We start from the raw sequence: 72,089 nt of genomic DNA, 5'->3' as shown, positions 1-72,089 counted from the left end.
TCTGAATATACATATATAAATACACATATAAGTACTATATTTTAAAGAAAACCAATGCTTAAAATTGATTTGTAATAGTCCATTATTGCAGCCTTCCTTTTTTTTTGGTACCAGGGATTGAACTTGGGGCTTTGTGCTTGCAAAGCAGGCACTGGAACCACTGAGCTAAACCTCTGGCCCAACCTTCCTATTCTTAATAAACTCTGCTACTATGTTCCCATCACAGATAGCATTCAAAACATCACTATCTCCTACTACTCCAGCATGATTAGACAATTTCTAGAAATAATAACAGAAATGAAAAATTTGTTGTTGTTGCATGTTTATGGTTATCAGCATTTTCTGCACTTTACAAATGATTACCCCAACATATTTTTACCTTTTCTTTGTTTAATTGTGCAAGAAACCAATGTTACAAAATGATTACAATAATATACTGAATCCTTGACCAAATATATTGTTCATATTCTGTCCCTTAATCCATGATAAGGTTACATTGTTCATTCCTTTCTTAAGAAAGGAGGACGTCTAGGCCTGATGTTAAAGATAAAACTCATTTTTGCCATGCAGAAGTATAATAGGCTTTGGAAATTTCATTTCCTTTTATACATCTACATGTGGTGCTTTCTCCATTATTTTCTCTACCATCTAGTGCTTCAACCACATTCCAATGCAATCAAGTGTAGTTGCAGAGGAGTATCAAAGTCCATTCCCTGCTTTCTTTTACTTTCTGGGAGAATCTTACTGATGTCAACATCATTGGGAAGACTGTAGATACAGCAAAAAGAAACAGAAATGTGTGTGCCATACTGAACAACAATTTTGGTGATTTGTGTCTTCCCAAAATTTATATGTTGAAGTCCTAACTCCAGTACATCGGATTGTGACTTTATTTAGGTATAGAATCACAGGAGACAAAATTTGTTAATATAAGGTCAAACTGGAGTACAGGGAATTCTTAGTCCAATATGACTGGAGTCCTGATGTAGCTAGGAATTTGGACACAAAGACATCCATACAGTGAGATGCCACATGGACAAGAAGGTATCAACATGATGCATTTATCAGGCAAAGTTTCCTTCTAATCACCAGAAAATAAGAGTGAGAGGCATGGAACAGATTCTTCTTCAAAACAAAGAAAAAATTCTTGTTTGAGCTTCTTATTATTCAATGATGTATGATTTTATTTCCATGTGTTTTCATGATTCTTGCAGTTTCTTCTGTTGTTGCCAAGTTTCATCCTACTATGAGCCAATAGTATACAAGGGGTTATTTCTATTCTTTTGCATTTATTTAAGCATGGTTTTGGCCTAAGATATGGTATAATTTGGAAAAAGTTCTGTGTGCAGTTGAGAAAAATGTGTATTTTGTTTTATTGGATAAAACAATTTGTAGATATCTTTAAAAGTCTCTTTGTTCGATGATGAAAGATAGAAATTAATTAAAGACAGAAATTCCATTTGACCTAGACATACCTCTTCTGTGTATCTTCCTGAAGGAGCTAAAGAAAGAATTAAAGAACAATATTTATTGTACCACAATTCATAATAGCTAAATCTTGGAAGTAGCCTTTAGATCCATCAACAGATGAATGGATAAAGGAAATGTGGTGTAAATACACAGTAGCATACTACTCAACCATAAAAATGATACATTTAAGTCATCTGTAGAAAAATAGGTGGATCTTGAGACCATAATGCTAAATAATACTTTGTTGATTTTTTTGTCTGGTTGACCTGCCTATTTGTGAGGGTGGGGCATTGAGGATCCTCATTTTGATTGTATTGATATCTCTCTGTCATTTCATGTCCAGTAGCTTTTGTTTTGTGAAATTGGTTGCACCATCATTTGGAGAAATCATTATGGAGATTCCTCAAAGAACTAAAAATAAGTACTCTATTTGCCCCAGTTATACTTCTCCTGCATAGCTTCTTGAAAGTGTTAAAACTTTTCTATAACTGTGATGATTTATAGCAGTACAACTTATAATAGATAAATCTTACAAGTGACTGATAGGCCCATCAATAGATAAATGGACAAAATTATACTATTATATTCTATTCCAATAAGTCATAGAAGGTATACATTTGAGTCTTTTGTAAGAAAATGATTGATCTTGAGCTCATAATGCTAAATGAAAGAGATCAAATGAAGATGGTTAAATATTATATGGTTTTCCTTATATGAGAAACCCAAAATATAAACTTACAGAACAAAATAGAACATAGATGATGCTAAGTATATGTACCAATTTCCCAGAGTGAATATAATTATTATGTGCCACAAACATGTAATAATAAAAACCTAAACTAAACTACACTAAAATAAAACAAAAGAGCCAACTGTGCTCACACCTTGAGCTTGGACTTCAGGCCCTCAGAACTGTGACACAATGACTATCTATTAGTTAAGCCATTAAATTTGTGGTACATCATTATACAGTCTGTATTGGTCAGCTCTGTCATCGCTGTGACAAAGTATCTAATACCTGCAACTTAAATGAAGAGAGGTTTAATTGGACTCATGACTTCAGAGGGTAAAGTCTATGATCTGCTGACTCTAAAGTAGAAACATGATAGGGAAAAGACATGGTAGAGCAAAGCTACTCCTTTTATGGTGGCTATGAGGTAGAACAATACCAGAGATGAAGAGGCTAGGGACTAGAAAAAGTACCCAAGGTCATGCATGCATGACCCCACCTGGAGTCATCCAGAAGTGTGTTTTCTAATCCTCTATGTGGCTGTCACTCAAATCAAGTTGACACTCCACCTTAACTGCCACATAGTCTTAGTCTAATAAAAAAATACATATCTGTACAGTGTTCTACATATTCATCTACAAATAATTATAACTGATTAGGCTAGTGGACTTTTAAAAATAGTTTTAATGAAATTATCTAGACAGAGACTTTTAAAAAAATTTCTCAGTGGTCCCACATCAGTGAAGAGTGGCTTTGTATTTACTTAAAGACAGATTGATCCAGTACTGAAAAATGATGAAAAAACTTGAAATAGCTCCACACATATAATTGATTAATTATCAACAGATGGAATCAATGCAATTCAGGGACAAAAAAATGTCAGTGGTTTTAGAACAATTACATACCTATATAAAAAATAAATATTAACTTGTACTTCAATTTTATAAGTCTTTATATGAGATGTAACATAATCCTAAAAAGTAGAAAACTAAAGCTAACTTTTAAAAGAATAGTTTTATGAATTTGGAGAACAAACATTTTTCATGCAAAATAAAAGACATTAATCGTAACTAGGAAAACAAATACTTATCATCAAAAAATAAAAGAAAATCTTTGAAAGATAACATTACAAAAGTGAAAATACTCCAACAGAAAGAGAATATTCACAACATAATATCTGACAAAGGAAGTGCCACAATTAATTAATAGTCATTTAAACAACTAATTAAAATATTAAGAAATGGCATTTCATAAAGAGAGGTAAGTGAATGATTAACGTATACAGAAAATGTGCTCAGTATTATTTACTGGGCAAATGGAAATTTTAAACCATGATAATAGTCCAGTAGAAACTAGTACAGATAAGGTATGTATTTATAACAATAAGTATTTACAAGAATACAAGAGCACTGTGCCACTCAGACATTGCAAACACTAAGTCATATCAACAATCACGGTTTCAAATTCTAATAAAATTATACCTCTTTTTTAATCAAGAAATTCCACTTTTAGTTGCATATTTATGTGCCAACTCCACACGAGCAACGTAAACATCATGTAGTGCAAATAGGTACCAAAAAGAGGAAGGGGGTCAAGGGATGGGTGAAGGGGAGAAGGAGCGACCGAAGGGAAAAGGGATGAATAAATGAGTTAAAATATGTTAGGTATATGCACCAACTGCTCAAAGTACTTCAAACATTCTACACTACACATATGTTCTAACTAACTAAAGAAATGGAAATGGTTTCTATAGCCACCCAAAATATCAAAGAGTGTTTATAATAGCTTCATTCATTACAACTGAATTGTGGAAACAACCTAAATGTCTGTCAATCAGATTAAACAAAATGTGCTATACTTATTCAAGAGAATGACATGCATCAGGAAGGAAAAGGAACTAAGAACTAAAAAAAGATTATACAGAAAGAAATATTGTGGAATTTCAAAGGTTTAGGGGTTAAAAAGTAGTCTAATGCTCCAAGCAATGGTGGAAAAGATGATCTGAAAAGAAATTTCAGTAACATTAATTTTGAACTACAAAGGCCTAATTGTGAATTAGTGAGATTTATACTGATTTTTACAGGCAAGATTATTTTCTAAATGTTATTAGGCTTTAAATAAGTTTACCTGAGCTTTTTTTATTGTTTAGTGTAATAAAATGGATAATCGTATTGCCTCTGTAGTCAAGAGGAAAAGCCAGTAGTGTTATCCTCCGTATTAAACTAACTCTAACAATACTCAGATAAAATAATTTAAAGCACAGTCCTTATAGAGTCAATCTGACTATCAAGTTTAACAGAAAAAGGGGAAATTTCTAGATACCTGGCAATGCAAAAAATGATCATTTATGTGTATTTTTCTCTGAAATTAGAAGAAAACTGGAGTATGTGATTCAAACAATAAAATAAGTACCCAATAAATTGAACCTTTGATAATCAAGCTTGCGTTAACTTTATTCATAAGCACCACGTATGAGAAACAGCCAATCTGTGTGCTTCAAAAAACACAGAGCACTGAAGAAACTTGCACAAAATACCTCTGCAGAGTAGCAGTAAACCCACTCACTCCAGACCTTATGGATCAGAATGCTCATTTCAACAAGGTCCTGAGGATTGTTCTAGGCTTAAAAATTTTTCTAAGTACTTAATTTATGAACAAATATCCACAAATCATTAAGAAGATAATGAAGGACACTTGTCTTTATTCTGTTTTCAAAGTATAAAAATTTGAAGTCCAGCAAAAACATAAAAGTTCTTCCAAACAGCTATGGTCTCAAATAAATTAAAACAGAAATTTAACAGGGATCATAGACAATTCTATTGGTATAAAGAAAAAAATCAATTTTCTTTTGATAAATGGTTGCCTTTGAATATTTAAATGTATTTAATGATCGAATTTAATGTGCCACTTGTAACAGATCACATCATAGAGACTGTATTCTCTGCTGAATAAAATTATTTAATCATTTCTGAATCAAAATGTATTTGCTTTTAAAGTTTAAATACTTACAGTCTAATATGAAATCAGAGCCATAAGACTGGATGTCAATTTCTGTATCTTGACAAAGAAGATTTCTACTATAGATGACAAATTTGTGAAAGGAAGACAAGAAGGAGGGAAGCGTAAGGACATTCGACCCCCAGACTCCACTGATCAGAAATTAAACCCTAAGATAATAGAAAAATAAATAGCATTGTATTTTAAAAGAATATGAAGTTTAAAAACTAATTAAAAGAAGGAAGTAACCATGATTTTGATCTGTTTACATCTAGATTGAGGAGCCTCCTGGGAAATTGTAGTTGTCACATCACTTGGGGAGGCCCAGGGGTCTCTTGCTAGCAGGGCCGGGCTACATGCTGGGTTCCTTATAGAGGGCCAGGTCCCTGAGCCTGCGACATCCATACTTGCTGTGCAGAAAGTGGAAAGGGCACCTCTCACTCTACTGGGAGCTAGGTAAGATACTAGGAACACAAGATCCAAGCCCATGTGGTAGAGGACTGAAAGCTATACTGAAGGGAGAAAGAAATAGCAGAAAAACAGGGATGGGGTGTGGAGAGGGAGGTTTATAAAGCCAAAGGACCATAGATCAGAGGTGAAATAGTAGACATATCAGGAATAGGAGTTTAGATGAACAGGCTCAAGCTGAAGTTTGTGGGAAGTGAGATATCAAGCAAGAAGTTTGCAGACACTTACTTCTTTCCAGAAGAATGTTAACAAAGCCGAGTATGTTGAAGAAAGGAGGTAGAATTATTGTGATTCTGGCTGGCTCTAAATGTGATATTTATTTTCTCTTTTATTTCTACTTATCCTAGCTTTTAAATTGGGCACATTCTGAATATCCATTATAAAATAAACTTCTTGAATCTTTTCACCCAGTATGAATTCTACATTTTTGCAGGATATTCTGAACTCCCTCTGGCTATCCTAATAGTAATCATTCACATTGAGGATGTATTTCAAAAAATCTTGATAGTTTTGATCATCATTGAAACAACTGGACGCAGGCAGATTTGGGGAATTTCTAAGGCCTGGGGTTCACAGGTAAGGGATCAGAGATGGGAATGGTTTACCAGGTTACTGCCTCCAGACAACAAAGGGGCAAAGACTTTTATATTTATGTTTATTATTTTGTCTTGCCAGAACAACCAAACATCCCAATTTCCACTGTTTACTTCATGAAAGAAAAGCTCCTGGATATTGATAGCTACATTTAGTATTATGGTTTCCTGAGTGTAATACTTTACTATCAATCAAAATAGCACCAAAAAAAATCCAGATACAATTTAGATGCAAATACATGTAATGTCATTCCTAGATGTAGTATTCAATCATATTATTTAGGCTGAGGACTTGGCTTTATATTTTTAAGAAAGCTTCCTAAATAATTACAAATGTGCAGTCATGATTCACAAACATTAATTTTTGTCTGCCATTTTATTGGTAATCAAAGAGCCCACTAGGTAGATACTGTAGGTAGATACTGAGTTGTTAACAATATACATTGATTGCAATATCCAAGATTAGGCATCATCTTTTGATTAGTACTTTATCAACAAAAATGATAAGAATGATGTCTGTGGAGGACATTTTCTCACCTTCTTAGTAGAGTAAGATTTAAACTATGTGCTCACTAATGACTTTCATTTCTTTCACTTTCTCCACTGTCCTTTTTAATATTATAAATCAGGTTGGTTGTATTTTTTGATACCTCTTCTAGCCTTATATACAATTTTGCCTTGTCTTCTTTATTCTACTCTCCAACACGTTTGAATATATATCTATACTATTTTCTATACTTTGATTTGGACTATCATATTTGACCTGATATATCTTGGTCTGATATTGGTCTTGGTTTCCAATGCATATAGAGCACGCTGTATTTCTAATTTTATTTACATATATCTTTTGCAATCAAAAGTATTTGAGTTTAATGTAGTGTTCTATAAAATATTTTACATAATGGCTTTCATTTGATCCTAAAGAGTTATAAATATATTTTCATTTATTTATTTTAGTATCGTTGCAGGTTTCGTATGTACATACATATGTGTATCTTAAAATTTTAATCCAAATATAAAACATTTTATATTTTTAAAAGGTAGCAGCTAATTGATCAAGCCTTATTGATCACACAATCATTTATGTTTTCTAGTTATAAATGATATCATTATCATATTCTTTATTCTCTTTCATTTTGGGGGAGAGAAGAATATTTTTTATTAAAGATACAATTGTTTTTTGAGCTGAGAGTGGTGGCACCTGTAATCCCAGCACTTGGGAAGCTGTGGCAGGAGAATTGCTGTGAGTTTGAAGTTAGCTTGGGCTACATATTGAGTTCAAGCCAACCTGAACCACATAGTGAGACCCTGTCTCACATTCTCCTTTTCCCCCAACAGATACAGATTTTAGTAATTTTGTCCATGATTAGTTTCCTTAATTTTACATTTTATTTTTATATGTCAAAGTACAAATTCTTCTCTCTTTGTTGCCATAGTAATGCATTAAATGTATTGCATATATATGGTAGGTTTTGTAATGTAGGGTCTACCATCATTGATTTAGAATTCTTGAGAATTATTGATTAATTATGTTTTGAATTTATGTGTTATTTAATGGCAGAATTTAGGACTGTTCACTATGGCATATTCCTATCTTCAGTAAATTAAATTACTTAATATTTCTTTACAGGTCTCCTTCTGCTGGAAAATATACACTTTTTATAATATACATTTTACAGCAGTACAATTATTGTGAATAAAGTCATATATTTAATATATTTTTCTCTGTGATGAATTTGTGAGTAGGAAGATCTGTTCATTTGTGATACTGATCTTCTATCTCATTACTTCTGTGAATTCAATTTTTTTTTTTTTGGTACTGGGGATTGAACTCAGGACCTGACACTTGTGAGGCAGGCTGAGGAACCACTGAGCTAAATCCCCGGCCAGTGAATTCAATTTTTGAGTTTACAGTCCATTCTTTTATATTTTTCAGGGAAAATATTGATAAAAATTATAGTAACTTTTAAAATTTATTTTCAAAATAACACATTTCATTTTATTTCTATTTACATCTTTTCTACTGGCTACTACTGTTTCATATAATGCTGAATAGGACTTTTGATAGTGTATGTGGTATCTTGCCAGTGCCTTTAATGAACCTTCTTTTAATAATTACCTGTAAATATGTTTACTCTGAATTTCTGGAAGATATCCTCATTGGAAAACTTTTACTTCCTTCCTATTAGCAATTTTATAATGAATTTCTGTTGAAATTCCTAAAAATTTTCTTATATCTTAAGAACATCACATTCTCCCCACTGAAATATATCCACATACTCAGTGATTGATAGATTTATTTGAATAAGTTTTCAATCATAAGGTTAAGGGCCGACGATTTAGCTCAGTCATTCTTCCACCTGCCTCGCAAGCAGAAGGACCCGAGTTCGATCCTCCCCGTACCAAAAAAAAAAAAAAAAAAAAAAAGTCACTCTCATTCATAAGGCTAAGAGGGTGGTATAAAGGACACAGAACAATTAAAACAGTTGTATGTGACTGGCAAATAAGGTAGTAATGATGTTTGCATCCATCTCCCCAAGTGATTAGATGGATAACTTCCCATCTTTTCATGTGATCAACAGTCTCAGAATTATATACATTTGGAGTTGCATATTTCTTTGTTGTAACGAGCTATCTTATCAATTTTAGAATGCTCAGCAGAATCTTTGGCCTCATCCACTAGATATCAGTAACACTCCTCCCTAGCTGCAACAACCAAAATGTCTCTGGGAACTGCCAAACGGTCCCGGAGGAGTTTTCCCTTGCTTCACTACTAGATAAATTTGTAATAGATGAAATGGTCTCATTTTTCTCTCAGTTTATTAGGAATCACAAACTAAAATATTTGGTCAGAATCCCTTTGTTGTAAACATTTTTCTTTATTATCATTTCTTTCTGCTGAATTTTATTTCCTAGGCTAGTTTGGCAAATTATGTTTTCCTATAAAATTATCTACTTCATAAATGTCAAACATATTGCTGTACTTATGCATATGATTCCATTATGTTACATTTTTCTACAGTTTTGTTGTCTTTTTTATTTTTTCATGCTTTTAAAATAATTTTGGATGAGTTTTGAAATAATTCAGTTTTAGGCTTTTAAATACTCAATATTGATATTATTATCACCTCATTAATTGGCATATTTTATGTTTATCAAGTTTTTTCTTTTGACCTTTAAAAATTTTTGGCTAAGGTCTTAAACTGAAAAGTTAAATGATTATTATTTCCATCTTTGTTTTCTAATAAAAATATAATCTTCAGGCACTTCAATTCTGACATGTGCTTTTTATTGTAATTCAGGATTACTTTTCTTAATTATGTATTTTTCGGCATAGAGAAGATGCTAGTAAAGGAAAATAGTTATTGCTTGGGACTCTGTCATTTTACATTTTTATATTAATAAAAATAATAGCCTATATTTATTTGTGGGCTGGTTTATTATTCCAAGTTAGTCTGAATATTTGTATGACATTATTTTGTATATAGTTAAATCTGAGGTGAACAAGGAAATCAATATTAAAAGTTTACAAAGAAAAGTCTTGGTAGTTGATTGGAAGTGCCTGCAATTAAAAAACCTAAAGGGGCATAGATCACTCTAAACAATCAAGTCATTCAATTTTCCGTGAAAATTATGAGCTATATACAGAACATATAGGGTGATGAGGCATAATAAGGAAAAGTAATTAATTTGCTTTTGAACATCTTTTTTTCTCCCCAATGAAAACCCACAGAGATATAACTTCAGGTTTGGAGCTTGAAAGCCAGAACAGGCATTCAAATATTCATTTGAAGTATTTCATTATATAGATGAAATACTGGGTTATGAAATGGGTCAGGTAATTTTTAAATGATTTGAGAATTGTAAAGGATAGATACCCAAAGAGTAACTCACAAGTTGGAAAACGTAAATTTATCCAGGGAAAATAAAAAAAAAACCCCAAATAATACCCATAAGTTCAAGAAATAAATGAATGGTAGGAAAAAAATAATAGAAATGTGTGCATAGGTAGGAAGAGAATATTTCTAATAGATAAAGAGAAAATTTCTACGAAGTGGCATCAGCAAAATACACAAGAATTCAATAAATTATCAGATCAATAAAATGGCAGTTTCATTTTGGTGTTGGTTTCCATAGAAAAAATAGCCCAGGTAACTTTGCACACATGGATCATCAATATTAAGGTCACTTTCCAGAGAAGCCTGAAGAGTTTTTATATGTGCACCATTTACATAGCATTATATTCTACTCCAAAGTTACCACAGTACATCTCTGTAAAAAGCCCAAGTCTGAAAAATATTTGTCAGGAACAATTTTCCTCCTGATCTAAAGACTCTTCATGTGTATTCTTTAACTTTATTGAATGAATTCCATTGGGTCAGGTACAAAAGTTCCACCTCTTCTGTTGTCTAGCTACACAATTTAGGCCAAATTATTTAATTAATTTAATCATCAGTTTCCCTATATGTATGTTAATGGTAAGAATTTTCTTTTCTTCCTTGAATAGTTATGATGATTGAGTCAGATTAAGGACATAAAGATGGTAGGGTGTACCATGAGGTATATATTCATGCAATTCTGGATATTATGAGGGTTCTATGATTTTTTTTTTTGGTTCTATGATTTTTTTATACCAGTCTGTGCTCCTATTTAAGAGAAAATATAGTGCTTCGTGCAGTGTGGTAAAAAATGAAAAAATTTGCTTCCTCCCACATATTCTCTTTTTCCTTCCTTCTCCTGCTCCTCATCTCTCTTTCTTTTACTTTGTCTGTTTCCGCCTCTATTTCCTATCTCTCTTTTCTCTTTTTTCTTATGTTGGTGTATTCTCTGAACAATAGACAGGTCTTTTTAAGAGAAACCTTGAGTAACTTTCAATTGATGAATCTTGGTTTCTGTATTTGAAAGGTGCCCATATCACCAAAACCTGCAGTTGGAGTACACATAAAATTATGTAATACATCAAAAATATAACACAGGGAGCTCAAAAATTAGTGGGATCAATATTAATATATATTAGGGTACTTCTTTGGACCATCTTATCATCAACCTATCATCAAACAGACATGTGTCTCACAGATATTTTTTATATACTTCTGGATATTTACCAGGTGGTTTGGCTTGCATTTTGATGTCCCCCCAAAGCCTTATGTAGTGGCTGAATCTAGAATGTGTGATGCTGGAAGTAAGGGCGTGTGACTGCTAAACTAGTAAACTGATTGGTTTGTCATCGCCCTAATCCCAGTAGTCTGGTTAAGATAAAAGGGATAAAAAGACTATATGAGGCTCCCTTGTTACATCTGCTGCCTTGTGAGTGCCATATTGTTTCTCCTTTGCAATGCCTGTTTGCCATCCTTGATCCAGCCAACTACAGACTGAAACTTCTACAAACTGTGAGCAAATAAACCCTTTCCCTTTTAACTTTGGGTGTCGCGTATTTTGTCCTGGCAACAAGAGAAAAGTAACTAATACAACAGGAAAGCCTAATAATATTTAATTTCAAAAATGATATTGTTTGTTCAATCCTTTCTTCCAGGATCAACAATTTACTTTCAAAAATGATGGATGCTGAATTTCTTACAATATTATCTAAGTATTTGTCTGTGGACTTTTCCAGATAGTGATGATTTTACCTTGATGTTTGCTGCCACTGAAGAGAAAGATACAGGCCTACCTTATTTGAGAAAATTTGATGTGGGACAATTCAAGTAATTCTATGTCTCAATAAAGAGAAAAAACCAAGAGAGTGCAAGAGAAGCTTGTAGCTCGAAGAAACTCAGAAATATTAAAGATGTTCAAGAATTAAATGTAGGAGTTGTGCAACTCTTACAGTGCCAAAAAATTTTCTAAGAAGTAAACTATATATATTTTTATCTGATACCTTCAATTATCCAAATATCCCTTTCTTCTCAGCACTCCATGATGTTGGTCCTCAATAATACCAGTGCTCAGTCTCTGGCCTTCTTTCTGACTGGTATCCCAGGCCTGAGATCAGCCCAGGTTTGGATCTCCATTCCTTTCTGTCTCCTGTATGCCATTGCCCTCTCTGGAAACAGCATGATCTTATTGGTGGTCCTCCGTGAGAACAGCCTTCACGAGCCTATGTATTACTTCCTCGCCATGCTTTCTGTTACAGACCTGAGCTTGTCTCTGTGCACGCTTTCCACAACCCTTGGTGTCTTCTGGTTTGGAGCCCGGAAGATCAATTTAAATGCCTGCATTGCTCAGATGTTCTTTCTCCATGGCTTTACTTTCATGGAGTCTGGGGTTCTGCTGGCCATGGCCTTTGATCGATTTGTGGCCATCTGTAACCCACTGAGATATACCACAATTCTCACCAATGCCAGGATTGCCCAGATTGGGGTGATTGTGTTGATAAGGAATGTCTCTGTCATGTTTCCAGTTGTGCTATTTGTCAAGCGGTTGTCCTTCTGCAAGTCTCTGGTCCTTTCACATTCTTATTGCTACCATGTTGATGTCATTCAGCTCTCTTGCACAGACAATAGACTCAACAGCATCTTTGGTCTGTTTGCACTCTTCTCCACTACAGGATTTGACTGCCCTTGTATCTTGGTCTCCTATATCCTGATCATCAGATCAGTCCTCAACATTGCCTCCTCAGAGGAGCGACAGAAAGCCTTCAATACCTGCATATCCCACATCAGTGCTGTTGCCATCTTCTACATTCCTCTCATCAGTTTGTCTCTTGTTCACCGCTATGGCCGTTCAGCACCTCCATTTGTTCATATTATAATGGCCAATGTGTTCCTGCTCATCCCTCCTGTTCTCAATCCCATCATCTACAGTGTGAAGACTAAGCAGATTCAAAAGGCTATTGTCAAGGTCTTAATTCAGAAGAAATGTCAAATTTAATCAACAGTTATCTCAGAGTAGAAAAAGTCATTTTTTATTTATATCTTTATCGGTACATTTTAGGTATACAACACATTTACATTTACCATTGGGTGTTTGTACCTGAACATGCTGTATCTTATTTCTTATTTTTTCCCCCATTACCTGTGAGTCCTTCACCCCCTCCGCCCTTCCCTGTTTCCATAGACTTTGTTTCCATTTTTTTCTTTCTCATAATTTTTCCTTTCCCTTCTTCCCTTTCCCCTTCCCATCCCACCACTCCTACACCTTTGGACCTTTTCCTGTTTCAAATTATCCATTAGAAAAAGTCATTTTTGAACATGTGCTTTTTTAGAATGAAGTAATCATACCCAAAGGACCAAACCTGCTTTCAAGAGTCCAGACTATGCAGAATTTATACTTTGTAAGTTATTTACTTAGTCAGATTCTTTGTGAGTAAATTCACATGGACCCCATCTCAGTTAAGATTTTATTTTCAATATGAAATAGGATAGTGCAGGTGAACAACTATTACTCATATTGGAAAACAGTGTGAGGGCATAGGAAATATTAATTCAGACTCTGCATACAATTTGAAAAAATTTAATTGATAAGACAGTTGTTCTCTCCTTTATGACACATCAAAGACTTTAACGCTTAGATATTTTCTACTAAAACTTCATTCTCTGCCTGCATCTAAAATTGTCATGTGATTGAGTGAATTCTAAAATGCATATCAGTGTAATTGGACTTTGGGTCCTGTGTAGCTGCATCTATCTTGACTTGTATTATGTACAAGGATGTATCCAATATAAGCAAAATACCATACCAAATGCTCAAAATTAGGTGCCACTTCTGTCACTAGAAGAGATAAAGGTGATAGTAATGTTTTTTAACCTTCCAGGTTATATGTAACTCTATTTTGCCAGTATTTATCAATATTAAGTCTGGTAAAAAGGAACTCTTCTCTTTGGTTCATGTATATATCTATTTCTGCCATTATGACTCCATTTATAGGACCAGTATATAATGCTTTAATAATTTATCTTTTCAAGTTTTCAATGCAAATAACCAAAGCCATACCTTATTGTCTCAGACCCAATATTTTTAGGTACAACTGGAAGACAATATTCAAGATTTCCAGTGACCATATCACCTAGCACCCTGCCTTTTATCCAATAAATCACAAGTGAGAATCTTCCTAATCATGATGGTATTACATTTCACAGAAGATATTTGGCACTCTGAGAATGTGCAATAGGGTCTATGTTAATCATAATGTGATTTAAGAGCACATGAGAAATGGATGACATCAATGAAGGTTGGAGAAGATGTTACAAAACACTCTATTGAGTTTGATGTTATGTTAGTCAAATTCCAACCAGAAGACAGAAACCATAAAATAATTTCAACAGGAAAAGATTAATATAAATAATTATTAAGAGAGAAGCAAAATACTGGAAGAAATTGGTTAGTAAGATCTAGTTTAGGTTATATGGTAACTGGAACCCTTGAATGTGTAGTCTTCCAATTGTACCAGTATAAATAATGTAATAGCTTATTCATTCTAATCATTGGTACATTTTAGGTATACAATATAATGACATTCATCATTGGAAATTTGCACCTTTACATAGTCTCTCTTGGTTCTTATTTTTCACCCTTGCCCAGCCCTCCCTTCAACCCCTCCAGTCCTCCCTATTTACAAAGATTTTGTTTCCATTTTTTCATTCTCTCATATTAATTCCATTCCCTTCTTTCCTTTACCCTACCCCTACCACTTCCCCTTTGCCCCTTTTCTTCCTAGTTCACATTATCTGTTATACTTTTTGATCAATTCCATTTATATTTCAGAGAACCATCTCTTTGTTTTGTTGATCTTCTGTGTGTTTTATTCTATACATTACAACTTGAATGAAGTTGGAGATATCCCACTAAGTGAAAGAAGTCAGACACAAAAGGACAAATATTGTATGTTCTTACTTAGGTAAAATATCTAGATAAGCATATTTATACAAATGTTAAATGGATTAGTAGATATCAGGGGTTAAAAAGGGAAAATAGAGAGTTAATCAGAGTTACAAATTTCTCCTTGAAGCAATGAAAAATTTTAGATATATGTAGTGATGATATTTGAATAACATTATGAAAATCAATACCATGGACTTGTGCACAATTGTTAAATGGTAACTTTTAAATATATTTTACACATTTTAATAACTCATAAGCTAACATTCCTTAAACCATTGAATTATATATTTTAAGTGGATGACTTGTATAATATATGAATTATTTCTTAATAAAGCTGTTTAGAAACAGAAACAAAAACCGAATAACGGGTATGGTTGATAGAAGGCAAAGAGTAAAAATGTTTGGGACAGGTTCCTGTTAAGAAATATCTGTGAAGATTTGTGGAGGTCTTTGAATCAACATATCAGAACTTTCATATTATTTTAAAAATTAGTTTTATTGGTATACTTTGTACCTGTACATAATATGGAATTTGTAGTTGTACATAATACGTCTTAATTCTTCTTTTTTCCCCCACTCCCTTCCCCTCCCTTCAATCCTACTTCTCCTTATTTACACAAGCTGAGGTTTCATATCAGATAGTATGTTTCTTTTCAGATTTTCAAGTCTTTCAACATATGGCTAACTATCACCCAAGGAATACTGATATAAATATTACACAGTATGTTGAAACATCACTTATTTTCTCAGTAACATATATATATTTTTTATGCATCAGTTAAAAATAAATTTAATTTTAAAAGTAGCCTATTCACACACAGATGGATACTCGCATTAAGTTGTCAATGTACAGACATGCGTACACACAAACATCACAATATACATACGCAATCTTATCCACATTGCTACCACGCAATATATACACCCATATACACATATAAAAACAGATTTACATTCACCAAAAGAAATATTTTTGAGGTATGTATACATCAGAACTCATGGACATTCAAATAAAAATGTATATGACTATATGCATACACATTCAAGGATATGGAAATAACAAATGCTCAGTACTTAATGTAGAAACACTTGTGAATATGCAGTGATACATATTCATGTACTCCCATGAAAAGTCATATGGAAACAAAAGCCCATTTGTGTGCATATGTGAAGTTATCACTTATATAATTATGTCTACAAATTCCAAATTGTAATGCTCATTATAAAGCACTAGCCATCATGCACAATCATAGTCTGGTAAATATAACCAATCCTCTTTTATCAACATGCTTATGTAGACAATTAGCGACTCCTGTATCTTCAAATAAGCATATATTCACCAGAGGTTCAAACATCTTTTCTCTATGCAACACACAAACATATATACATATATGTATATGTTTATATGTATATGTGTATGTGTATATATATACACACACACACACACACATAGATAAGAAATGTGTGAGATAAGAAAGCAATGCAAAACATCTTAAATATATCTTTTCTGATTACATGGTTACATCCCTAAAACTATTTGGTTATTCTTATTTGTCTTCAAACATATGGAAATTGCTACAAAGACAATTAGATATTTCTTCACCTGAAATCTTGCTTTCTATAAATTTGATCAAAATTAAAGGTGGGGAATGTTTTTAAAAGACATTCACAAAAAGTTTATTCATTGTCAGATTACTTTCCTGTTATGTGAAAGAAAAATGACTGAGACTACCCTAGGAGTGGGACATAGCGTATTTAATTATAATAGAGATTTGATTCTAGTGTAATGGAGAGACCTGAGCAGACATCTGGGGATGACAGATATGAAAACAATTCAAAACAATTCTCAATAGTTCTTAGAACTATTTCTGACTATTATACTCTTCATCAAAATTCATGGGTATTTAACAGAAGAGCATTGAAGAGTGTGGGTCAGAAAGGGTCTTTGGTTGCACATTAATGCTGTCACATTAGAATGGGTTCAAGTATGAGTAATGTGACAGAATTTATAGCATAAATTCTAGGAAGTGAGCAATATCTACAGATTGTGCAGGAAGCAGAGCCTAAGATTGTATATTTATCTCCAAGGCAAGGTTTTCCATTTATATCCTAAGAGACTATTTGTCTCCAAATTAACCCTAATTGTACTAAGACAGATATCTCTGGTACTGAGCAGTTAGATACAGGTGGTATATGTCAAAGATAAATTATCTAAGAAAGTAAGAGAACAAACCAGGTACATTGCAAAGTATGCATATGCTAAAATATTTATATACGCTAGGAACTTAAAGAACAACAAAAGAAAAAAAGTTGCATAGTGACTGAGTTTGAGAATTAAAGCAATCAGAGTATTTTTCATGTTGTTTCTTTAATGGAGATGGCAATGTAATTCTATTTTGCTCTGAGGGACCTGAGGTAGAATACCCCAACAGATGGCAGATTATCACTGGGGCAAGGAAGGCAGAAAATGAATCCACATATAGAGATGAAAGTTACCACTGTGTGATCTTCAATGTTCCCCAATCCTACCATTCAGAATTTTTGGCTGTCATTGTGGTTAGAACTCTACAATGGAATTTTTACATGTCCCTCAGCAATACATTTGATAATCAAAATATACTTCAAATGATTTTCTAGTTCTAAAGTATCCAGTTTTAGAGTCTTTTATATCTAGATGTTCAAAACTTTTACCCAATTCCAAATATTGTTTGCTGCTTTGCACCAGCTGGTGTATCTATCTCCTCCCTATTTTCCATTTCAGGAAACCAATTTAACATTAATGGAACCAGCCATTTCCAAAATGTATTACACATGTATTTTGTTTCAACAGTTCCCAAAGTTTCCACTCCCCTCAGCAGTGGCAAGAAAGAATAGGGAAGGGGTCACCAATTCCAGTGTAATAACTCAAAAGGAAATGTGTTTTACAAAGCTGTTTAAAATGTCATTAAATTAATGATTTAAAGTACCATTAATTCTAAAGTCTAAATGTACTGTAAACAGTACATCATCTTCATAAAGAAATCTTTTTTGGGCCAGGGATTTAGCTCAGTGGCACCACACCTGCCTTTCAAACTCAATGTACTGAGTTCAATTTTGGGTACAAAAAAAGAGAAACCTTTTCCTTCATTCTTTTCCAAAACTTTATAACTCATTTTGATGTCCAATGTCCTCAGGGACCCAGAAAATTTTGGAAGAGAGGATTGAATTCTCCAGCTCATCTAATCCTCCTTGTCAACAGTTTCAAGAAGTTGTGATCTGGTAGCAATTTTATATCAAGATTTTAAGATTTTTTTGCATCTTATTTTTTGTATAATCCCTTGTTCTCCCAGATTGTCCATTCTGCCCTCCTAGGCTTCAGCAATGAATTAACCTTCTTAAAGTAGAATTGTTACTTCAGGTACTCATTTCCCATACTAAAAACAAACTATCAATTGTGGTTAATTTTTAAATGTGTTGAAATATCACACTGATCTCAACTGGCATGTAATATTAAAGGATGTTAATCAAAAATAACATGAAATACAATATTTTTAAGTGAAAATAAAAATTTCATAGCCTCGTGGCTCCAATATCACATTTCCTGAATTTTTGTCTATACTTCCTGTTTACAATTGATATTCAGCTATGTAGGCAGTGGTTTTATCTTTTTAATTTAATGTTGTATCTTGATCATTTTCATATCTTCATATACTTCCTAGAAGAAAACATTCTTTCAAAATATTTGGTTATCCTTTATGAAAAACTATGAGGGTGTCCTGTGATGATGATAATAGGTCAACCAAGTTTGCATAGGCCATTGCAGCTCTGCAGTATCTTCTGGTTATCATGAAAATATTTCTTTTTTCTTCTAAACAATTGCTGGCCTCTGTGCTAGTTTTTGACAGATGATAGGCTGTCAAATAGGATGTGAAAATTTCTTCATTATGTTTTCAGATTAATGAAGTCATTGGAGGAAAATGATTATATGATCTTTGGCTCAAGTGTCTTTTCCACAAAACCCTCGGATAACCCTGTCCCTGATCTCCTTGGTTCTAACCCCATAAATGATGGGGTTGAACATAGGAGGCACCAGGAGATAGACATTAGCAAACATGATGTGTACCACTCGGGGCACATGATGGCCAAAGCGATGGGTGAGGAAGGTAAAAAGGGCTGGGATATAGAAAGCCAAGATAACACAGATATGAGAAGCACATGTGCCAAAAGCCTTGAAGAGGGCTTCTCCTGAGGGTAACTGCAACACAGCTCTCAGAATCATCACATACGATATACTGATGATGAGAATATCAAAGCCAACCACAGAGAAGGCCACAAAGAGCCCATATCCACGCTTGACTCTGGTGTCAGCACACAGCAGCTTCAGCACTGCCATGTGCTCACAGTATGACTGGGGAATGATCCTGTTGGGGCAGAAGGGCATCCTGGAGATCATGAAGCAGAAGGGACTCACCAACAGCAGCCCCCTCACCATCACAACAGCTCCGAGTTTAACCACCACAGATGAAGTCAGGATACTAGAGTGTCGCAGTGGGAAGCAGATGGCCACATAGCGGTCCAAGGCCATAGCCATGAGCACCCCAGACTCCACAGAAGCAAAGGCGTGGATGAAAAACACCTGGATGAGACAGGCATGATATCCAGTCTCGTGAGCATGAAACCAGAGGATGGCCAGCATTTTAGGCTGGGTAGAGGAGGACAGGACCAGGTCAGTGATTGCTAGCATGGACAGAAAGAGGTACATGGGCTGATGCAGTGTGTGATCCATTCGGATTATATGTAGGATGGTGATATTGCCAACCACAGCCACAACATACATGACACAGAACAGAAAGGCAATCCCAGATTTTGAATTCTCCAGGCCTGGGATTCCTAGCAGGATGAAGGACACAGGATGAGTGGAGCTGTTCTCTAATGTGAACATATATGGATGAATATTATGTTCTTTGTTTCCAAACCAATCTATTTTCTGCAAATGATAACAATCAAAACAATTATTTTCATTTTTATTTATAAATCTTTTGAATCCATGATTTATTAAATCTTTTGATTTAATGATAAACCATACTATTTAAAATATAAAATTTTACAACATAAAAGGATGCTGCTCATTTTAAAATTTCATATTTATGACCTTCAAAAAGAGGTAGAATATAGTAAACTCAAGTGGAATTCTTTTTTCAAAACCAACCTATAACTTGGATGCTCAGTTTCTAATTCAAGAGTGCTTTGCCTTTTCCTTTACAATCCTTACCTGTATTAGCAATGTGTCCATAGCAACTCCACATAGTCCATATAGACCCTTTACCTCAATCTAACTATGATGTCACTAATAAATATCAGCAGCTCTGGGTGTTCAGGGCCTTTGCTTATTTAGCTTTGCTTGCGTGAGCATTGGTTATCCTGGTTCCCCATATCTCTGTTTCTAATTCTTCTCACCATGCATGGTAGCACTGAGCAGGAGTTTGGAACCCACTATGGGGGTCTCTAATAGACATACACTATTATCAGCTTTTAAAGTTGTTTCTAATCCACATAAATCCTCTCATCTTCAATTTACCAAGGGAATAACAGAGTTTAAAATAATTAAATGATATGGCCCTTATCACACACTAAATTTGTATCAGGATCAAGGGCTTCTGGTAAAACACATTGCTGCATTTGTTGAATAGAGACTGGTTTGGAATCCCTCCCGGTTAGGTTAACCAGAGATGTTTGCCCTATCATACAAAAGATGGTAAGGAGGCTTGAACATCTTCGCACTGACTTACAACCAGGTCTGGATTTGGAACCACAACTCCTGCTATTTCGCTGGACTGGAGGCTCCTGGCATCCCTGGGGATATGATGCTTTCTGTGGCATAGCATCTTTATTGGCTTTTGCCCATGAGCCTTTCTGGGAGACTCACATGTTCAGCACGCTCTTTGGGGTGCAGACACTCTCTCCATTCATGTTTCTGCTACCTACATTGCTCAGATTCTTTAAAAAGTTCTTTTACTTTCTTCCTCTCCATTCATATCCAAACCTTAACAATTGCTTTTCACAGGAAAGAGTTCTCTCATGAAGAGAGATAGCACAGCCTTTCTCTCTCATTCTGCTGGCTCACATATCCTGTTCTCAGGTTTTCTTTCTTGGGTAAATTTAAACTTCTAGTCAAGTCTGGAGCTGGAAATGAGGTCTTTGGTGCCTGTTTTCTGTTCCTTCCCCTGTGGTCTCATGGAATCCAGCAAATTCATCCTCAGAAATTTCCTCATGAATTCCATGGAAGCATATTTAAGGCTCCAAATCATGGGAAGCAGACAGAAGTTAGACAAATCCTTGGTTGTTTTTGTCTGGTGTGAAAAATTTTTACTATGGAAATGCAGTTTATCAGGTTGCCATTGAATTTAATAATGAAATTGTATATTTCCTAAGTAATAGGGAAAAAGGCCAATATAATTTCCCACTTTGCCTCACACTCCTTCCTCATCTACCTTACTATTCAAAGTATTCATTTTTCCCTTTTATGAAATTAGAACTTTCACGGGCATAGTGCACACTGAAAGTAGAAATTAAGCTAGATACAAATAAAGCCTAACACATAAAGTGACTGTGTAGCTTTGGTTTGAAGAAATTTAGTTACAAGAACTATGTTCTCGCATGGAGTAGAGCTCACTTTCCTTTGTGAACATGGTTTTCAATCCAGCCATGGTGCTTTCAGGTTCTGTCTGATCTCCCTTACTCCACCCATTATGTAGGAATAGTTTTGTTCAAGCTTCTCTTGTGTTGCCCAAGTCTTTGCAGGGATAAGAGACAAAATGGTGTGAGACCTTGTTAAAAATAGCCTCAGGGAAATTTAGATTCTTTTTTTGCTTTAGGGTACCTAAAGGTAAGTTGTGGAGCAGGTTGAGTTCAGATGCATCCTCCTTCCTGGAGGGGTTTGTGTATAAAGGCATGTTGTCTACCTTTCCAGGTCTCCCTGAAGGATGTATTGACCTTCAGTTTTCTTCTTCCTTACCTCAGACAGAAGTGTAGTGTGCCTGGATGTCTATACCTGGAGCTCCCATGGAGTCAGACCTTTTTGCATAGTGCATGACCTTGACTTCCACCTTCTCTGAGATTCTGTGAGTCCCATTGCTTTCTGGGAAGGGCTGAGATGCTTAAAGCACAGGAATCACTCACTCTGAAATCTGCTTTATCTTTGGCCAAGCCAAGCATGATCATCAGGAGTTCTAAAAAGCCCCTGAGATGGCAGAGAGTTCAGATCAATGTCTATTTAAAGAGCAATGCCTGCCCTGTCCCTTCCCCAAAGTTTTAGTTGTCTCCTCCCTCCTAATTCCTTCTGGCTCATAGTCTCACTCTCTTCCTCTGAGACTCAGTAATGAAGTGGGAAGCATTAACCCCTAACTTTCCTCACTCCTCTGTGCACACAAATGTGACAATGAGCTTCAAATATGTGTGCAGTCAAGTTTGCTGTTGGGATAAGCTGGGTATGAAAAATTTATACCTGCACTTTTGTTACTTTAAGGATGTATATTCACAATTGAAGGAAGATTGTGTGCAATTTGAAATTGTTGATATTTCATCTCTGTTGATGTATCTGAAATATGTTAGTAAACACTTTTATAAGGGACTCGATTTGCATGTGAGTATTTGTAAAGGTTATTATATGTCAATGCATAAATAATTATTTGCTTTGAGGATGTATAATTAGTGTGATGTAATCATTCTGAGTGCCCTGTTACTGAAAGCGGATGCTTTGTGAAGTCACACGCCTAACTATGTGCCTGAGATTGTAAAATGGCATATCAGTGTGCATACATATGAAGGTATTTGTGCAAGCGGTGTGTGCTTGATGGAGTTGTTGACAACCTTTTGGTGTTTCAGTATGTACTGAGGTGGTTGCAGTTCCAAGACCTCCCACTTCTGAATGGGTGATTATCCAGAGAGGGAAAATTCTGATTAAGATCCTCTTGCTAAGCACTTCTAACCCAACCTGAACACATACTGTTTATTTCTTTCTTTCAGTCCCTATACAGGGCCAAGATGGTATTTTCTTATTTAATTTGTAAGCACTCCTTGTTTTTTTTAACAATAAAAATAGAAAGAAAAATTAATTCTCAGAGTGCAGAGAGGTCAGTCTTCAAAAGATATGCCTCATCAAGTACAAAGCACCAACATAAGTCTTTAAGGAAAAAACCCCACAAACATTGCCAAGTTCATATCACTATGCTTATGTTTCCCTGTAATAATCATATTCACAAAGTGTGTGGTATTATTTCTGGGTATTAGCATACTATAATCAGGTGCACTATTTTTTATGAGGGGTTCAGGGAATACTCAGAGTTTTCTAATTTTGCAGATTAAGCTGATATTATATAATGAAATTTTGGGGTTTTTTTCCTAGTTGGAAAATGTTTTCCTTTGTGGCTTAACGTGAAGTGCTCAATATAACAAAATTAGAGAAGTTCAACCAAGCATTTCTACTTCTAGTTTCATATTTTAAAGAAATGCTTTAGATAGAGTCCACCAAAAAAAGTACACAACCGGGAAAAGAAAAACTTGTATAAATATGTATTTTTAAACCTGGGGAAATGAAATCCAACAATTTTATTTTAATGAGCTGTATTTTCTAAATTTTTGTTTTTTATTTTTTGCTGTTTTTATATAGTACTGAAAACAAAATGTGGCACATTCACATTTTCCTGAGGAACTGTAAAGATGGCCTCTACAGGGATAAACATTGGAAAGCCTGAAGGTCAATCAACTGATGTTGAAAACTCTCGAAGAGAGTAAAGGCTCAATCTGAATAGTCTAGAACATGTACTGTAATTTTATTAGAAGAGATGGTCATCTTAATATTAATGATTTAAAAGAACTTCTATAAATATTGTAATGCTAAATTTATCCAGACAGCATGATATTAATAAAAATTACCTGCAATTATAAGAGGTGCTCAAAGTCATGTCCATTAGCTTCCAGATATTTATTAGTACCATGAACTGCTGAAGTGTGTATACCTTTTTTGGTAAACTCTGTATATCCACTAAAATGTCTAAGAATGTTTAGCAGAAGTATTCCTTACAGATAAAATGTGGAAATAACCCAAATATCTATTGATTTTAGAGTAAGCAAAAATTGCCACATTTACCCAGCAGAATAAAACTCATCAAGAAGAAAAAAATAAAACAGAATTGAAAGAAAATTATATGTGGAAATAGTATTGTGGAATTTCATAGCATCAACAATAAAGATCAGAATTTAGTGATCTAAGTAATGGGGAAGAGATGATTACAAAGACAGCTCAGTAAGATGAATTTTGTTCTTCTAGATCTGGTTGTGAATCAATGAGAGTTTCCTAATAGCTTCTATATGAAGGTTGTTCTAAGGGTTATTAGGTTTAAATAATTTTATCTAAACACTTTTATGGTTTAGTTTAATATAGTGGACAATACTATTCCTTTTATAGCCAGCAAGAAAAGCTAGTAGTTTTATCCACTGTACTATAATAAAAGTAGAAATTGCTTAAATATAAATATTTTAAACATAATAAATAATTGCACAGTGAATCTAACTATGAATTATATAAGGAAAAAGGAGAAAGTCTATAGATAAACAGAAACAAATAAAATTATCATTTACCCACATTTCTTGAATTAAAAAACTTGGAGTATGTGCTTCAGTAAATGGAATAAATATGCAATAAATTTCACCTGTGACAATAAAACGTAAATTAAATTTACTGAGGGATACCACATAAAATAATTACAGGAATGAATCAGTCTAAGATGTCATGAGACAAAGAACATACTAGAATCTTGTACAGAACATGGCCTCAGGGGTGGATTGATAGCAGAAACTCAGAATTGAGGACCCATTCCAGACCTAATGGACCAGAATTTTATTTAAATAAAACCCTGAGGATATCAGGATGCTCATCATATTTTTCATGTATTTAATTATCCTCATGAACAAATAGCCATAAATCATTGGTTAAACCATAAAGAAAGTTTGTCTTTTATCCTGCTAAGAGACAAAACAAGAAATAATTTGAATTGCAGAAAAAACATAAAAGTTGCTCCAAAAAATCATGGTCTAAAATAAATTTTAAAAATGGACATAACTGTGCTAACCTGAACCAGAATAAAAGGATATAATTTTTTTTTGATGAATGCTACCTTTGATATAGTGAAATGATTTTGTGATATAGAATTATGTGTCATTTTTCTAGTCCCACCATATATTCTGTATTAAAAATGTTTAACTGTATTTCAAGATTTATTTGCTTTTCAAACTGGAATGATCTAAAAATAATGTGAAGTCATAGCTATAAGACTGTATATTAATTTGTGTATCTTGCCCAGGGAAGTCTTGACATAGGAGAAATATTACTCCCAACCTGTTAAATGTCAGGTATGCCCAGTTCATGTCCCCAAAATGAAGAATAAAATCTAAGAAAAAATGCAAGTTAAGAATAGGAAAGATTTATTGACAGATAACTCCTGAGAGACATAAGGGGTCTCCAAAGTGGGTTGTCACCAAGACCCTTTGTCAGGGACAATTTAAATAGCAAAGTCACAGTGTGGATACAGTGTGGGTCAAACTACCATCAATGTATAGGATTCCAAGTATGGCCTCTTAGCTAATATTGATCCAGTAGGGAAGCAGGTCATGTAGCAAGAGCACATGGAAAAAACAAAGGCATTTTTGGGAAGGGATGACTCTGGATGCTTTGGTCATCCACCTGGGTGACTGGGTCTGGATGCTCTGGTCAACTACTTTGATGACTGATATCTAGCTAGACTTTACTGGACCAGGTGATGCCAAATCACTGTACAATCTTAAGTCATTGTATATCCCTCGGGGAGGCATGTAGGCCTGGTCATTACATCCTTATCTTTAGGCCTGACCTTCAACAGATGTGCCTCCAGCCACAGTTCTGGTATGTTTTCATCTTTTGCCTCGACTCTCTCCAGGTCTGGCTCCTGACTGACTGACTCTTAATTTTTATTTAACTTAGCTGCCTAGAACAGTATCATGCTGTATGAATCTGAATTTGGGATAGGAGGGAGGAGAGTAGAAAGAAAGTATAAGGTCATTTATTCCTTGGATTTTTATGTATCAGGAAATGGACTTTAAATTCAATGAAAACTAAAAGAAAAGGCTCAATACCATTAGCTATAAAGGAAACCTAAATCAAAACTACAATTTATTTTACTGTTATCCAAAGACCAAAAAATAATAAACTGGTATGAGTGTGTGGAGAAAAAGCTCTTATACACTGTTGATGTGATTGTAAATTAGGATAGCCATTATGGTGAACAGTATAGTTTCCTCAAAAAATTATAAAACACACACACACAAAATAAACAAAAAAACAAAACCCAGGATCAATGGAAAATATTAGAAGATGCAGAAACAACTCCAGACGTACTTAGCCACCTTATTATTAGGTATACAGTATAATGACATTCATCATTGGAGATTTACTCCTTTATATAATATATCTTGATTCTTATTTTTTCTCCTTTCTTTGGCCTACCTTCAACCCCCCACCCTCTCTATTTACAAAGACGTTGTTTCCATTTTTTCATTTTCTCATATTAATTCCTTATTTATATATTTATTTATTTATTATTGTTATTTTTTGGTACCAGGGATCGCACTCGGGACCTTGTGCTTGTGAGGCAGGCGGCAGAACCACTGAGCTAAATCCTGGCCCATTAATTCCTTATTTTTGACAAAGGAACCAAACACTTTCGCTGGAAGAAAGATAGCCTCTTTAATAAATCGTGCTGGGAAAATTGGCTTTCTGCATACCTAAGATTAAAAATAGACCTATAAAGTATATTGTTGGAATTTCAATCGGTATTGCATTAAATCTATATAGCAGTTTTGGAAGTATGGCCATTTTCACTATATTGATTCTTCCTACCCAGGAACAAAGGATATCTTTCCATTTTCTTATATCCTCTTCAATCTCCTTCTTCAGAGTGCTGTAGTTTTCAGTGTAGAGGTCTTTTGCTTCCTTTGTTAGGTTGATTCCTAGATATTTCATTTTTTTAGATGCTATTGTAAAAGAAATTATTTCCCAAATTTCTTTCTCAATGGGTCTGCTGTTTGCGTATAAGAAGGCTATTGTTTTTTGAGTGTTGACCTTATATCCAGCTACTCTACTGAATGTGTCAATTAGGTCTAGAAGACTTTTGACTGAGTTTTTTGAGTTTTCTATGTAAAATATCATATCATCAGCAAATAATGACAGTTTCACTTCTTCCTTTCCTATCTTTATTCTTTTTATTTCTTTCTCTTTTCTAATTGCTATGGCTAATGTTTCCAGAACAATATTGAACAGGAGTGATGATAGTGGGCATCCTTGTCTTGTTCCTGATTTTAGTGTGAAAGTTTTCAGTTTTTGACCATTTAGCATGATGTTGGCTGTTGGTTTTTCATAGATAGCCTTAATCAAGTTGACATAAAGACCTTCTATTCCAATTTTCTGTAGCGTTTTTATCATGACCAAGTGCCCATCAACTGGAAACTGGATAAAGATTTTTTTTTTTTATAAAATGGAGTACTACTCAGCCATAAAGAACAAGAAACTAGAATCATTTATAGGTAAATGGATGCATATTGAGGCCATACTCTTAAGTGAAATAATTAGGACACATATGTGTAAATACCAAATAGTTTCTCTATTGTGAGAAACTGAGAGTGTAAATAAGGATGAAAATGATAAAAACGAATAATTGATAATTTGAAATAGGAAAAGGTCCAAAGGAGTAGGGGCGGTGGGAGGGGAAGGGGAAAGGGAAGAAGGGAAAGGAAAAATTATGAGAAAGGAAAAAAATGGAAACAAAGTCTATGTAAATAGGGAAGGGTGGTGGGGGTGAAGGACACATAGGTAATGGGGGAAAAAATAAGAACTAAGTTACATCATGTTCAGGTAAAAACACCCAATGATAAATATAAATGTACTGTATACCTAAAATGTACCAATTAATATATAAATAAAATAATTCTTTCAAAAAAAATTGACCTATATTTTTCACCATGCCCTAAACTAAAATAAAAATGGATCAACGATCTACATATTAAAACAAAAACACTAAATTTACTAGAAGATATAATAGGTAAAATGCCCGAAGACATTGGCATGGGCAAAGACTTTATGAACAAAACCCTGATTGCACAGGAATTATTACAAAGAACCAACAGCTAGGATCTCATCTTATCAAAAAGCTTTTTCATAGCAAGAGAAAACACCAACAGAATGAAGAGACAATCCACAGTATGGGAAAAATTTTGCCAGCTGTTCCTCAGACAAAGGACTAATATCTAGAATATATAATGAAATAAACTCAGACCTCCCAAATTTAGAGACCCAATCTAAAAAATGGGCATCTGAAATGAACAGACACTTCTCGGATAGAGAATTAGAAATGGCAAATAAATATATGAAAAAGTGTTCAACATCATTGGTCATTTGAGAGATGCAAATTAAAACAACTCTAAGATTCCATCTCACTCCAGAAAGAATAGCTATCAAAAAGAAATCAGCCAATAGCAAAAGCTGGTGCAGGTGTGGGAAAAAAGGAACACTTCTGCACTGTTGGTGGGAGTGTAGACTGGTGCAACCACTGTGGAAATCAGTGTGGAGATTCCCCCCAAAACTAAAACTAGATATTCCATTTGACCCAGCTATTTCCCTTGGTATCTTCCCAAAAGAATTTAAAGCATCATACCACAGTGATATAAGCACACCTATGTTTATAGCAGCACAGTTTGTAATAGCTAAATCTTTGTAGTAGCCTCAAGGCCCATCAATGAATGACTGTATAAAGATGGGGTTTTTTTTTATACGATGGAGTACTATTCAGCCATAAAAAAGATTAAACTTGAGACATTTCTAGGTGAGTAGATGCACCTTGAGACTATACTCTTAAGTGAAAAAATCAACACATGTGTAAATATCATATTGTTTCTCTGGTGTGAGAAGCTGAATGTGTACATAAGGACTAAAATATATAGTAGATATTGTGAAGTAGGAAGAAAATGTTCAAATGGGAATGGGAATTGAGGGGGGGAGGAAAGGAAAAAAAATGAAAGGAGAAAAGAAGGAAAAATGGAAACAAATCTTCTGTAAATAAGGAGAGGAAGAGGGCTTGAAGGGAGGGTAGGAGAATGGGAAACAAAAGAATCAATATACATGATGTACAGGCACAAATTCCGTATGGTGAATGTGATCATTATGTATATCTAAAATGTACCAATGGGCTTAATTAATTAAAAAAAACCCCTAAAAATGCTTCTACCATATAACTCAGTTTTGTAGTTCTGGGTTAGAATGTGAAATCAGTATACCAGAGAGATACTTGCATGCATATATATTTTTTTAATTCATTCATTTTATTGGTAAATTTTAGGTATATAACATGCTGACATTCATTACTGGGAATTTGTACCTTTACATAATATATCTTGGTTCTTATTTTTTCCCCCATTTCCCTGCCCTCCCTTCAACCCCTCCAACCCTCCCTATTTACAGAGACTTTGTTTCCATTTTTTCCTTTTTTCATATTTATTCCTTTCCCCTACTCCTCCCACTTCCCCTTTCCCTTTGGATCTTTTGTTCGTCTTTCACATTATCTCTAATACATGTTGATCCTTATTTACACTCTCAGTTTCTCACACCACAGAAACTATTCAGTATTTACACGTGTGTCCTATTTATTTCACTGAAGAGTATGGCCTCAATATGCATCTATTTAGTAATAAATGTCCCTAGTTTCTCATTCTTTATGGGTCAGTAGTACTCCATTTTATTAAAAAACCACATTCTTTATCCAGTCTCCAGTTGATGGTAAATTAGACTGTTTCCAAATTTTAGCTATTACAAACTGTGCCACTGTGAACATGGGTGTACATAAATTGCTGTGGTATGATCCTTTTAATTCGTTTGGGAAGATACGCAGCAGGGAAATAGCGGGGTCAAATGGGACCTCTAATCCTAGTGGACCTATTTTCAGATGCATATGAATTACCAACGTTGAATGAAGAAGACCTAAAAATTCTAAACAACCCAATATAAATCAATGAAATTGAAAATGTAATTAAAAATTTACCAACTAAGAAAAGGCCAGGTCCTGATAGCTTCACTGCTGAATGCTACAAGACATTTAGAGAGGAACTATTGCCACTACTGTTTAAACTCTTCAGTGAAATTGAAAAGGAAGCAATGCCCCCAAATTCATTTCTGGAAGCAAGCATCACCTTGATCCCCAAAGCAGAGAAAGACCCAACCGGAAAAGAGAACTATAGGCCAATCTCACTAATGAACATAGATACAAAAATCTTCAGTAAGATAATGGCAATCAGAATGCAGAAGATCATCAAGAAGATCATACACCCTGACAAAGTGGGATTCATCCCAGGGATGCAGGAATGGTTCAACATATGCAAATCAATAAATGTAATACACTATATTAATAGAGCCAAGGACAAATAACATATGATCATCTCAAGAGATGCAGAAAAAGCATTTGACAAAATCAACACTCACTCATGATAAAAACCCTACAGGAAATTGGAATAGACAGTCTTTATCTCAATCTGATAAAAGCCATCTATGAAAAACCAACAACCAATGTCATACTAAATGATCAAAAACTGAAATCCCTCACATTAAAATCAGGAAGAAGACAAGGATGTCCAGTATTACTACTCCTGTTCAATATAGTTTCAGAAACATTAGCCATGGCAATTAGACAAGGGAAAGAAATAAAAGGAATAAAAGGAAACAAAGATTTAAAATTGTCATTATTTGCAGATGACATGATATTCTACATAGAAGACCCCAAGAACTCCACCAAAAGTCTTCTAGACTTAATAACCAAATTCAGTAGAGTAGCTGGAGGTCAACATGCCCACGTTTATTGTGACACTATTCATAGTAGTTAAAATATGGAGTCATCCTGGATGCCAATCCAAATATGAATGGATAAAAGAAATGTGGTGTGCAGACACAATGGAACATACTTCAACCATAAAGAACAACACAATCCTCTAACTTGCAGCAAAATAGATCAAACTAGATGTTAGGGGAAATAAGCTAGACACAGAAAAACATAAATAACATATGCGGTAGCCAAAAATGTCAATTTGAAAGCAGAATAGTGATTCCTAGAGGCTGGGAAATGTGAAAGATGTGAGTGGATAAATCAGGCAATAAAACAAAATTACATAGGAGGATTAAGTTTTAGTGTTGCACAGCACAGTGAGATGACTCATTCACATTGATCTTCTATGTATTTAATGAATATCTGCAGGAGAGGAAATAGAGACTCCAAAGAATAAGAAATTTTTAAGAACAGAGTACTGCTTTAATGATTTAATCATTTTAATAATTTAATGCTTTGATTACTACATGCCCTACACAGGTTAAGATAGCATACTAAGCCCCATTGAGATATTAAAAATATTATACAGAAAAGAGAGATATAAATATAGTTTTGATTTGCTTCAGTCCAGTGTGAGTAGTTGCCCAGGAAATTCTAGTTGTCCCACTTAATGAGGAGTCTCAAGGGTTCTTGACAACAGGGTGAGGAAACATGCTGATTTCTTATAAAGCATCAAGTCTGTGAGCCTGCAACATCCACACTCTCTGGGCAGAAAGCAGAAAGGGCACCTCTCTCTCTGTTGAGAGCCAGGTAAGACACTAGGATCACAGAAACTAAGCCCACAAGACAGACTGTTGAGAGTTAAAGTAGAGGGAAGTGAGCAAGCCGACAAACAAGTGCTTAGAGGAAAAAGATGGTAATTCAGAGGCGGAGAGCAAAAAATTGAGAAGAGACACTCAGAGCAACTGGCTCAAACTGAAGATTGTGGGAAGTGAGATATCAGCATGAGATTTACAACAAATATTTATTTCCTGTTGAAACTGTCAAAGCCAGTTATATCAAGGAAATGGGGTTGAATTTTAGTGACTCTGTAGGGCCCTAAAAGTGACACATTATATATTTTGTTTCTGCTTCACCTATCCTTTAAATCTGGATATTTATAGATCGTATTTGTTAGTAAACAAGCTGGGTGAGTTCTTTTCATTTGGCAGCAGTTCTACATTCTTACAGGATCCTCATGTTCTGAGTTTTTTTCTGGCTGTCTTAATAGTGACTACTGTATTCATTTAGAAAGATACAGTTCAAATATATCTTGACATTTTTGATCATCATAGGGACAACTGAAAATAGGCAGATGATGGAGATTTTATAGTGCAAGATTTACATGTGACAGGACCATGGATGGCAGTGAGTTACCATGTCCCTACCTCTAGACAATGAAGAAAGACTTCAATCCTTACGATTATTATTTTACCTGACTAGAGTAACCATGCCTCCCAATATTTATCATTCTCTATGATCAAAGCTGCCTGCCATAGAACTCTATACTTAGTGTTATTGCTTAGAGTTTCTAACTCTCATACTATCAAGAAAACTCAGAACATCACCAAAAGAATAGATACATAATCTGATTTAATTCAGATACGTGGACACCATCTTCAAATATTTGGGGCTTTTGATATGAGTTGAAGTCTAGTTTTCATATTTTAAACAGTTCTAAGGGATTGTAATGTGTAGGCATGATTCATAAGAACCAATCTAGCCTATCCATTGTTTTGAGTTTTTTAAAAAGCCAGCAAGGAGAGGCTATATGTGAAATTGATAAATATGTTCTGAAGCAAATACCCAAGATCAGAACCCCAAGTATGTGGACCTCGCTTTACCAACAAAATGGGGAGAATGATGACTTCTAGGGGACATTTTCTCACTTTGTTACTTTTAATTTTGTTTACCTATATCTTTTCTAATCAACAACATTTGTTTTTAATGCAGATAGATATTTTACATAATGGCTTTAAACTTTAGGAAGTCATAAATGCATTTCCTTCATTTATTGTGATATTATCATGAGGTGTATTTTTTCCTTGAAATTTGCAATTCAAATGAAAGGTTGTATAGAACAGGAATGTTTATATATTTTCAAAAAGATTTAGACGGGTGGGAGGTGTGTCTTAGTTTTACAACCTGTGCTGAACATGCATAAGCCATGGAGTTCAATCTCCAGCACACACACACACACACACACACACACACACACACACATCTTATTTACAGTTTGATAGTTATAGTAGCTTAAAATTACATTTTGATGTAGCAAAGGATATGTTGTTCTTTTTGTTGTTTTCCATATTGTACTGTGTTTACATGTTTTAAGTATCTAGTTAATATATGTTTTATGATCCATCTGTCACTATGAAGATTTCCCCAGTGCTGTTGATTGACCATGTATTACTTAATGGGAAAATTCACATCTGTTTACTATGGAAGGTTCTATCCAGAAAAGGAATTAAGGAATAAAATGCTTTCTTATATTACTTAGTAAATTTTTACAGACTTGTATCAGCCACTTAACACAAACTTCTTATTATACCAGTATATTTTATACTTTGTGAATATAATGAAAAAATCTTCATTTTTATAAAATTTTCTCAGTGGTGAGCTTTATAAACAGGAATATCTATTGATTTTTTATATTTATCTGTCTCGTTACTTAGGTAAGTTATTTTTAGAGGTTATAGTCAATTCTTTTGGATATTCTTTTGGCAGAAAAAGCAATTAGAATGTAAATACAGACATCTGCTTTTTTAAAAACCTTTTCACTTGTATTTTAAAATTTGCTAATACCATTGAATCGCATAGTAGTTGTGATAGTGGATGTGATATTGTGTCACTCATTTCAGTAGATCACTAGTAAACATGTTTTGCCTGAATTCGTGGATGGTACACTTCATTAGGAAGAATTCTAAGTGTTAAGAATTTTATCTTCAATTATTATTCAATTTTATGAATTTTTCTCCTCTCTTAGGAAAATCATGTTTTTTCTTCTAAAATCTAATTAGCAAGTTATACCATTCATTGATTTCTTAATATTAATAATTGTTTTCACTCATAAGACAAAATTCCTTAAAAGTTTGACATCTGACTTGCTAATGAGTGATTTGTCATGTTTGTAAATGTCTCCGTAAGTAATTAGGTGTGTAACTTTCTGCTGTTTCATAGGGTCTAGGATGGGGTTTCTCAGCCTGGGCACTATAGATATCTGGGGCTGGATAATCCTTTGTTGTGAAGGGTTGGGCAAGTCTTCACTGTGAAGGGTTGTCTCAGGGTTAGAGGGTGTTTAGGGGCTTACTGACCCCTGCTGTCTAGATGTCAGTAAAGTTCCTCGCCAGTTATGATGACCCAAAATGTCTCCAGGCATTGCCAAATGACCCCTGGTGGGGGACGAAATTCATTCTCTTCTATGCTAGACAATTTCGTCAAAGGTAGAAACACATTTTTCTTTTTGCTAACATTCTTAGAATGAAGAGAATGCTGTTTTCCATGTTTTTACCAAGATAATCCTTGTTAAAAGAACTCCATATTTTTGGCTCCTTTTGGCAGTATGTGCCATTGCTGGACCAGCTGTGGACCAGCTATGCATCCACTAGATTAATAGTGGAGTCGCTGAGGCTAACAGATATCTATAAATAGATATATTCTTCCTAGTTGTTGATTTTCTCCACTGAAGAGGGTATTGTTGGTATTGTGGCTTGCTGCCTGGGTTTTGTTAGAAGAGTCCTTTATTGACAGATAGCAGTGAAGCAAGTAGAGTCATTTTTCCCAGGGGACTAGGTAATTATGAATTCTAAAAAGAATTTATTGAAGCTAAAAAAAAGTATGAGAATATAAATAAGATGTGGATTCCCACCAGGGTGCTAGAGTGGACTAGTTGCAGAAGTTGCAGGATTCAAAGTCTTTCTACTCTTGGTTTGGACTAGGTCAGGCAGGAGTTTGGCATGTGTCCCAGAGAGTCACATTAAATATCCCAAAGGAACTATTATATTTTCTAATAAAATCACTGGAATTTATAGAGATCATCTCTATGCCTTTTAGGAGGCTGGAGGTAAAATATACTTCACTAATTACACGATTTAAGGGATTAAGATACATTTGTGGAAGACTTGTGACTGAAAAAAATTAGGGGTCCATGTGTAAGATATAGGGTACTTCTTTGTATATATATATATATATTTTTTTTTTCCAGTTCCTGGAGATCGAACTCAGGACCTTGAGCTTGCCAGGCAGGCGTGGTGCCACTGAGCCAAATCTCCAGCCCAATTTCTTTATATTTTTATGATAAATGCATTAAAAATAATCTCTTCAGTTACACAAATTAAGTTGGGAGCCTGTCAAGAATAGCCTGCAATATGGGACTTTGACTATGGTCCATTTTGAAGGGCTTAGAGAAAGGGATGGAAGTCCTGTTACCATGTTTCTCTCTCCATCCCACTCCCCTGAGAAGGACAGGCTGCACTACTGTGGCTTCTCTGCTGTAGAGCCCTTAAAACGAGTGCTGCCCCAGGTGTCAGTGATGTTGGCATCAGGAATATGACCAAATGCCACATGGATCCAAATACTGGTCCAAACACCATACATTGCAGTATTTTTACTAGATTTGAAGACTAGCATAGAGTTCTTAAACAAATAGTATGAAGGAGCTGTTGAGCTCTACTCTACCTTTTTCCTTATATAGAAAAAATTATATTATTTCTGGTCAACTAATATTGAGCTCCATGAAGTTTATCTAACAACTCAGAGATACTTTTTGTCTATTTTCTGAATGTCACTTTAGACCTCATAGCAGCTACACAGAGATTTGTGATGTTTCTTCCCAATACTTCTGAGGTTGAAGTCTCCACATTTCTGTTGATTGGGATCCCAGGGCTTGAGCACATGCCTGTTTGGATCTCCATCCCTATCTGCCTCATGTACCTCATGGCCATCCTCGGCAACTGCATCATCCTCTGTGTCATCAGAATGGAGACTTCCCTTCATGAGCCCATGTACTACTTCCTCTCCATGCTGGCCCTTTCTGACCTCGGCCTGTCTTTCTCCTCCATCCCCACTATGCTGAGAATCTTCTTGTTCAACACTATGGGGATTTCCGCTGATGCATGCTTTGCCCAGGAATTCTTTATCCACGGATTCACAGACATGGAGTCTTCGGTGCTCCTGATCATGTCCTTTGATCGGTTTGTAGCCATCCGCCACCCCCTGAGATATAGCTTTATCCTTACAGGCTCCAGAGTTTTGCAAATTGGCCTAGCATTTGCTATTAAAAGCATTCTTCTAGTGCTTCCCCTTCCTTTTACATTAAAGAGACTCAGATACTGTAATAAATGCTTGTTATTACACTCCTACTGCTTCTATCAGGATGTCATGAAGCTGGCCTGCTCTGACAATAGGGTTAACTTTTACTATGGGCTGTTTGTTGCACTCTGCATGATGTCAGATAGTGAGTTCATTGCCATCTCCTATGTGTTCATACTGAAAACAGTATTGGGCATCGCATCCCGTGGGGAGCTGCTCAAAGCTCTTAACACCTATGTATCTCACATCTCTGCTGTGCTCATCTTCTATGTGCCCATCATCACCTTGGCCACCATGCATCGCTTTGCTAAGCATAAGTCTCCTTTAGCTATGATTCTGATAGCAGATGCTTTCTTGCTGTTACCGCCAGTGATGAATCCCATTGTATATTGTGTAAAAACTCGGCAGATTAGAGTAAAACTCCTGGAAAAGCTGGACCTGAAGTCTAAGTGATGGGACAAAAGTGCAAGTTCCATTTTCCCTGCAATAATTAATATCTTAGGAAGAGGACAGTGTTTCTACCAAAAAGGAAATTATTCCATTAACTTCATAGTGATTCATTTCAAATTTTGAGGAAGAAGAGGCTTATATTTCCTAGACACTCTATGGATCTTTTTGTTGCTATTTGAGTCACTGAAGACATTTATCCTCCAGCACAGGAATGAAGAGGAAAAATCCCAAGGATCTTCCAGGAAAGAGTTAAGAAATGCAGGCGTGAACTGTGACTAAGAGAACCCTGCAAGATCCTGGAAGCATTTCATATCTGGAAACATTTGCCTTCTCTCATTTAAATTCTCATTGTGATTTACATTAAACTCTTCACAACGTGTCTGCATTTGTCTGAGTATGCTCTTTGCTTTGCTAGTGAAAGTGCAGCCCATTGACCTGCTGCAGTGACATTATCTAGAGAGTTGTTCAAATGGAAGAATCTTGTATGCTGCTGCAAGCTTGTGAGTCAATCTTCACTTTAACAAGATTTCAGGAGTTTGGCATCATGTATATTAATATTCAATTAATATTTCTCTAGGCAGTGTGAAAGGGGAAACTAGAGCAACTATGTCATTTGCTTAAACTGATTTTGGATGAAGTCAGTTTTTAAGGAAGTCAGAACAAAGAAGTTCCAAGATCTTCTAATGAGTAAGGCCCAACAAGAAGTCCACAGGAGGGACTAGGACCATGCCATCTTCCTTTAGGGCAACCTTTCTTTAGGGTTCATGATTACTCCTAAACCTTAAGATATATTTCAAGACTGTGGATTTAGAAACTAGCTCACAGAGGAAAGATGAACTAGACTTCATCAGAAATTACTTGTTCTCTAAACTCTATTGCAGTAGGTCCACTCTTCCAGGGAGAAGACAGAGACAAAGACTCAACAGCATGTCCTTGGCTCTTAGCTCTGACATTTAAAAGCTGTGTGGTTTCAAAAACTACTTTGTGTGTATTATACATTATTGTGTATTTCATATGCACTTTGAAAATAACATAAACATTCTTTAGGCATCATAGGTATTAATTAAGTTAAATTGTTTATAAATATGCCTTCATCTCCCACTTCCCCAAGGGAAAGGAATAGATATGAGAAAAGGAAGAAATGGAAACAAATTTTTTGTAAATAGGGAAGATTGGAGGGGTTGATGGGAGGGCAGGGAAATGAGGAGAAAATAAGAACCAAGATACATCATGTAGAGGTACAAATTCCCAATGATGAATGTCATCATATTGCATACCTAAAATGTACCAACAAACTTAATGAAAAAAATTCTCTTCATGTAACTTTGTTTGAGCCATGTATTATTTAGATAATTTCATATAAAATCATATTTATATAATGTATTACCTTAACAATGGAAAGATATGACTATGCTAGTCTTGTATTTTCACAGGGAAACATCTAGTAGGAATCTACTGGGAGTTGACTGACCTATTAGTCAACACAGTACCCAATACAAAGTTGTTCCTTTTGTTTATTACTTGTCTGGCTCCTCCTGGAATTTGAACTTACAATCCCTGTCTCTGTCTCTGGTTCTCTCTCTCTCTCTCTCTCTCTCTCTCTCTCTCTCTCTCTCTCTCTCTCTCTCTCTCACACACACACACACACACACACACACACACACATTTAAAATTGTGCTTGCTAGTCTGGATGGCTTTGTTGAGCCTTCAGACCAATCCAGAGACTGGATTTTATAAAGCATTTTCCTGATCTGCAGTTTCATCCAACTGCTATGTATCACTGTTAAATTTTGTTTACAATAGCAAATTCCTTGTTAATATGTCCATCCCCTTGTGTGCTACTAAAAAGAACATTTTTTCCAAATGTATCAGTAGATTGATATGGATTGATTTTTCAGAGGCAGCATGATGTCCTTCTCAGGCTAGAGGTAGTGATGCCAAGCACTGTATGCTTGATGTTTTTGACAGAATTGGTGTAGATTTGGCCAGTAGCCAGGAAAGAGTAGGAACCAGAAGCAAGTAGCTGAAGTTTTGCTGTGAAAGTGTTCTTTCTTCCATGATTTAGCAGAGGGGCAGCCAGAGGCAATAGGCTTTAGCTCACTATCCCTGATTTATAAAAGTCCGTTCCAAAGCACTTTCAACCAGCCCCAAGTTGCAGTTTTCTGGTTACAAAATGAGATAGTAAGAGCTTTTAATTCAAATTGGATAAAATATATTTAAATCTATCTTCACTATTAATTCTAAATAACCATTTATTGAATATCTGCTATTTATACACTATGTCATGGGGACCTGGTTGGTGCCATCTTCAATACACCTGTGGTACAGAGGACAGAAGGAGTAGTAGGGTGAGAATTAAAGTTGACGAACCCAAAGTGCACGTCATTCTTCCTCCGATGCTTACATGGAAACCTGGAGGTGAGGCTCGGAGGGAGGAGAAGGGGAGATGTTGGGAAAGGGGGTTTTCTCAGAGCTCAACAGTGGTGCTTCTGGACTGAGCTGTACCTCTGACTAACATCTTTAAAAGAACGGAGGCATTGAAGTGCTGTCTCGGTAGTACTTTCATATATTTGGGGAATCCTTAAATCCTCAGGCTTAGTATTTTTGTTTCTGAATGGAGAAACTGACTCATCTAATTGCCTTAGCAAGAGAAACCTTGAAGGGAAGCTTGGGACAGTATGAGGAACACATCCCAGTATATAATTGCTCTTGTTTTGGTGCTATGTGGATTCAGTTTGCTTCTTTTCATTTAAAATGCATTTTTTAATAATCAACCAGAGAATAACCATGTTTCAATATCTAAAATTTTATTAATTCATTAAAAAGTAATATTGGTTCATAAGTGAATGATGAAAAAGATTTGGTATGATTCAGCAGGTAAGTCTATTAAAAATTTAATAAAACTGTAATGCAAATTAACTATTCAAATATTATAAAGTTTACTCAAAACTCTAGCAGCAAACCATAATTTTAAAAAGTCAAATAAAAATGCAGTTTCTATTAAAAGTAGAAACAAAATTCGAATATTTATTTTTATTCTTATCTTTTATAGTTGTTCTGGAAGTGTTAGTGAATTAAACAAAAAAGAAAATTACATAATTTGAATATTGGGAAAATTAGCAATCATTTATTTTTAGTTACTTATGCTACATGCAAATAAAATACAAAAATTAAAAAATGCAAAAAATTTCTCTAATGTACATAATAATTAAGTAATGCATATTAATGATAGATGACAAATATTTTATTTGCAACAGCAACAAAAGTCATACATTTATAAAATACATAGAAGTAAATTTAGCTTAAGCAAAGAGTTTTGTTGAAGAATATAAAAACACTATTGTTAAAAGAAACACATCATCTATTCTTGGTTGTGAAACATTATTAATGGCTATTTTTTTCCACATATTCTATAAATACAATGCCTATTAGTAATCCAAAGATTTTATTTGTTTCATTAAGATGGACTGGGATTGCTCTATACCACATTTTTAACTGAATCACACTATGAAGCTATTAAAAAGATTAGTGATATGTCATAAAGGATTTATAAAGCAAAGTCTATACATATACACAGATATATGTGTGCATATGTGTAAATATAAATATACACATATACTTAAAAGATGATGTACGTAGTACTTTATTTCAGTGAAAACAAAAGAATGAATTTCACAGATGATTCAGTACATATTCATGATTAATGCAATTTTATTACTGCTGAATAATATAATTTTGGACTTTAACAGAGAAAGACTCAACAATAAAAACTATTGCAAAAATTTTAGACAAAATTATTATTCATTTATTTTGAGGCAGGGTCTTGCAGTGTAGTTCAGGCTGGGCTTGAACTCACTATGTAGCCTAGGCTAGTCTCAAACTCATGGTGATCCTCCTGCTTCAGCCTCCTGAGTACTGAGATTATAGGCATGCACCACCACACTCAGCTTAATTTAAGACAAAATTTAAAGAGATTATATGTAGAACATAGAGATCAAAAATATTGGTGATGATGATGATAATGATTTGGCAGTACTGGAGATTGAACTGGGGCCTTATGTATGCTAGGTAAGTGCTCTACTACTGATCTACATACCCAGCCCGAGCATACCGTTTTAGAAGCAACATATAAAACTATAAAGTAAAATAAAAATGAATTTAATTATGTAATACTATCTATACTTGCTTGAGAGTTGGTTGCTACACAAGGCCAAACACAAATCTTAGAATAGGAATTGGCTAAAACTAAGATTTCTTGCAAATATATATTTAAACCATAAACAGCCCAATAGAAAAATGGATGAAGTTTATTTGAATAAATTCCTCATGGAAGAAAAATCAAAATAATAATAGACATGTGTAAAATATTCTCTTTCATTATTAGAGAAATAAAAAATAAAATAGAATGAGATGATTCTTATTAACAAAATTGATGAAAGATTTAAAACACCAAGTCAATTGGGGGAGGCATGTAAAATAAAAGACATATTTTTCTCATGTGCAAAAATATAAATTGATATGGTCTTTTGTGAAGGGGCAAATATTAGAATTTTGAATAATGTGTAGGAGTAATGATATGAAGATTATTCTTAAAAAATAATGGCATCAGGGGCCGGGTATTTAGCTCAGTGGTTCTGCTGCCTGACCTGCAAGTGCAAGGACCTGAGTTGGATCCCCAGTACCAAAAATAAAAAAATAAAAAAACAACATCAGTATAAATGGGAAACTGTTGAAGAGTATTTAAGATGACATTAGTTGGAATGGTTTGAAAATGAAGACCTTTCTAATATTTATTACTAGTAAAGAGTCGAATAAACTATAATCTATCCAATCAAATATTATGTAGCAATTTGAGTGAATTAAATTAATATCAATTGACTTGGAAGGAAATTTTTAACCACAAGAAAAACAAGGTGCAGAAAAATATGCAGAATGTCATCAAGTAGAAGAGTGCAGTTGCTTGGAACTGTCACATTTGATGTAATGCTCACTGGGCATTAGGTGGGCAGAGATTCCCTTAACTGAGGCTGCTTGGACTTGGTGTGTCTGCTTGGGGATCCAGGCAGCAGGGCCTGGGCCCGGGCTGTGGATTTTGCTCAGGCCTGGACCATATGTCTCATTCTGGACCAGGCTGAAGAAGCAGAAGCTGCTATGGAAAACCAAGTGCGGCACAAGAAGTCAAACTGCACAGAAAGATAGCATTGAAATCCCTTCTCTTATCAGATCCATTAGCACCCAGAACAGGTCTTGAGGGCTTTATTGAAAAGAACAAATTATACGTGCATGCTCAAAATCATGGTGAAGGCAAGTCCAATGTGCCAACTCTGATCTTTAGGTGAGTGTGGAAGTATAATCAGGAAGTAAAGATTAACAGTGGTAGTCCTGTGTACCATGGGTTGAGTGTGGATAATGTAATGTAAGGTGATGTTTGTTTATTTCATTTTTCTGAATCATGTGAAATTTTAACAGAAAATATGTATATATTAAAAAATTCAACTAACATTTTAAAACTGAAGGAATTGAGATGTGTCATGTACATGTACCAACCCCACACAAGGAATGTAAACATTAGGTACACCAAACAAGTACAAAAAAAAAGAAGGTGATCAAGACACGGGAGGAGGGGAGAGAGAAGGGAGAGAGAATAAAGAAAGGAATTAAGATGTATTATGTACATGTATCAACTTCCCACAAAGAATGTAAATATTACATGCTGCACACATGTACTAGTAAACTAAACTAAAAAACAGAGTAAAGCATAAAAAAAATCATCTATGTTACTTCTTCCTTTTCCTGGATGATGAGTTAAAGGACCTATATCTTGGTCTTAAGACCATAAATGAGAGGTTAACGCATTTTCTTCTTTCATTTCACCCCTAAGGATCAATCTGAATACTACTTCTTACAAAGGTGCAACACATGGGAATAGTACTCCATCCAGCTGGGCAGAACACTACAGTTTTCTTTTTCTTCTGCCATGGAGGTGTTTAACTCCTCCACTTCCCTCAGTTATTAAGTTGCAGATATCACCAAGGAATTAACCTCAACTAAACAACAGCCACACACTTGGATGGCTGTGACAAAATCTGCAGTCTGGTGCTTTCTATGCCATTGACATGTAGTGCAATAGTGTGTGTGTTTATGGTGTGTGTGTGTGTGTGTGTGTGTCAGGGGGTACTTCAATTCTCTGGGACTCTTTTCTTAATGTACACATACACATTCTAGGAACCAGTATATACATTCAAGTATAGGCACTGATTTACCTGAATGACTATTTCATGTGTTATAAGCTGAAGTCTCAGTTGTAGAAGCCCTTGTATCAGGAGCCCTCTGCATCACGTGTGGAGAAACATCCTACTCACCGAGCACAGCCACCCTCCTGTGCCGCAGCCTCTTGAGTATTTTCTCTCTAATATCCTTCATCTTGACACTGTAGAGGACAGGGTTCATCAGTGGGGGGAGCAGGAAGTGGACATAGGAGAGAAGAGTGTGTGCAGGCTGCGGGAGTGGCAGCTTGAGCTGGTTTACAAAGGCCAAGAGAATCATAGGGATGTAGAAGAGGAGCACAGCAGAGAGGTGAGCAGCGCAGGTCTGAGCAGCCTTCCAGCGATCCTCACTGGACACCACACTGTGCAGCACTCTGCCAATTAGGCCATAGGAGAAGAAAATAAGCAGGGGATCTAATGCCATAGCTGACAGGACCACCACGAGGCTGTAGAGTGCAGCCCAAGCTCCTGGGCAAGCCAGACGGGCCATATCTGGATGCAGGCAATAAGAATGAGTCAGGATCTGTGGGCGGCAGTATCGCATGTGGGCCAGGAGAAAGGGCAGGGGCAGGTGGACACCCAGGCATCGGAAAGCAATGGCCAAACCGATCTTGCTAATGGCACCATTGGTGAGGATTGTTGGGTAGTGGAGTGGGCGGCAGATAGCCAGTGCCCGATCGAAGGCCATGGCCAGCAAGACAGAGGACTCCATGACAGAAAAGACATGGACAAAGAACATCTGCAGGAGGCAGGCTGAGGCAGGGATAGCATGAACATTAGCAAGGGCCAGGCCCAGCAAGGTGGGCATTAGAGCTGTGGTCAAACCAACATCCGACATACTGAGCAAGAAGAGGAAGAAATGCATTGGGCGATGTAGCGTGGGCTCCAGGGCGATGATCCAAAGGATAGTGCCATTCCCCAGGGCAGAGAGGAGATAGACAGCGATGAGAGGTCCTGTCCACCAGGATGGCACAGCTGATAGGCCTGGCATGCCCACCAGCAGGAAGGTGGGAGCCATTGCGGTACTGCTGTTGGGAGCTGCCTGGGTGAGGAGTGTGAACATAGTTCCACATTACAATTTGAACTCTGGAACCTGAAAATTAATTCAAGATGTTTACTGAATCATGTGACATTTATTTGAAAATTTCTACAATAGTCTGATTCTCTCCTCTCCTGCTCCATACATACATACTCACACATGTTCCTCCCTACAAACACACCCTTCTAAAGGCCTATGCCATGTACATCCCTTGGCTTGGAGCTTTTCATGTGGCTCTCAGAGCTCTCTTTCTCTCCCAGAACTGTTTTTCCATAGTCCTTTAATTCTGCCTCTCTCTGTAGCTTTTTCTTACTTTAACTCTCTCCCATATCTGACAAACACTGCAGGAGAGGTCTACACTCCCAAATTCACTTTTTATTTATTCTCCTCTCAACCCCATGCAAGCTTCTGTGCTGCCTTAGCACAGTCACATTTGGTCCACTTTACTTCTTCTCTTTAAAGGGCCTGGAACTTTGTTTCTAAATCATTTCCTAAGCATTTTTTTTTCTCAGTGATCTGCGGATGTCTGCACTGGCATTTCTTTTTTTTATTCATTAAGTTTTTTGGTACATTTTAGGTATACAATACAGTTACATTAATCATTGGGATCTTGTACCTTTACATGATGCATCTTGGTTCTTAGTTTTTCCCCCTTCCCCTGCCCTCCCTTCACTCCCTCCATCCTTCCCTATTTACAAAGACTTTGTTTCCATTTTTTCATTTTCTCATATTTATTCCTTTCCCTTCATTCCTTTCCCCTACTCCCCCTACTTCCCCTTCCCCTTCGGACCTTTTCTTCCTATTTCACATTATCTATTATACATTTTGATCTTTATTTACACTTTCAGTTTCTCGCACCAGAGAAATTATTCTACACTGGCATTTTTGACAGATCGTTTCTTGGCCCTTTTTCTTTTCCCTCAGTGGTCTCATCTGCTGTCACAACAACAACTAAAGTCTATAAAGTGACAAATTAAAAATGCATCCCCATACCATTCTATGTTTATTTCACCTTGGAATTCTCTATTTGAATTTCCCATATATCATAAATTTAAATAATTTGAAACAGGTTTTAGCATATGCATTTTAAAACATCTCCTACTTCCCTCAGTTGGAAGACAATTGAGGGGAAATTATAACGATACAAAGAAAATAAAAGAAAGACATTTTGTTTACCCAGGCCAGTTGCTGGCATTAACACCGACTGATTTCTAAAAACAAAAGCATTAGAAGTAGCCTAACTTCTCATATGATATCCAAATATTTTTCTAATTTCAGTAAAAAGGACTAACTACACACTGAAGTCATTCCCCCAGCTAAATGCTGTTACCGGGAGGGGAGGTTACAATCCTCCCAGGGGCAAGCCACTGGCCTGCAGCAGCTGGGGTATAAAAGGCTGTTCTGTCTGAAAGGAAGTGCAAGCAGATGGTAAGAGGAACTAACAGAAGACGTGAAGAGTGCTGAAATTAGTAAATATGTGGATAAACACAAAAGGCTCTATAAGTTTGTTTTGAAAAATGTCTTTAAATTTACTCAAAATGCCTCATATGAACAAATGATTATAACATTGCATTGTTGAGTCAATTTTATACACACACACACACACACACACACACACACACAGATGGTTCTCAACTATTGATGGGATTCATTCCAATAATCCCATTGTAACTTGTGAATATTGTAAGTAAAGACTGAATTTAATTCCCTTAGTGTTTCAAATGAATTTCTGCTTATAGTTAACAACACTGAACTGTATACTTAAAAAGTTGTTCAGAATATATATATATATATATATATATATATATATAGAGAGAGAGAGAGAGAGAGAGAGAGAGAGAGAGAGAGAGATGATCTGTCACCTGAAACCTAAGTATTTAAGGAAGCTAAATATGAAGCACATGAGAGATCGGGAAGAGAAGGTTCTGCTGCGCTCCAAAGGAAAGCTCCATTCTGCAGAAGGTCCTGGGATGCTGGTGGATTCAGCCTTTCGCCTCACCCACTGCCCCTTTTCCTCCAGCTGTGTCCACTGGCTACAGTACCTCACCCACCCTGTACTAGGGTGAGAACTGTGTCCCTCCGCTCTTCAAACCAGGTCTGGCTTCCTATGAGGTTCTGCCGGCAAGATCCAGGGTCCAGTGCAGCTTGAGTAAGCTCTGGGGACCAGGGGAGAAAGTCTCCTGTCAGCCTCTCAGGAAGGTGCCATACACTCGACTCAGGACCTGCCAAGGCCCCCCCTCCTCCTGCTGTGTGGCTGCTGAACCCCGGATGTGGCCCACTCTAGCTTCCTATCTAGGGCCTGAGTCACACTCTGAAACCAGCCTGCCTACCTAGCCCAGGAACTCTGCTCCCTCCCTCTGGGCTGCTCCAGAGCTGTGATCAGTCATCCCTCAGATCTGAACAGGTCTCCCAGGATGCCCAGTTTGCTCCAGGCTCCAATATTCTCAGATTAGACCAGCTAAGAATCGTGCCTGGATCCGCCCTGACCTTCCATCCTGTGGACACTGTGGGGATCCCTACACATCACATGACCCAGCCAAGGAACCAATCTGATCTCAGCTTCCTGTGCTCAGATTGTCACTCCTTTTCTCCCTGCTGCTGCTGGCTGCTAATCCCTGGGTTTTGCCCCCTGTGGCTGGTCCAAGAACTGCACTATCATTGCAGGTTACCCACTGCCAACCCTTTAGTGCTCCAGGTCTTCCTGTACTCCTTGCCTCTCCTGCCACTTAAAACTAGGCATCCTTTCTCCCTTCCCTCTCTCTCCACCCTCTGTGGTCTAGGTTGCTCATGAATTCATGACTTCAAGTGATGCTTCCACCTCCATCTCCTAAGCAGCTAATATATATACAGATGTTTGCCACACAGATTTGAAGGCCACATCTTTGTCATGAAAATTCCTCAGATCTCAGCTTTCTAGAACTACTGTGATTCCTCAGATACGTCACTGATTTTTACTTTCAGATACTTTATTTTATTAATGTAATTTCCTTTTCTCTGTCTGTATCATCAAGTTCCAACTCAGACATTGCTCCCCTATTCTTCAAATCCCCCTCTGAATACTTTTGTTCAATCACACATCCGGGAAGGTTTATTTAATCCCAACTACCACTCTAGGGGATAGGATGCGATGTTGCCTCTGCTGGTCTCCATTATTTATTTCTTCCTTTGTCTTCTTATTCAGTTGGCTGCCCTTTTCTCAGGAGAAGGTTTATTTATTCATTGTCATGAATACAGCTTCTAGTGTATATCAAATCTCAAAGTGTTTTACACACATTTTATGCTTCTACTTAGTACTTTTGTAATTCTTTTTCTGTAAATTTTTCCTGGATGGGTCAGATCTTTTTTTCTGAAATTTCCATCCAGCCTTCTTATTCCTTCCTCAAAATGTACCCATTTGCTCCTCATTTGTACCTCGTGTATGTTTGCTCAAAATGTTCGTCTCTCTTTAGTTTAGTCCTTTCTTCCCAACATACTTCTAGTTCCCTTCTCTCTTCATGACTGGAGCCGCTGCCTCTCTGCATACAGTATACTGTAGACCTGGAGCTTCTGAGTGCCTGGGCTTGCAATCAGAACAAAGGTCCTGATGCATATTATATATTTTACAGATCATTTCTGCTCATTAAATGGGTGTTTGATATGAAGTAAAGCAAAAAGGAGGTTTTGGGGCAAAAATGAGGCTTTTGTAGGGCTATTTCAGCCACCACATGAGAACTTTCACATTAGACAGGTTCATCTCTTTCTGGAATTTCCGAAGTTCTCCCACATACAACTAATTGGTATGAAAGAAGCCCTATTCATACCCAAATTGGTACATTTTGTAATTAATGTGAATACCCACACACAACAGCTATATGCACTCCCAAATATCACACACTACACACATTTATCTAAATTCGTACACTGAAACACACACTCATATCCGCATGTAAATGGGTTTATATTTACAGATAGAAATATTTCAGGCACAGAACTGTACCAAATTCAAACAAAAACATACCTTTCCATTCAGATCTCAGTTAGGGATGCAAAAAACAAATAAATGCTTATTCCTTAAGACAGAAGTTCTAAAATGTACTCTGTACATACTTGTACTTATATGAGAAAGCATGTAGAAAGAAAGGCACCTGTACAGGCATATGTGTTGCTATCACACACACAGTCATTACTTCTCATGCTGTGTCTCACAGAGAACATCCATGGGATTCAGCTTTGTCCTGAAGAATCTAGGAATGTGAGCCCCTACAGATTATCACTGAGGCAAATAAGCCAGAAAGTCATCTCTGGTTTGGGGATACAAGATACCGCCACTGAAGTTTCAAGATTCTCCAAATCTACCAACCAGGATTTTTGGTGATCAGTAAACTTAGAACTACACTATACAATTTTGAGACATCACTTAGACCATAATTTTGGTCTGCAAAGTTTGATGTGACTTTCCATTTTTAAAGTATGGCATTCAATTTTATAGTTGTTTAAGAATTTTATCCAATTCCAAATATTGCATGCTACTTTATATCAACTGCTTTTGGATTATAGCTATCTCTTTCTTCTCTCTGTTTTCCATTTAGGAACCAAATTAATATTGCTGGAATTCATACTCTTATCAGATCCATTAGGCAGTCTGATATAATGTTTCCCTTCAAAGGAATCGCCTCTATTCTGACACCTCTACACATGATCTCCATTCACATACCTTTGTAACAGAAATCAGAAAAATTTTAACTATTTCTGTACCTTTCTATTACAGTCTGAGCTATTTGAACACAAAGACTTTCCGTTATATTTTAAATTTCCATAAAAGCGGCACCTATCTGTTATATCAGATATAAATTTGATGAATTCCATGACTTGTTCTGAAATACCTGTTTAAACAAAAACTTCTCTCACTGTCCAGATTCTCAGCCTCATGTCTCTGTATCTTCCATAGTAACATTGTACTATTATTATCACTCTACCTGCTGCACCTTAAATTCTCAGCCTGTTTACTTTTTAACTCTTCAAAAATCAAAATAGCTTTCTGAGAGGGATCTTTGCCTTCTTTCCTGTCCTCCCAGGCTCAGAAATGGGAACTTTCACACCTATCCTTCCTCTCTGACTTTTTCATCTCCCCACTTCCAGCCCTCTCCCCATTAAATTTGCCACTAGCAACCCCATGTTTTCTGCTATTTCAATGCCTGCTCCTCCTGTTAGCAGTTCACTCACCACACCTTGCTTCTCCCAGCGACCCTCACACACCTTGGTGTTGTAGTAGACTGCTTCAGCTGGATTCTTTATGTTACTATGGCTGTACCATGTCTGGGGGAATGGGTGGGGTTTGTGGTACTGTAAAGGTGATCACAGGTGTCCAGCCTCTCTTTCCCAGAGCCCCATGGGGGACCTTCAGTGAGAATGCTGTGGTTAGTTAAGAGCCTGCTGTTCTGCCCAGCAGAACCATGACGATTCTTGATGTGGAGCAGGGAGAGATGAATCCATCCATCCTTGGTATCCAGTCCCGCTCTCATAGCCCATGAAACTGGTCCCCTTCCACCCCACACCAGCCTGGTGTTCATAGATCTAATAGCCTGTGATTCTGTCTTGCAATGACCTGTCTGTCCTTTGGCCATTATCACAACCCCTTCCAGCACTTGTTTTTTCAGACAATGGATAATGAGGCCCAGAGAGTGCCCTGGGCTTAGCCCTCCGGGACACCTTTTGGTTTTGTGGCCTCTGGTTTTCACTAATTGTCATTAGCTCAGGGTGATACCACAAGGTGCTAATCGCACCAAGGTCACAGGTCTATCTCTGCAGGGATCACTTATTCACTTTGCTCTACACCCCAAGGCTGAGGGTTGTGCTTGCATCTCCGTTCAGATCATAGGTGCACCATTCACAGACAAAGTGGGGTCTCTCTGAGACACAGCAGCCAGCTTGCCTAGCCCCCAGTCTTCTAGACTTTTGCATTTTCCTGCCATTCCTTGCCTTGTTTTCTGATGGCTCATTTACCATCAGACTCGCTTCCTGTCCCCACAGCCTCCCTCACAGCTTGTGGCTTTTATGTCATGCCTTGGACTTAATCAACCCAAATCCCCGTGAACAGCTTGGTTGCTCATCGTGCCCACTGTGCGTCCTGTCATCCACTGCTCCCCCTCCCTCAGGCCTTTCATGGATGCTTTTGGTCTTCTAATCCCTGCAACAGGTCAGATCCCACATTGCGTGCCTATCCTGGCTCATCCCTGTCCTCTTATGCTCTGTTTTGGAGATGATGTAAAGTCTTTGGACCCCCAGGTTACAGTCAAACATTTCCTGGACTCAGGTTACTGCATCCCTCTTCCCTCTCCCTTCCAGATGATATGAGCTGGTACAATCTGCTGGACCTGGAAGTTATTCTCTGATTTAGTGACTGCAGTTTAACTCTATGGTGAATGGATCAGAGAACACTGATAAAATTGGTCTCAGCTCCTCAGATCCCACACACCCTCATATCCATGTCCTGTCTTAGTTAGGCTCCCTGCTCCATGCAGTGTATCTTTCTTTATCCCTTCATCACCCTGGAATCCAAAGCTGTCTTTCCTCTGATGCTGTAGGAAGGGCCCCACAGCTATCTGCACTCTGGTATCCTTAACATAGCAGGCAATAATGTATTGATGTGACAAAAGAACCTGTCCTAATAGGTTAAATGGATGGTCAGAATTAAGGTACCCATAGATCCTATCTTTTTTCAGATTGAAATATGTGTGTATCATTTTATACAGTATTGTGTTGTGACATTCAGATTTAGACTATTTTGGGTGAAAATCTCACTTTCCTACTTTCTGGTTGTAAGGCTTTGGAAAAATGAATTCACATTTCTGAGTTCAGTCTTCTAATCAGTAAAGAGTTTAGATGTAATGTTAGTGAAGTATCCAGCACAATTTTTTACAGTATTTGCAAATCAGTACCAGTATCTTAATCACCCTTTTGCTGTCTGAAACGGCTTTCACTCAACACATCATTTCTAAGCACTGGATCGATGTCAGGTATTATTCTAGGATTATTATACACAGTAGAAATATGGTAGGCAGTCAGACAGGGCTAGGCCCTCAAGGGAGTCAGTGCAGAAGATGAGAACAACATCACAACTCTGACTGGATGTGCATCTATCGAAGGCCAGGCCTCAAGATAAAGATGGAATGACCAGGCCTACATGCTTCCCCAAGGGATAAGCAATAAATTGAAGATTATACTACACTTTGTATCACCCGGTCCAATAAAGTCTAGATAGACATCAGTCACCCAGGAGATGACCAGGACCCCCTGGTCCATCCCTTCCTAAAAAGTTCCTTGCTCTTTCCATATACACTTGCTATATGACCTGCTTCCCCATTGGATCAATAGTACCTAAGCAGCTACAATTTTAATCTTCTTGTTTGATTATAGCTTTGACTCACTTTTACCCGCCTCATGGTTTTGTTCTCTAAAACTTCCTTTGAGAAGTGGGCTCACTGGCAGCTCACTTTTGGGTCCCTCCTGTCTCTCAGGAGCTATATCTCTCTATACATTTTTCCTGCTCTTAACCTCCATTATTCCTTAGAATTCATTCTAGGTACAAACTCAGTGTGTCTGACATCTAGCAGGTTGGGAGTTATATTATTTCCCCTATATTAGGATGAGGCAGTAAATGGGGAATGAGACTTTTTTTATGGGTCTTACATTGCAGTAGAGAGTGATAGAAAATAAATGAGTAGATAATTATGACAATGTAAGATGGCCTTCCATAGGGCATATGAAACATGAGAAAAGGGTCATCAGATGAGAGGGAGAGAATATCTGAATTCTAGAGAGAAGGAAACATTTCTGAAGAAGTGTTGTTTAAGCTGAGATCTAAATACTGAACATAAATTAATTGTCATGTGAGGATATGGAGGAAGTGTGTTCAGCCCAGTAGTAAGACAGCAAAGTGAGATGAAGTTTGGCATTTCTGAAGAGCCAGAAGCTGCCCTTGTACTTGCAGTAAAAGGAAAGAGAAAGAGAGTCCATGCCTGCCATCAGACATGGCTAGGAGTTTGTGTTTTAAGTGCTTTGAATGACATTGGGGTGTTTTAAAAGCAGAGGAGTACACGTGATTTATAATTTTAAAAAGTTATCTCTACCTTCCACATAGAGTAAGGATGGATTTTGGCGGACAAAAAAAAAAAAAAAAAAAAAAAAGAAGCATAAGTTTATTAAGAGAAACTTTCAAAGCAATTAAGAGTGGAGGAAAAGTGATTAATTGTGTCTCTCAAGATAACTGTTTACATATTCATGTGTATCACTATCACCCTTGTATTCTGTCAGGGAAACACAAAGTTATAAATTCATACTCCCTGACTAATCACTTAATATTTATCAAGTTCTGCTTGGTCTCTATGGTGCCATTCACCCTGCAACTTGTTCTATCCTGTTTTCCAACCCACATTTGAGCTCCATTTACCTTGTCTTACCTTCAGTCCTCTGTTATTGTCTCCTCTTCTATGCACTGTATCTGACTGTTTACTCATTGCCTGGAGAATTCTTCAATTGCTCTGTTTCTGTCCCTTGGATAAATTTCAAATTCTTAAGGTGTTCAAGGCCCCTAACATCCTCATGCCAGTGTTGTCTGCTCTCAGCACTATCTCTCCCTCATCCTATAAACAGCTGATCAGAGCTGTTATGTTGAGTCCAGAAGATGCCCTCAATCTTCTTACCTTTGTGCTCTTTGCTCTGCCTGAAGTATTCTATCAGTACCCACATCTAAAGCCCTAATGATTCTCTATGACTTAGTTTGAATTTCACGTCTTACATCAAATTTCTTCAGTTCTCCCTGGTTCCTTACCAGATAGTGATTCCCCTAATATGAAATGCCTGACTTCTGTCTGATCTCCTTGTATAGGATATAACAAATTGAATCATCCTAGTATTTTTACATTCATTCAACTTCTTCTCCAAATCCTTCATAAGTCTTTTAAAATTGTGATTTTAAAAAATGCAACATAAACTTTGCTATCTGAACCATTTTTATTTGTACTATTCAGTAGTAAATATATTCACATTGTTATGAAATAGAACTCCAAGATTTGTTCACATTGAAAATGGAAAATTTTTTGTTCATTAAACATCTCCATTTTTCCATCTCCCTCAAGCCCCTACTAATCACCATTCTACATATTTCTATGAATTTGACTACTTTAGATATGTTACATAAATTGAATCTTACAGTATGTTGTGTGTGTGTCCAGTTTATTTCATTAACAAAATGTTAAGGTTCATCTATGTTGTAGAATCTGACAAGATTCCATTCTTTTTAAAGGGTAAATGATAGTCCTTTACATGTGTAGATCACATTTTGTTTGTCCATTCATCCACGGATGGTCGTTTGCATTGCTTCCACCTCTTGGCAATGATGAATAGTGCTGCTATGAACATGAGTATCCAGATGTCTCTTTGAGACAGCTTTCAGCTTTTTTTTTAAAAAAGATATATACTTATCACTGAGATTGATGGATCATATGACAATTCTATTTTTAATTTTTTAAAGAAATATGTTTTCCACAGTAGATGAACCAATTATAATTCCATCAATCACAAATAAGGGTTACAGTTTCTCCATATACTCACCACTGCTTGTTATTTTCAGTTAATTTGTTTGTTATCTGGTGGAAAGGCTATCTCATTGTGGTTTTGATTGCTATTTCTCTGATTACTAATGATGTTGGACATAGTTTTATTTGCTGTTTATTTGGATGCGTGTATTCAAGTACTTTGCTCATTTTTAAATCACTTTATTTGATTTTTTTTTTGTGGTTGAGTGTCTTTTCAGTAATTCCTTATCAGATATACAATGTGCAAATATTTTCTCTCTCTTCTTTTCACTGTGCCAAATTGTGTCCCACATTGTGCGCATTCTTTAAAAGTTTGATCTGGCACCATTTGTCTATTTTTGCATTTGTTGATATACTATCCAAGAGATCATTGCCAAGGGCAGTGTCATGGAGTTTCCCCCAGTGTTTCTCACAGCTGCTTTACAGTTTTATGTCCTACATTTTGATCCTTAATCCACTTTGAGTGAATTTTTAAGTATGGCATGAGACAAGATTTCAGATTTATTTTTCCCCATCATTATTTGTTAGAGAAATTGTCCTTATTCTACTGAATGGCCTTGGCATTCTTTCAAAGATTACTTGATCATGTATACTAGGGCTTATTTCTGGCTCATAATCCTATTCCTTTAGTTTGTCTGTTTTTATGCCAATACCACACTGTTAGTTATATAGTTATAATATTTTTGAAAATAAGAAATTTTGAAATCTCCAACTTCGTTACTCTTTTTAAAAAATAATTTTTGCTTTCCATTGTCCCTTGAATAATCTTATGACTTTCAAGAAGCAGTTTTTATTTCAGTATCATGAGCTCTTTGATAGAATTGTATTGAATTTGTAGAGTGCTTTGGGTTATATGAATGTTTTAATAACACTGAATCTTTTATTTCATAGATGTGATATCTTACCAGTTTGCTAATTTTCAGTGTACAAGTCTTTCACCTCATTGATTAAGTTTATTCCTAAGTGTTTTATTCTTTGTGATACTATGCTTCATGGAACTATTTTCTTAATTTAATTTTTGAATTGTCTACTGTTAGTGCTTAAAACATGACCGATTTTTGTGTCTTGATTTTGAATAATGTAACTTTTCTAAATTTATTCCTTTAGTTTAAAAGACTGTTTTTTGTTTGTTTTTTTGAGACAGGGTCTCACTTTGTAGTTCAGGGTGGCCTAGAAATCACTATGTAGCCCAGGCTGGCCTCAAACTCACGGCGATCCTTCTGCTTCAGCCTCCCAAGTGCTGGGATTACAGACCTGTGGCACCACACTCAGCTAAAAGACTTTCACGTGTTTGTGTGTGTGTGTGTGTGTAATATTTGGGTTTTCTACATACAGTATCATATCATTAGAGAAGAAGGGTCATTGTATTTTTTCTTTTACAACCGGATGGCTTTTATTTCTTTTCGTTGTTTTATTGCTATGGCTATGACTTTCAATACTGCTTGATAGAATGGGAACAGAAAGCATCCTTTCCTTGTTTCTGAACTCAGGAGAGAAGATTTCAGAAGTTCACTATGGAGCATGAAATTAATTGTATTTTAAAAGTGATCTTTGTTAGGAGTTGAAGGGAGGGTGGGGGAATGGGGAAAAATAAGAACCAAGATATAGCATGTAAAGGTACAAATTTCCAGTGAGGAATGTCATCATACTGTATACCTAAGATGTACCAATAAACTTAATGAATAAAAAATGATTTTTGTAATGTTGAGGTAGTGTCATTCTATTTGTAGTTTGTTGGATATTTTTATCACGAGAGGATATATGAGGCTAAAGCTGGCCTCATGGAAAAGATTGAAAGTGTTCTCTCCACTAACTTTTAGAAAAATTTCAGGAAGATTTTGGTGATAATTCCTTAAATGTTGCCTAAATATCCAGTGAAAATACCTGTTAATGCATTTTTCTTTGTTGGGAGTTTTTGGATTGATAATTCAAACCTTTTGTTCATTATTTGTGTTCAAATTTACTACTCCATTATTCACTCAGGTGGGCCTTGTGTTTCCTTGAATTTATCCATTTCTTCTACATTCTCTAATTTTTGGTGTATAATGATTGATAGCATTCTCATGTAATCTTTTTTAACTTTTATGGCATAGTTTATAATGTCTCCTTTCATTTTTGATTTTAGTTGTTTGAGTCTTCCATTTTATTTCTTAGTTAATATAGCTCGTGGTCGCCAGTTTTTAAAATTGTTTTCATAACATTAACCCTGAATTAGATGATTTTTTCTGTTTCTCTATTGTGTATTTTATTTCCTCTCTAATCTTTCCTCTTTCTGCTCACTTTGATTTAAGTTTATTGCTTTTATAATTTTTGAGTTATAAAGGTAAATTATAAGAGCTTTTTAAAATGTACACATTTACAACTATAAACTGTCCTTTTAGTACTATTTTCCCAAGATCTCATATATTTTGGTGGGCTTTGTTTTCATTTATTAGTTTCAAGGTATTTGAAATTAACTTGATTGTTAATTTGACTGCATTAAGAAATATCTAGCAGTAAATAAATAAATCAGTAAAGCGCATTTCTGGGTGTGTCTGTAGGGTGATGGTCTCGGGGATTATATCTGGCCCCTTCCCCCTTCCTCTCTGGTACTCCTCCCCCAGTGCTCTGCTTCCTGGAAGTCATGAAGTGAGTGGACTTGCTTATCTTTCATGCCCTTCTGCTGTTATGTTTCTGCCATGGAGCCAGCTAACCATGGTGTAAAACCTTTGAGACCCTGAGCCAAATAAACATACACTCTTTTAAGATGCAGTTATCCAATGTGTTGTCCTAATGACAGGAATGCCGACAGTATATCTAGTGACTTTTTTGATATTTCATTGTTTAGAATGTGTTGTTTAATTTCAAAGTATTTGTAGCTTTTCCACTTTTCTTTCTGCCATTGATTTCTAGCTTCATTCTATTGTGTTTAGGAATAATATTTAGTTACGTTTCAGTTTTCTGACTTTCTTAAGGTTTGTTTTATGGCCTAAAATGTGGTCTCTCCTAGAGAATGTTCCATGGGCAGTTGAGATGAATATATATTGTTTTGCTGTTGGGTAGAATGTTCTGTAAATGTCTGTTAAGGAAAATCACTCTACCATGTTGTTTAAATCTCCTAATTTTTAATTTTTTTTTCTGTTTGGCTGTGGTATCCATTATGAAAAGTCAGGTCTTAGATTCTAATGTAATTATTGTGTATTTGTCTATTTTCTTCCTTCAATTCAGTAAATATTTACATGATATATTAGGAGTTCTGAAGTTTGATACATAAACATGTTGTAAATTCTTATGTTTTTGTTGAACTATAGCACCATTTTTCTCTCATGATAGACGTTGCTTAAGTTTTATTTTGTCTGTAGATAGAATAGTCCCATTTGCCTCTCTTTTGGTTATCATTTGCATAGACATCCTTTTTCTATCTTATTATTTTCTACCTACATATGTCCTTAGATCTGAGGTGAATTTCTTATAGAGAATATATAGTTGGATCTTTCTTGATCCATTCTACCCATCTATGTTTGTGGATTAGGAAGTTTAACCCATTTACACTTAAAGTAATTACTTAAAGGGAATAACTTATTATTTTCATTTTATTAATTATTTACTATATATCTTGAAGCTTTTGCATGCTTCCTGTTCTATTTTGTGTCTTCCTTTTTATTTCATTGATTTTTGTAGGCAGAAGCTTTGATTTGTTTCTTGTTTCTTTTTATGAGTATTCTAGATATTTCTTTGTAGTTATAATTATATAAACATATTAATTGTAACACTTTATATTTTAAACTCATAAATATTTACATTGGTTCCTTGAATGTGATTAGTTGCTTTTCTCTCAGCTTCAATTATATACAAAATTCTTATTCTTTTACAACTCCACCCACTACTTTATGTGATTGTTGTCCAAAATTATGTCCTATTGTATATATTTATTTAACATATAGTTTTCATATTTTGTCATTTAATTTATATACACCAATACTTCAAGAATCCAGTTTACCATATTTGCCCATATTTACCTTTATTGGAAATATATACTTATATATATATTTAAAATTTCATATTATTATTTAGTGTCCTTTCATTTCAGTTTGAAGGTCCCCCTTTAGCATTTCTTACAGAGAAAGTCTAGTGGTAATAATATTACTCAATTTTTTAAATCTGAGAGTCTTAATTTCTCATTTTTGGAGGAGATTTTTTTTGGACACAGTATTCTTGGTTGGAAGAATTTTGTTTTTGCCATTATTGTTTTTCAGAATCTTGAATATATCACTGTATTTCCTGATGGAAAATCCCAATAATGTGGAAACTCTCTCAAATGTGATTAATTGCTTTTCTCTTACTACTTTCAAAATTTTTTCCCTTTGTTATTAGATGGTTTTATTATAGTGTATTTCAGTTTGCTAATTACTTTCTCATCCTGACCAATTCAGCTGTTGAATGCTGCCATTTGGTTCTAAATTTTGTCTTCACAATGTCTGTTTTGTTCTTTTCAAAACAGTTTCTAAGTCTTTGCTGGCTTTCACCTTTTGTTCAGGCCTCATTCTCCTGATTTTGTTTAAATGTTTATGATCTTTACCTCTCTGAGCATCTTTATGGAATAGTTTTCTTTTTTCTTTCTTTTTTTTTTTTTTTTTGTGAAGCCATTCATAGATCTGCATTTTCTTAGGATCAATTTCCGGTGTTTCATTTTGTTCTTTTGACCTGCTTTTGTCTTTGATTGTATGCCTTGTAATATTTGCCTTGGATTTGAGCATTTGAAAAAAAGAACAACCTTCTCTTTCAGAGTTTGGATTCAGGATTCTTGCAGGAACAGACCTACACCAATTATCCACAGTAGAAATTCTAGACACTTAAAATGTTTCCAATCTCTATGTAAATAGGGAAAGGTGGAGGGGGTGAAGGGCGCACAGGTAATGGGGAAGAAATAAGAACCAGGATACATCATGTACAGGTACAAACACCCAATGATAAATGTAAACGAATTGTATACCTAAAATGTACCAACAAAAAAACTTAAAAAAAAAAAAAGTTTCCAATCTCTTCTGTCACCTGGTGTCTTCCTGTGGAACTGCAACTATAATGTGAGGTCCTGTTTTCCCCTTCCAAATGGACTTCACAGTTCAGTGGTGCACCAAGTAAGAAAGCAGTCCCTTTAGTAGTCCCTGGGTATGCCAGAGCATTGAACTCATGGTTCCTTTCTTCATTTCTATCACAAGGGAAGAGCCTAGATTTATTTCTGGTTGCATGCATTATTTTGAGTAATTAGAGGGACACATACAGGAGGGGAAAATGGTATGCATTTTCCTTTTTAGCTGGAATCACTTCTTGGTTTTACATTGGCCTAGACACTGTAGCTTCTCAACTGGTCTCTAGGGTTTTCATACAGAAGTTTTCACCAGTGTCTGTGTTAACTAGTGTCTGTGTGGGAGAAGGAGGATCTGGAACTTCCTTGTCTGCCTGCTTATGGGCATCACTCTCTTTCATGGCTTTTTCATTTTTATTATTTTAAAATTTCTGTGTCTACCAATATACTTAGTGCAGTGCCTTTAATGCAGTTTTGACCAGTTGCTATTTACTGATCTATGGACAAATGATGATGAAAGTATCCCAGGATAATGAATCTGACAGTTGTGCATAAACTAGATTATCAAGGTAGAGACTAACCAAATAGAAACAGAAGTGCAGTGCAGTTGTGAAGATGGGAGTCTGTGAGTAGTTTGGTTCTGCTGGAGTGATGAGGTAAAGAGACAGGTAGATGTAAAAAGCACCTTAGGAACAGTATAAAGGCCTTGCACACATAATTTCTTCCAATTAGTGCTATTACAACCTATCAGCCCCTATTCCCATTACTTCACTGTTTTTATAACACTTTGCCTAGATAATCAAGATTAGTAAATATTCATTATCATATTTTGAAATTCTTGCTCACTTTTCTCTCCATGGATTCTACCCCAGTAAAAACATTGACCGCACATTACTTCAAAGGACTGAATTTCATACTCGTATTTAATGCCTGTGTATACAAAATTGCTCTAAACTATAAAGTTTATATGAAATCATATTCCAATTCTTTACTTCTACCAAGCCTTTGTCCAAATCTCATTTTTTCCAAGAAGCTCCTAATTTTACATAAGACCTCACAGTATTCTCATCTCATGCATATGTACAGCCCACATTTGAAGACATTTATGTGACAAAATAGTGTATGTTATTGCTCTGAGAGTTTCTGCTCAAGCCTTACCTCCTTAAGGGCAAAGACTGTTTTTCTCATTCCCTCCCCGATTCAAGAATGGCTACACAGACATACTTTACACGTATGTTAATGGAACTTTGTGGATCAAATAGATTCTGGTCTAATACTTGCAAAACCTCAGTAGTAATTTGATACTTCATGAAGTTAGAAGTTAAAAACTTATCTCCTTCCAAGGGTCATATATTCCCTGTTCAGATTTTTGCAATAAAAGTATTTCTTTTCTGTGCCTTAATCCCAACCTCTATCCAGATACTTGTCCTCACTACCTTTTATAAGCATCCCCAATAATCTTTAAGCATACAAATATGTAAAATACTGTAGTGAGTTTGGAACTGCTGAGTGGCAGTTTCCAAGGTCATATTCAGCAACCACACAAGTCATGCCCTATCAGTAATAGATAAAATGAACCTTAATTAGTTTCTTTTCTTCATTTACCCATTCAATAAACATATACTGCATTCCCATAGTCCTTCTGACTATGACATTTACAAGATATTCTCTCTGGGGCCTGGAAGGTAAAAACTTAGCAATGATAACCACAAAAAGAAAATATTGAAAACCTCATGCTATAGTACAGTAATGGAAACTGAAGTCTGTGTTTGCTAATAAGGAAGAGAATCTCAACTTGAGGTCCAGAGAGAAGACCATGGTGGGTTCATGCAGTTATTCTTACTAGTATGGCTTCTACTCTAAGTTAGAATGTAGATGTAGACATCACTTTCTTCACTATGCTTTTCTCATTTTTTTCTTTTCCCTTCCTTCCTTTCCCTTTCCCTCTCCCTAGCTCCTATTTCCTCATTTACCAGACACAGGATTTTTTGTTTGTTTGGTGTTTTGGTACCCGGGATTGAACTTGGGAACTTGTGCTTGTGAGGCAGGCAGCGGAACCACTGAGCTAAATCCCCAGCCCTAGTTCCCATTTCCTGTTGAACAATTTCTTCCTATTTCACAATATCTATTATACAATTTGGTCCTTATCTTTTGTTTATCCCTTCAGCAGTTAAAGGAGATTTAATTAAGGATGAAGCTACTGGAGCATCCATCTACAAGTTTTTATATGCATGTATTTTCTTCTCTTATTAAGTAATGAGAAAAGAAGAATAAAATAGAAACAAAGCTTTGTAAATAAGAAGGGGAAGAGGAGTTGAAGGGAGGGAAGGGGAGTGGGAAAAAAAGAGGCATCAAGATATATTATATACAGGTACCAATCCCCTATGATAAATGTGATCATTTTATTTTTCATTGAACAAATCTTTATTGAGCACTTTCTTTGTGCCCAGCAATGTGCTAGGTGCCATGGAGAATACAAAACAAGTTTTAAGAGATGGCGCCGGCCCTCCAGGAGCTTACAAAACTAGAGGCAGAAATAGGATGCAGGTGCGAGTCAGGCAGCACGTGACATGCGCAATTCAGGCGACTCGAGGACAATGTGGTGGCTAGGAGACCACCAAGACCCGCAGTGCTTGGGTGCAGTCCCTCAGAGCAGGGGAGGAGTTCAAACTCGGAAAGCAGGGGCCTGGGGAGCACCCGGAACGGGTCAGGATGAAATCGGACGTCACTTTGGCTGAACTGCGGAGCTTGTGTTAAACTAGGGGTGCCAGGGGTCCCTGAATGAAGGACTGGGGCTTCGGTTGGCTGAGCCTTCAATTCCCCTCTGAAAGGAAAACAGGGTAAGAGGTGGACTCCACCACCTTCCTTCCTTCTCCCTGCCCAGCCTTGTCTTCTCTCTGCTCCTCTTCCAGGAAGTGAGCCTGAGCATGAGTAGGGCCTACGACAAGCTCCACACCCTCTGAAGAGACTGGGCAGAGCCCCTGCAGCGGGGGAGGCTTTGCTCTCCTGGTGTCTGCCCTGGTGTTTTCAGACAGTGGGCAGAGAGCCAGATGGCCTGGATTCTTTTAAAGATTCCCTTCCCGAGGTCCAGCCCCCAGGGTAACTTCTCACTGACCACAGTGGTCACATGTGCGTAAGTCCTTCTGGCAAGAACACAGGTGGCTCCAGGGAGTCCCCAGCTACAGAAACCAAGCTGCTGAGCCCAAGCCCCACCAGAAAGTGATTCCCAGGAGCACTCCTGGCATCTGAGCCCATGGCCCGAGTGGACTTTGGTTCAGCGTATTTCCACTTTTTTCTTTTTTTTTTTTTTTTTTGCATTTTTCCACATTTTATGGACCTTTAATTCCAAGCTGGGGTGGGAGTAGGTCTGCTTAAAATGCTAGGGAAGGTGGGCAGCAGAGAATTTGGGCAAGGGGAATCTATGAAGGTTGAGGACATCAAAGTAGTTTCAAGTGGAATCCATGTCTTTCAAGAGACCAGGCAGCACAGGGTACCACACGGGCCAGGAAATGCTGCCTCGGCCCCTCCCCAACCAATAAACTTAATTTTAAAAATTACATGTCCATATTATGGAATACTGTTCAGCAACAATATGTACACATCTCAAGTCATGTTCAGTGAAAGATTCAGGTTCAAAAAACTACATACTGTATTGTTCCATTTGTATGATATTCTAGAAGAGCCAAAACAATAGGATCAGAAAACAAATTCGCAGTTGTCAGGGGCTGGTGGTTGGTGAAGGGGTTGTGACAAAGGGATCACTTGAGGGAATGTTTGAGTTGATGGGACACTTCTGTGTCTGAATTAGGAAGGTGGTTACATGACTCTATGCAAAGCCAGGAATTGCCCAATAGAGTGAATTTCAGTGTACATAAATGGAAAAAGCAATTTAAAATGTAAATTCTAGCAGAGTGTGACTATACAGAAATGTAATCCTTGCGGTCTTGGAGGCTGAGGCAGGAAGATCGTAAGTTCCAGCCCAGCCTGAGCAATCAGTTGACTTAATGAAACCCTATCTCAAAATAAAATAAAATAAATAAATGTAGGCAAGATATATTATATAGGCCTACAAATTATTTGTAAATGTATTTTCAATTTCTCATGACTATGACTTTTCATGAAGGTTTCATAAAAAATTGATTTATGTAGCAATGAAATTGCTTAGATGTAATATGAGACCTAATTCAAATATTACTAAATGTAATTAAAGTAATATTTTCTAAAGAAATTAACTAGAAATGAGAACCGTCATTCCTCATTCATAGCTAGGGGAAATAAAAAACAAGAAAACAGAAGAATAAGCAAAGCAATTTATTTTCAATGTGAATAGAAAATTAGAGTATTGTTGAAGTCTGTGTAGGGCAAATAGAGGGAATGATGTAATTCTTTTAGAAATGAGGGAACAATTGGGGGTGGGGATTTAGCTCAGTGGTTCCACTGCCTGCCTTGCAAGTGCAAGGTCCTGAGTTCAATCCCCAGTACCAAAAAAAAAAAAAAAAAAAAAAAGAAAAGAAAAAGAAATGAGGGAACAATAATAGAAATATTTAGGAGGTCAATATATCAGGCAGGATGTATTATTGATTGGATGACATTTTCCTACTTTATATGACTGGATGAATTGTAATAGCAAATCCATTAAAAGTTAAAGAAATAGTCAGTAATGTATCTGTAGGGGAAAGGAAAAATTTCTTTTTTAAGGAGATCCATATTTTGTTTTGGCGATATCCTTGTCATACTATGATGACAGTGACCAGTGGGTAGAGGCATATGAGTGTCTGAAATTGAAGACAAAATCAGTACTAGAGATATAATCTTGGAAGCAATGTGTTTTATTAAATACTTGAAATATATATGTGTGTATACACATGTGTGTATATATATACACACACACACACACACATATATGTATGTGTGTATATACCCCTACAGCCAAAAGAGAAGGAAGCCAGGCTACTGCTCCAGCTGACAGCACACCTTGGCATCACCCACACGGTGCTGGTTGTAGGAGGATGCAGAATGCAAGAGTTGTGGGGTCAGGAAGGCTTCCACCCAGATTTCAGAAGAAGGCCTGGGAGGCCAGGCAGTTTGTCCTGAGAGGACAGTGTGTGAAACTGAGTGTGAAGCCAAAGGTATAGTGGAGACTTCAGAAGTTTGGAGAAGCCAGGAACATAGATCATCTGAGAAAAACTGTAAGGAGGGAGCAGAGCTGGTGCCAGAGAGAAGCCATGGGAGCTACAACCACCAGCCGTGCTGTTGGGGTGGAACCACCCAAGCCCTTTGGAGTTCACAACTTGCCACGGATTGCCTCTGTTGCTGCAGGTGGAACTACAGGACTTAATATTTGCCCTGCTGGATTTTGGACTTGCTGTGGCCCCATTCTTTTGTATTCTCCTATTTGTACTTTTTGGAATGGTAATGTTTATCTTATGTCATTGTGTGTTGGAAGTGTTAAACTTTCTTTTCATTTGTACAGGGGCTCACAGCTAAGAGTTTGCCTTAAATCTCAGAGGAGACTTGAAACTTGTACTTTTCAGCAATGCTGAAACTGATAGGGTTTTGGCAACTCTTAGAGATGGACTAAATACCTTTTTCCCAAAAGAATGTATATGACTCTTTGGGGGTCAGGGACAAATGTTATGTCTTGTGTCTAGTTGTTCCCCCAAAGCCTCATGCAATCATAGGTGGGACTTTCTCAGAGGTAGCTGAATCTAGAGTATATGATGCTGGTATTAGGGGCATATGATTATTAATCTGCCCACTGATTGGTTTGGCACCACCTTAACTGCAGTATCCTAGAGTATAAAAGAGGCAGAAAGCAGCTGCTAAGGTCCCCTGCTTGCTGTGCTACCTTCTGCCCACCATTAACTGTTTCTTCTCTGCAATGCCTGACTGCAATCCACCCAGCTTTGGAGCCACCCAATTATGGACTGAAACCTCTACAAACCATGAGCTAAATAAACCTTTCCTCCTTTAACTTTGGGTGTTGGGTATTTTGTCCCAGCAATGGGAAAAGGAACTAAGACAATTGTTGTCACTGTATTTTGAGGAATTCAGTCATCGGGATCTCACAGAATTCCTCCTGATGCCTAAGTCATATTGACTTCATGGCAGATAATAACCATTACTATTTCCAAAACTTTTACTTTGTCTTGTATAGAGAACCTACGTATTCGGTATTTATTACATATTGCATTTAATATTTAATGTTTTATGTAACAGCTAGTGTTAATGGTGTGAGGGATATCTTGTGGTTTGGATTTGAATTTCCCTGATTATCAATGCTGTTGAACAGTTTTCATATAACTGTTGGCCATTTTTATGTGCTTTTGAGAAATATCTCTTTAAATTTATTGCCAATTTCAAAATTATTTTCCTTTTGCTATTGAAATTTTAGAGTTCTTATATATTGTAGATATCAGCCTCTTGTCAGTTATATAGTTTGCTAATAATTCCACATTCTGTAGGTTGTGGCTTCACCTTTATGATTGTGTTTTGCTTTTATTTATTCTGCATTTAGGGTCTTGTGTAAGAAGTCTTTGCCCATTTCAATGCCTTAAATAATTTCTCCTGTGTTTTATTTTAGTAGTTCATGATTTACATTTAAGTTCTAAATACATTTTCAGTTGATATTTGTGACACGTGTAAGTGAGGGATCCAGTTTCATTCTTTTCCACGTGGATAACCTAGCAAATAAACATATGAAAAAATATTCAACATCACTGGTCATTTGAGAGATGCAAATGAAGATAACACTGAGATTCCACCTCACCCCAGAAAGAATGGCTGCTATCAAGAAATCAACCAATAACAAATGCTGGCAGGGTTGTGGGGAAAAAGGAACCCTTCTCTACTGTTGGTGGGAGTGAAGGCTGGTGCAACCACTGTGGAAATCAGTATTGAGATACCTCAAAAACTAGGATTAGTGGTCCCATTTGACCCAGCTATTCCTCTGCTTGATATCTTCCCAAAAGAATTAAAAGAATCATGCCACAGCAATACATGCACACTCATGTTTGTGGTGGCACAGTTTGTAACAGATAAATCTTGGAAACAGCCCAGTTGCCCATCAACTGGAGACTGGATAAAGAAGATGTGTGTGTGTGTGTGTGTGTGTTTTAAAATAAAATAAAGTAGTACTCAGACATAAAGAATGAGAAACTAGAGACATTTATAGCTAGATGGATGCACGTTGAGGCCATATTCTTAAGTGAAATACATAGGACACATGTGTAAATACCAAATAGTTTCTCTGGTGTGAGAAACTGAAAGTGTAAATAAGAATCAATGTATAGTAGATAATGTGAAATAGGAAGAAAAGGCCCAAAGGGGAAGGGGAAGTAGAATTGGGAGGGGTAGGGGAAAGGAAAGAAGGGAAAGGAATAAACATGAGAAAAGGAAAAAATGGAAACAAAGTCTTTGTAAATAGGGAGGGGTGGAGGGGTTGGGAGGGCAGGGGAATGGGGAAAAAAATAAGAACCAAGATATATTATGTAAAGGTACAAATTCCCAATAATGAATATCAGAATATTATATATCTAAAATGTACCAATAAAATTATTGAATTAAAAAAAGAAAAGAAAAGATTGTCTTTTTTCCAATGTGTGTTCTGAGAACTTTTATCAAAAATCAATTGGGTGTAGGTTTGTGTTTGAATTTCCTTCTAGGCTAATCTTTTCCATTATTTTATGAGTCAATTTTTATGTCAGTACCATACCGATTAGATTAGTACACTTTTGTGGCATATTTTGAATTTAGCCTCCTTCTTTGTTCTTTTTGGTAAAATGGCTTTGACTCTGATATTTTTATGGTGGTTCTGTATAATTGCTAAGATTTTTTAAAAGTTCTGTGAAGAATGCCATTGGGATGTTGACAGGGATTTTACAGAACCTGTATATTGCTTTGAGTACTATGGGTATTTTAACAATATTGCAATAATGATTCTCTCACCCATGAGCATAGGATATCTTTCAACATTTTTGTGTTCCCTTCAATTTTATTAATTATTGTTTTATAATTTTTATTGTAGAGATCTTTCACCTCTTTCATTGCATTAATTTCTAGCTATTTCACTCTTTTGTAGCTATTATAACAGGAACTGTTCTTTATTTCCATTTTATAATATTTGCTATTGGCATATAGTAACTCTACTGATTTTGTGTAGTTTGATTATGCATGCTGCAATTTTGCCAAATTCATTTATTTGTTCTAATAATTTTTGGTGAGGTCTTTGGAGTTTTCTATATATAAGATCTTATCATTTACAAACAGTGATAATTTAATTTTCTTTTTTCCAACTTGCTTTATGTATTTCTCTTGCTTGATTTTTCTGGCTAGTATTTCCAATTTGTTGTTGAATAAAAGTGGTTAATCCAGGCATTTTTGTCTTCTATTATTTAGGTCACTCTGAGAAAGCTTCCACCTTTTCTCCATTTGGTATAATGGTAACTTTTGGCTTATTATAAATAGTCTTTGTTATGTTGAGGTACGTTCCTTTTATAACTGATATGTTCAAAACCATGGAGGTCTATCAAATTTTATCACATAATTTTCTACATCTACTAAAAGTTTTCTTCATCTATTGAGATGATGATATGCTTTTTTTTGAATTTGAGGGAACAATGTCTTGTTTTCTTTTTATTTTGTGAAAAAATAAAATACATTTTTATAAACAAATAATAGGATAATAACAATAGTTTTTACACTGTACATTGCTATCTTTAAAGTAATTAGTCAGTACAAAGCATAAACCAAAAAAGAAACAAGAGTCTCACAAAAAAGAAACAAATACTAATGCAAGCTTTCTTTTCAACTAGGATAAACTATTAATAGAAATGAAACAAATTAGCATGTACTTTGAAATATTTTTAAAACAATGGAATATGTAATTTGGGGAAGTATTTGAATTTCTCCCTATACAAGTAAAGATTATATGGTTTTGATCATTAATTCTGTTGATGTGCTGTGTCACATAGATTTGCATATGCTGAGCATCCTGAGTGAATTCTACCCAATCATAGTGAATAATCTTCTTAAGGTGCTGTTGGAGTCAATTAGCAAATATTTTGTTAAGGACTTTTACATTTATGTTTTTCAAGGATACTGGCCTTTGTTTATAAGGCTGATCATGAGTGAACAGTGTTTTTAAAAGATATAATGTAGTTTCTGATGTATATTATATTTTTGTTGAATGTCAGGTTACTTAGGCTTAGGATTAGATTGGTGGGCTGAAGATGTAACTCAAAAGGAATGGCTTCTTAGGAGGGATTTTTGTGTAAGAGGAGGGCCGTAAGGATGGCCAGACAGATAATGAGACCTGTTAAAAAGAATATATACTGGAATCAGAGAAAAGAAGCATTGCTCTTTCTGGCTCTAACTTAATCTGTCTATGACATGTGTGTAGCCTCCCTGCTGAGAATCTGTTGCCTAAGGCTGGGTGAAGAGGAATGGATGTAGTTATCTGACACACGTTGTTTTTGCAGACACCTATTACTGTCAGCCCCCATGGCCGAGGCTCTGCTCCTAGGTCCTGATGGATGGGTTTTACTTGGGCCTGGGAGCAGGGTTTGAAGCTGATCCTGAGATATTGTAGAGGAACATATTCTTATGGATCCCATCACTCTTGCTCTAATCAGTGTATTTAACTAATCAAGAATACTTCATACTGCCTAGTGCTTGAAGTAGGCTGCATATAAAGCCTCCACTTGGGAGCTTGTTTAGTTACTACTCTGAAGAGAAGTTGGTGGTATTTCCTGCTAATGTGACCAGGTAAGGAGACCACGTATACAGGTAGGAATTGGAAGGAAAGAACTAAAGAATGAGGAATGGTATGAAGACAGAAGGTCTCAAAAGAATGAAAGATGAAAGTTTTGAGTAAGGTGATTCAAAAGAGAGGGGTATAAGCGATCCAGGAAGAAATTGGCACAAAGAAATAGAGCACAGAAGGGAAAATAAAGGGGAAATAGAAAAGGAGATAAGACTTAGAACTCCCTTCCTATAGCCATGATTGGTCAACAGGCAATTAGTATTATTAACTGAACCTTTCTATTCTTCCAAATCCTGCTTTAATAAGTAGCACTGAGACATGAAAAACATATACAGCCAAACTTCCAAGGATCTCACATTCCAAGCAGAAAAAGGAGATGATACTTGCCTATCTGAATATTAGAATCAGCTCTGCCTCCCTACTGGTAGTCCAATTAAATGTCCACGCACTAAGTAGTACAAAGATTTAGAAAAGGGAAATTTCAGTTTAACATGTCCTAGGTTTGTCAGAGCAGGTTCTGGATCATGGAGGAATAGAATTCAGTGTTGACAAATGGATAGAAAGTAGAGGTTGGCAAGTGGTGAGGATGGGACTATATCATTATTGATGCCAGAAAGCAGGGGTGTTGACTTTTGAATCACTGAAGTATAGAATTGCGTGGATCTCATTCAAGTCATTATGTATGACTAGCCTTCTGAATAAATATGGGAAGATGTTACCTTCTGTCGGGCAAGTAAGATGGAGACTTGTACCTGAAGTCAGAAAGCATGAGTCCATTTGTTTTTCTGGCTAGTGGGCAATGTATGGAAGACTTGATGAACTTAGGCGCTGCATTTTGTGCTACAGTTGGCTCCAGAGTGAATGAGTTTATAGAGAGAAAGCCCTTGTCTCTTCTTTCTGTCTACATAGGTCCATCCCATAAGGCACACATTCCCTAGCAGCAAAATGAGCCACTGTCCTGTCTTCTACTCATATGACATCATCCAGTGATATTTGTGTCATTTATGAGACATTATTCAAAGAACAGAAGATAATTAATATCTGCTCCATCTGTACTTTACTTGTAAATGAATTTCTACTCCAAACTCCCCTTTCCATACACCAGCACACTGGAATACATGCCATGCAAACATTTGCAGACACTCACACATATTTTCAAGTAAATTTGGATTCCTCAAATATTCTGTGCCATGAAGACACAGTTCTTTATTTATATGCATGTCTATCTCTCCTCTGAATCATGTAGATATATAATACAATATCTGTTTATTTAGAAGAAGAATATCACAACAAACAACCATGTAGATTATCTCATATGGCTGGCCTCTCTGACAATCTGAAGTTTAGTAAAATACAATGGAACTTGGATTTAGTAAATCTGGTTTTGAATTTTGAATCTATATCTATTTGCCTTGTATATAAGTGAATTTGCACCATTGTTTTCTATAAAACAAGAGAAAATATCCCTGTCAAACTTTTCCTAGGATTATATAAAAGTATGTATAACAAGATTATCGAAATGTATGACCTACACAAAAAATATTATTTTTCTTTTCTCTTATTGTCCACTCTTTCTTCTCCTACCGACACTATGTCACACTCTATAATGTCTAGGGAAGTAATTTCCCAATGGCTCATCATTTTCTCAAAACTTCCAGGCTCAATTTATTTTTCTCTTATCTATTCTTTATCTGTTTCTTCATCCTGTATCATTTAAACAGAGCAATATGTATAAAATGCCAATCATGTGTGTCTCTGGAAAAACTTAATAGCAACATATATTTTTATTCCATTGAGCATCCTAGCAGGATATAGAAATATGATCCAATAAGAATACAAAATGTTATAAAAACGTGCATAAAGTAATATAGGAGGAGAGTCAGTAAATTTTGTATTGCACAGACATTCCTGGATAGCTATCACAGAGTAAGAGAATTTCACAAACTACCTAATATTCCAATTTGTGGCATCACATCCACTTGCCTATTTCTGAGATGTTCTCTTTATATTATTCCCTACTTCAGTCTCACTTATCACATGTCATGGAGTGTTTCTCATGCCTTTTCTCATGCCTGAAAGTGATCTCAAGTAAATTCAACCAAGGACATAGCCAGGCCATAAAAGAAGGAACTTCATGAAGTTGGAATAATTCTGTAAATTGACACAAGTAGCTCAATCATCAAGAGAAGAAAAATAAGCAGGAGGGGTGAAGAATTTGTTCCTGTGTCCTTATAGTAACATAAAATAGTGCAAACATCAATGGCCCCATCATAGTAATAAAACAAGGCATGTTCTCCACAGTGAATCATTAAATTCTCATAGTGACTTTACCAAAATATCAGAACAGAGGTAGAAATTGATATGGGGCAGGATATTTTGTCTAGGATCACTTACTGGTACTAAACCAGGGTGTCTGAAGTCATTTATTCCAGAATAATGCTTAGAAATCTGGACAATATCATTAGGACAGTTTTCTCAAAGTAAATGGGTTCAAATTCATAAGGTGAGGAGTGAGAACAGAACCCAAAATTGAAAGATGGAGAAAATATATGCCCTAGTTATTTCAGTAGGCTTGGAAAACCATCCAGAGAAATAGAAATAAAGAACATAGTGAATCCCAGTCTCTCAAATATGTGAGGGAGGAAGGAAGGAAGGGCAGAATTATTGAAATTATTCCTCTACAGGAAATGAAATGAATGTCTGACATTAAAAGGAAATGATAGTCCTTGATTCAGGTACAAGGATACCTCTGGATACAGTATCCTTACCAGCTTTCAACAAGGACCACACAGAGTATGATCCCATAGGTGTCCAGAGTGGCTCTTATGTGCTTTTTCATTATTTCTGGAGAAACTTCTATCACTTGGAGATTTAACCAAATGGCCCAACGGGTTGTAACTGTGCAAACTGTTTTGTTGGAATGTGTGCAAATGTGTGACATAATTCTGTAAGCATTTCTTTTTTGAAGCTAAGACTAGTCTGGAAATTAATGTTGGAATGAGTCTGAGTTGATGGTCATGATTTAGAAATGCTTATAAAGCAGAGACAGCAAAATGGGAGAGAATCTAACAAGAAAAATCTAAGACACTGGAGAAATATATGATAGTGCTAATCCCATGTAGTGATTAGATCAAAAGTTTTGAATAAAGAGATACAATTGTGTGGTTTGGGAAGGATTTATTAAAGAAAGTATTTACAAAAAAAAGATCAAATGATAAATATTACCATTATTGTATTTCTTTTTAGAGTGTAGACTCCACTCACCATGTTAGTTTTCAACAACACTACATCCTCTTCCTCCAACTTCCTCCTCACTGCTTTCCCTGGACTGGAACTTGTTCATGTTTGGATCTCTGTTCCTGTCTGCTGCCTCTACACCATCGCCCTCTTGGGAAACAGCATGATCTTGTTCATCATCGTCACTGAGCGGAGTCTCCACAAACCCATGTACTATTTCCTCTCCATGCTCTCAGCTATTGACCTATGTCTGACTGTCACAACCCTTCCCACTGTGCTTGGGGTTCTCTGGTTTCATGCCCGGGAAATCAGCATTAAAGCTTGTCTCATTCAGATGTTCCTTGTGCACACCTTCTCCTTCCTGGAGTCCTCGGTGTTGGTAGCCATGGCCT

The 72,089-nt window shown here is 36.2% G+C and overlaps 5 protein-coding genes across 5 annotated transcripts in view; 3 read left to right on the top strand and 2 right to left on the bottom strand.

The window, feature by feature from the left end:
• The first annotated feature begins 12,174 nt into the window (after window positions 1-12,174).
• Or51f2 (olfactory receptor family 51 subfamily F member 2) lies at window positions 12,175-13,128 on the top strand. Its single transcript, XM_004863343.4, has one exon. It carries the CDS (start codon window positions 12,175-12,177, stop codon window positions 13,126-13,128), a length of 954 nt encoding a protein of 317 aa, XP_004863400.1.
• Window positions 13,129-19,054: 5,926 nt separating this feature from the next.
• On the bottom strand, window positions 19,055-19,999 carry LOC101712575 (olfactory receptor 52R1). Its single transcript, XM_004863344.1, has one exon. It carries the CDS (start codon window positions 19,997-19,999, stop codon window positions 19,055-19,057), a length of 945 nt encoding a protein of 314 aa, XP_004863401.1.
• A 15,814-nt stretch (window positions 20,000-35,813) lies between these two features.
• Window positions 35,814-36,755, top strand: LOC101712940 (olfactory receptor 51A7-like). Its single transcript, XM_004863345.1, has one exon. The coding sequence runs from the start codon at window positions 35,814-35,816 to the stop codon at window positions 36,753-36,755; it is 942 nt and encodes a 313-aa protein (XP_004863402.1).
• A 5,975-nt stretch (window positions 36,756-42,730) lies between these two features.
• Window positions 42,731-45,355, bottom strand: Or51s1 (olfactory receptor family 51 subfamily S member 1). The gene has a single exon (XM_004863460.2). It carries the CDS (start codon window positions 44,079-44,081, stop codon window positions 43,107-43,109), a length of 975 nt encoding a protein of 324 aa, XP_004863517.1. The 5' UTR covers window positions 44,082-45,355; the 3' UTR covers window positions 42,731-43,106.
• A 26,370-nt stretch (window positions 45,356-71,725) lies between these two features.
• Or51t1 (olfactory receptor family 51 subfamily T member 1) overlaps window positions 71,726-72,089 on the top strand; it is a 1,135-nt gene continuing 771 nt past the window's right edge. Inside the window, exon 1 of the mRNA XM_004863461.2 lies at window positions 71,726-72,089. This exon is cut by the window's right edge and continues 771 nt beyond it. Coding sequence (XP_004863518.1) covers window positions 71,726-72,089 — 364 coding nt within the window.

Source organism: Heterocephalus glaber, unplaced genomic scaffold, assembly GCF_053883595.1.
Source record: "Heterocephalus glaber isolate CG9 unplaced genomic scaffold, H.glaber_assembly_v1.0 deba00001428, whole genome shotgun sequence".
Taxonomy (NCBI): domain Eukaryota; kingdom Metazoa; phylum Chordata; class Mammalia; order Rodentia; family Bathyergidae; genus Heterocephalus; species Heterocephalus glaber.
The sequence above is the reverse complement of the archived record's forward strand: the minus strand, read 5'-3'. Positions and strand labels throughout refer to the sequence as shown.

Bases quoted from the DNA above. Each gene is read 5' to 3' on its own strand.
- Or51f2 (XM_004863343.4), top strand. From the start codon at position 12,175: ATGATGTTGGTCCTCAATAATACCAGTGCTCAGTCTCTGGCCTTCTTT.
- Or51s1 (XM_004863460.2), bottom strand. From the start codon at position 44,081: ATGTTCACACTCCTCACCCAGGCAGCTCCCAACAGCAGTACCGCAATG.
- LOC101712575 (XM_004863344.1), bottom strand. From the start codon at position 19,999: ATGTTCACATTAGAGAACAGCTCCACTCATCCTGTGTCCTTCATCCTG.
- LOC101712940 (XM_004863345.1), top strand. From the start codon at position 35,814: ATGTTTCTTCCCAATACTTCTGAGGTTGAAGTCTCCACATTTCTGTTG.